Raw genomic sequence first — 60,948 nt, 5'->3', positions numbered from 1 at the left:
GCTCGTAGCCGACTCGTTAGCACCATGGCTACTTCACCTATCCCTCCTGCACTTTCCTGCTCATTGTGTCAGATGTTTAGCTACTCCTCGGCCTCCTTTAGCAGTAATGATACTTGTAACAAATGTAGCATATTTGCTGCTCTGGAGGCCAGGATTACTGAATTGGAGACTCGGCTTCGCACCCTTCATTCACCCGTAGCTAGCCAGGCCCCTGTAGCTGGTGCAGCCGAAGATAGCGTAGGCCCCGCTAGTTGGTCCCCGGCAGACCCCAAGCAGCTGGGGAAAGAGGGCGGCTGGGTGACAGTGAGGAGGAAGTATAGTCTTAAACAGAAGCCCCAGGTACACCACCAACCTGTTCATGTGTCTAACCGTTTTTCCCCACTCGGCGACACACCCGCCACGGGTCAAAATGGCCGAGAGTCCCAGATTTAAACCAAATGGGAGTATCCCCCCAAAGAGGGACAAAGGACCCCCTGGTGATCCTCTAATCATATGAGCCAAGGTGTGAAAGTGGGTGTGGGACCTAATCAGCCAGGGTTTGGCCATTTGACCTTAGAACTGAAGAAGCTTCTCGGATGAGAGGTGAAACGTCTTCAAGCAACTTAAAGAAGTCCAGACGCTTTTCTTTGCAAACTCCTTTGACTACGATGACCTGGATGACTGAGAACCTTCACAGACATGATGCATTGAGTTTTTCCTTTCCAGTCACCTTTCTCACTCAGTATGTGTTAAAAGACCTCTCTGCATTGAATCATATCTGTCTTTATCCTGTTTTCCTTCTCTCACCCCAACCGGTCGCAGCAGATGGCCGCCCCTCCCTGAGCCTGGTTCTGCCGGAGGTTTCTTCCTGTTAAAAGGGAGTTTTTCCTTCCCACTGTCGCCAAAGTGCTTGCTCATAGGGGGTCATATGATTGTTGGGTTTTTCTCTGTACCTATGAAGCGCCTTGAGGCGACTTTTGTTGTGAGTTGGCGCTATATAAATAAAACTGAATTGAATTGAATTGAAATAACACCAGGGTCCTTTTCTAAGTAGCTGACAGCTGGTAACTGTGCAGGGGCGGGTCTAGCAAAGTTATACCAGGGGGCAGGTAGAGCATTAACTGGGAGAGGGGCGCACAAAGAGATACTTTTCTTTCTTATTCTCATTTAAAATGCTTTAATTAAATAATTATCTGAATCTTACAACCAAAGTTTTTATCTGATGTAAAATGTATAGAAATCATACATATACCACCAAGACAGTGTACATTACTGTCACAACAGCGTTTATTTTCATTCAAAGGCTTTATGGCTTTGAATGACTGACTTGAGACTGGTGGGCCGGTCTCTAGTCAATCATTCATTTTTCATCCCAGTCCAGCCCTGCTTGTAGACCTTCTGTGGTGCATTTCCATAATAACCGCTGCAAAACAAGAAGTACAAAATCAGACAGATTCTCAAAGCAGCAACATCCCCAGACTGAAACAACTGAAGATTTAAGAGTTCAACTATAAAAAGTAACGAGGGTGTGTTTACCCTTTCTTCACCGACGCTCTCTTACACGGAGAGCAGAGAAAAGCTCCGCCCAGCATTGCCAGAATGGCTCCAGTCCATCCTATGTAGAGGCCGGTGCCGAGCTCGAACCTGGAAATGACATGACAATTATTAACCACACAAACAGACAGAAATCAGGTTAAACTTAAGTTTCAGGCAGAAAACGGTCAGATTTACTCGTTTTACTTACATTTAAAATGCAAAAAAGATCAAATATAACAAAACAAAATCAGATTAAATTAACATTTAAAGCTGTGTCATATTAGTTTATAGCACCAAAAACAAATGTATTAATGGAGGAATTAAAATAATTATCATTACAAACGATTCAGCTGTCCCTTTTTTTTTTTTTTTTTTTTTTTTGCCTGTCCCGTTTGGCTCTTTTGCCATCAGAATTATTGTCTAAAGGCGAAGAAAGATGCCCAACGGATTTACTTTACCAAATGGACCATCCCAGCCTTGCCATAATGGTCTATTTGATTCACCTTTTATTGTTTATTGTTTATTTTATTTTCACTTGCTGAATAGGGACAGACTTGACTGGGGGAAAGAAAGAGGGAAAGAAAAACAGCGGGGAAGAGGGACGGGAGAAAAGGGCAAAAAACAAAAACCAAAAGAATAAGTAGACAAAAAATACATATATCAATCACCTGGATCACCTGTTGAGAAAGAAAAAAGAAAACAAGCAGAAGAAAACGAGAGCAATAGAATAAACAACATCACAATGATATATGGGAATATGACAGTAAATAATAAATATTAAACATTATTGTGCAGCACGTAAGATCGACAGCGCACCGTGTGCTTTGAGGTAGGAGCCAAAAAGGGTGTAGTTTGTGTGTGTGATCACCCGTGTGTACACCTGTGAGCATGAACGCGCTTGTTTTTAAAAGGTTCTTCATGTAATGATCTGCTAGAGGGTGTGGGGGGCCACTGCCCCGTCCTCCAGGGCATGAAGCAGGTATGGAGGAGATCAAAACTCCAGACATCCAGAGGCCCCCAGAACACAAGAGACCAAGGAAGACCAACAGAGGGGCAGCCGCGCCACTGTCCCAGAAAGAGCTGAGGAGAGCCCCAGATGAGGGGTCACTCAGCAGCCGCGGAGCAGAAGCCAGGGGGGGTTGCAGTGACGTGCCCGTGAGCTCCGCCGGCAGCCAGCTGTGCCTGAGTGACCGAGCCCCAGGCCGAGAGGCTGAGGGCACCCCACCCCTAAAGGGGCCCGAGCGAGCCCCAGGCTCCAGGCCCCGATAAGCAGCCACCAAGGAGTGAGCCGGTGTCTACCTGGACGCCCATCCCCGGACACAAAGAACCACCAACGCACCGATGTCTGAGGGTGTCTGCCACTGGCAGGGGAAGTGGTCAACCAACGTGGAGACAGACATAAAGAGACGCTGTACACACAATCACACTCCCCAAGCGTACTCTAAGCCCCGGGTCTAGGTACCCTTGCCCCTGGAGGGGGAAACTGCACCCAGACCCAGGTGGTGTTACCCTTTTCCCTGTGGTGGGGAGAAGCAGACCGCCCCGACTCTGCAGCAGCAGGGAGGCCCCACATTCCAGACCACAGTCGGATGGCCAACTCCTCCTCCTAGCCCCCCCGCTCCAGCAGGCCGCAGAGACTCAGCTGTCTCTTAACGGCAATCATCCTTTCTTTTTAACTCTGGTATTTCGCGTGAGATCAAAATTCAGCATCTGTGTGGTCAACTTACTTCAGTCCACCGTGGAATGGATCATTGAAGTCCTTAATCACTTCGGCTGCGTACCAGGAAGCAGCTATCATGCAGCAAAGACCTGCAGACACAAGCACAAAGTATTACAGCCTCACTTCCTTTCTTTTTCTTTCTTTTTCCACCACCTGTGAGAGCACTCACAGCATCGCATCACAAGTTTTTACTAAAAAATGTTTCTGTTTCATTTTACTTTTGTTTCGTTTCCACCACACAGCATGTACACTTCGGTGTCTTTTTATTATTTTATACCTCTGACTCAACACTTCCTACAAATATAACATTCAATAAACACTCAGTTTACCTCTTTTAAATTTGAGTTTGATGAGCGTTTTATTGTAGGCTCTTCACTTTGCTATATAGACGACTGTAAGGTGGTAGTTCCTACGTTTGATTGGTGTTATATAAAAAAACACAAACATGAATCCATAAACTTTAACTACACAAGAGAGGAAAAAAATGAGGAAGGAGCTTGGCTTTAATCCTGTGTGAGAGCCAAGCATGAAAACATCATCTCATGCTGCAGAAAACATTTGTGGTTTAACCCTACATAGGGATCATATGAGGGCCTGTACAATCCACGTCCTGTGTTACTCAAGAGGATTGTTTTTATTTTGGTGCCTTTTGGAGAATTCTTAATGCATTATCTAATAAATAGCATGGTGCACTTAGTTATACTAACAGGTCATCCAAAAGTCTGTGCTCCAGTTTTACTGAGTAAAACTCTAGGATCTAATTTGTGTATTGTTCAGCACTAATCTGCAAATATCTGCTTATGTGTGAGAACAACATGGGGAGAAATGCTTCAGGTTTGCAGACTGTACACACACTTCATGTCAGTTTTGCTCATGCAGAAGTGTGTAATCATTTCTTTGATATATCTGTAAATTCATTCAGTGTACAAATGAAGAAACTTCACTGAAACAAAAGAAAGAAGAACACAAAACTTGCAGAGCTTCCAACATCTGTAATACATCTGTATATAATAATCTACAATAACTCTGTGAAGGTTCTCAGTCATCCCGGTCATCGTAGTCTAAGGAGCTTGGAAAGAAAAGCGTCTGGACTTCTTTAAGTTCTTCTTTAACTCAAAGAAGTCCAGACGCTTTTCTTTCCAAGCTCCTTAGACAATCTACAACAACAATGAATGAAAAAATATGCAAATATCTCAAACTTATGATAGTATTTTGTATTTTGTAGTAAATTTTTACCGAGTGTCTTAGAAAATCAATTGCCTTTTCTTGTCTTTCCCTTCAAACAAAGTTTTCTGTTTCAGTGTTTGTGGCATGTGAAGTGACAGAGATAAACCATCACACTCACCAGCGAGGAAGCTCAGGATTCCTCCAATGGTGGCGATCTTGGCCTTGGATTGATCGGTGTTTGAGCCGATCTTGATGCACTTGAGTCCAAGCAGAGCGACAATCATGGAGCCGAGGCCGAGCAGCAGACAGATGATCATCAGGGCACGACAGGCCTGTACATGGACTGCAGACACAGAAAGAAGTCATTAATTATTATTTACATACTTACTTGGGGGGTTTATGGGTAATTCTGTAATTCACACAGAAATAGAGCCTCTGCAGCTCTGTTCATGGAAAACACACCCAACAATTTACCAAACAGATTATCAGTGTAGCTCTAAACGAGTAAACACAAAGAAACTGAGCGCTTGATGGGAACGGACTTTGATTTTCAGTGACAGGTTTGTACTGTGAGTTCTTTCTGTTCATCCCCCTCTTATTACCTATAGCACCGATCTGTGTGACAAACCTGATCCAGACTCGTTGGAATCAATAAAGAATTTATTCTGAAACCTGTTTTTTTGTTTTATTTGATATGTAAACAGTTTTCATGCAAAACAAAGTCGACCTAAGAGCAGACAAAAAAGTTGATGTGGCAGCCTTTCAGTCAAAACCTCAGGCCTGGCAACCAGAAGCGTGAGGCGAGCTGTAATCAAACTTTAAATGTCAAAAAGAACGAAAAAAAGCTCCAGCCGGTGATAAATCCCAGTAAAACCAGTCCTAACTACCCTCGACTCTTTATCTTAAATGTTATATAAAACTAAAGGCGAAATGATAAAACAAAGAAAAAAAAAATATATATATAACCACCTGTTACTGCAAAACTCATTTATATGTTTACATCTTTATTAAACTTTTATTAAAAATACACAAAAGCTAAACTGTTTAAGGAAAAGGAGGAACTGGCTGTAACGTTAGGTGTGTATTTGTGTGTTTTACAGCTGGTGCAGTAATTTATTAACCAAATGACCTCTGCTAATCATTAGAAACAACTACCACACCTCTTTATGAGCTTCAGGGAATTTCAGGAGCAATGGTAGGTAAGCTGGTAGGAGTCAGAGTAATAATGATGATGAGTTTGGTTTCAACAGCCATTTAAACTCAGACAGGTATATAAATATATGACACTAAACACCTTTATGACACTAGTTATATGGACAAGCTTTCTAAAGAAGTTGAAAACTCTCAAAAATCGTAACTTTGAATCTTTTATACTGCAGTATTTCATTAGAGCCTCAATTGCAGGAGGAAACCTGGCATCTCTTTACATCTTTATCACTATGTGGGAAAAAGTGTCGAGAGATTTGATGAGTTTTAAAAACACAAAAAACCATCAAAAATAAGCCTCCTGTCTGCTTTTATAGATAAACCTGCTGAACCGACATTAAAGTCCAAGTAAAGTAAAGAACGAAGAAACAAAATGAGAAGTTTCTTTGTTTCCGCCCATTTTGCTTTCAATAGAGGAAACTCAAAATGGCGTCCAAAAAATATCCTTGTATAACAATTACAGGGAAAAGTCAACATAACACAATCTAATAATAACCATTATTGATTAAGTTAAGATTTTTCTGAAGATTTGGCAACTTTATAACAAACATTTTAATAAGTATCTATTTTCATTTTGATTTTAGGCGGGAAACATCCGGTTGTAAAAACGTCAGCAACCTTTGGACGGCAAATCCTGAAACGATGCCACGCGACATGCTGGCCTATTTTCTAATCAACCAATATGACAAGGTTTCAAAGAGCTTTACAAAGATACAACGCCTTTATAGCTTTACGAGAGATGGAAAATAAGCTGTTTGTCTGGTGGGGCCTTAAAGATCTGAGCACATCCTGTTTCCTGGGACACGACTGCCAAACGGTCAACAATTCAAAGTTTAACAAGTTTTTTTATTCTATTTAGTTATCGCCTGCTTTTCATAGACACTAATGCTGCTTTTTAAAGCGAAATAGAACGATGTCATCAAATATTTATAAAAATGATAAAATTAAATTTGTTATCAGGTTTGATCAGAGTATCTGACATTAACTCTCAACTTGAGATAAGTAACAAGAGGACTTAAGTCTCTGGTCTTACTGGGGAGGGCCAGAGACTCAAAGTCCCGGCATTTGGCGATTCCCGCGCTGTTCTCAACACAGGCGTGCCACAAGTTTTCAGAATGCCTCTGAGAGATGACCGTGCCACTGGAAAAGGTGGAAACCTTCCAGTAGTCGTTAACCAGCGCCGCACCGTTAACCAGCCAGCTGATTATGCACATGATGAACCCGACCGCTTCCACTGCCGTCGACATGGTTACAGGATGTTTCCACAAAAATTACTTGAAAAAAAATACAGCGATGCTCCCAAAAAAATCCAGCTACCACAAATAGCCTAACAACAGCAACGTTTCACAAAGTATTAACAAGGAGTAACTGTGTGTCCTCTAAGCTGAAGCCTTCAGGTAGTCAGAAACAGGCTGGAGGTGATGGAGGCTCTGGTGTCGCTCCTTCAGTTATGTCCTGTTAATCTGACATCTGGTGCTCCAGCACAGGGACTTTACTCTAACAGGGGCCATAAACTGCAGGGCCACTCCTTCTGTTTCCCCCTGACCACACACCAATCGATGGCAATGATAGATAATGTAGTCGAGTCTTCAGCCACACCTGAGTCACAATGATCCACAGGTTTTTATTATTTTGAGAGGGTTTGTGGGGCGTTCTGCAGAGGACACTGGGTATTCTTTCTACTTGGGTCCTGGAGCTTTTGATTATTTTCTTTTTCTCTAAAATGGCACTGCCAAAAGTTGTGGATGACTTACTGCGACGTTGCACAGCTTACAATATTGGAAGTTATTTTATTAGCAGATGACATGTAGGGTATTCTGGTTCTTTATAAGCTATTAGCATATTATAAAAATTAATTCATAAACTGCTGCTCTGAGCATGCCACAGGAAATAGAAATATAGAAATGATCTAGCATTTTGTACTTTCAGTTTGCTCATCTGGATGTCAGTTTGTTTTTTAATGAGTTTTGTTTTGATGCCTGTAACGTAATTATTGGCAACACAAGTTCTACAACATAAAATATATCAGTAAATATTCTATTTGTCAATTTTGAGGTATCTCAGAGGAGAGGTTTGCTAATGCTAAATGACAGGAAACATTCAGCATCATCATGCTAGGAAAGCTCAGCCACAGATCAGTAAAGGAGCCACAGGCTAAATGTTGCCAACCTGACATTAGCACCTTCTTTTTGGCAATTTGTGAAGATTTCTGGCACAGATAGGTTTCTCACTAAATCTTCAAAAATCCAAATACCCTACAGAAAAAAAGTGCTAACCTCCGGGTTGGCCAACAAAAATATTCCAGTGCTGGTGTTGTTGTTTCCATTATACAAGCAAGTGATACTGATACTGACATTTTTATGGGAGATGGTGTTACTGCATACAACACATAATCATTATAATTACATTTATAATTATATCCAACAAGATGAATGGTTGCTAGTTATGGCTGCAATGCACAATCCCTACATACATGTCATAAATTTAAAACTATTTTTTATATTTAAATTTATTTGTATTTATTTAAATAATCACTGAATAATTTTTTCACCCTTTTTCAGCCTCGACTAACAGATTCAGTGTTCATATAATCAGTAAACTCAGATCTGTGTCCAATTAAAAATTACATTACATACATTCAGCCTTAATCATTAATTAGACTAGTTTTAAACACTTATAACGATATTTTGAAAAGAATGAATAAGTCACAATAAAGTCCCTATATTATTTTTTTTTAAAAAGATCCTTTCAGGAAAATTAAATTGGTGTGATTTAGAAATATGATCACTCGACAATAAAACAAAGCTCTTATGACTCGTGTCCTACATTTGCAGTGCTTTTGCTCCTTCCTGCCTGTGGGCGGTGCTCTTCATCCAGTTCTGCGTTTTAAGTTATCCAAGTTCTAAGCTGCAGTCACCAAATCCAACCAGACTATCCTGTGAGCAAATATCTTCTTTAAAACCCTGTGGGGCTGTGAAGCCTGCATTTTCATTTGTGCCTTTTGCTTTTTGTTTTGGCTTCAGGACTTTTTAAACTCAGGGACAAATCTTTTTTAATTAGAGTCCTGAAAATCACATTTGTCTTGAATTAAGTGACCAAAAACAAGTGACAAACTTCACCCAAATAATCAGATAAAGTGAGTGAGTTTTAATTATGTATTTTAATATTTTCACATTTATTTCTACACTCAAAAAAATGAAACGTTGACTTTAATTAAAATTATTTTGTCAACAGGTTCCACAAAATTGCATTGTGTTAATTTAAAGCAAAAATCTTTAGTTCATCTAATTTAAAATAACTATTTAAGATTAACAAGATATATTTAAGACTACCTTAATCAAGTTATGTTGTATGAACATAGATGATATATTTACAGGTTAGATAGTTTATATTAGTTACTTCAACACATTTCTTATTTGTGGCAGTAAAATGTTAAATTTAAGTTGGATTAATTCAAATATTATATTTTCAGCCACCTTGTGCTTTACTAATTAGTTTTACATAAATCTATTTTGTCAACAGGTTCCACACAAATGAATTAAGTACATCCAACTTATTTTTTAAAATTTATTTTATTGTCAACACATTCAGTGAGCATTTGTGTAAACCCAGTCCAAAATGAAATACAACAGCTCATTATGGTTAGTAACTAACAGTATGTAGACAGATGCAACATCAAGACTTTAAATTAAATGTCTGTATCTGCCAGAAATAGAAGAAAAAAAAACATTGAAGACCACATAACATGTTGATAAGAGGACACTTGAGTTATGCATATGTGATGGTAGTAAGGTCTGTGGAGTGTTTTTTCTTCTAGAGTCTGAAATGGATAGCAAAGTTGCTATTTGCAATGATTGCTTAGGGTCAGTCCAGTAACACAACGCCAATGAAGTGCTTTCCTTTAACAATGCAAAGTGAAGTGTCCACCTCAACAGCCACAATTAAAAAAAAATTAATGTAATAATAAGAATAATAATAAACAGTCCACTGATATTAGCAATCAAAGAAAATTATATCACCATCCCAAATAAAACTTTAATAAAACATACCAGCATTATTGTCTAACAATAAAACAGCTTGTCAGCGTTCAGGTTTTTTGCAACAGCACAGCAGTAACCATTTAACACTTGCCACTGTCAACGTTTATTTTACCAGTGCTTGGGCAAAAAACTTGAGTTGTAAACATTTTAACATGGAAACAATTGTTCGTCTTTAAAAGTCCGCAAAATATACATTCATCCTGCATTCCTAACTTACCGTTATTCTTAGTATGTATTGCAATTACCTTTACAAGGCACACAATGTAACACAAACAGAATATGAACATATCTCCACCTCATAACAATTTGCCTTGAACGCTAATATACACACCACCCTTCAACATTTCTGGTGCAGTATTATCTCCCAATTAAATCCTTTAAATCTCAATACTTTTGATTGTCTCTTACAAGCCCCCCCCCCCCCCCCCCAAGAGTAAAATCTCTCAAATTGTAGTAGTTTACAAACTTTTCAAAATGTCTCTTAAGTGTAATTTTCCCTTTATCTGTCATTTTCAACAAATTACCATTTTATTCCCATTCAGCCTCCGAAAAACTTCTGTCCATCTGACAGAACATTAATCATCCAAATTAAGGGTTTGCTTATTCATTCAGTTTATTCTTGAGCATCTGTACCTTGGTCAAGAGTCTGCTGACATACAGATGAAGGAAGAGCTTCTGAAGTACTTCAAAGAAAGCTTTCAGTCTCGAGGTTAACTGAGATTCGGTGCATATATCCCACCCATTAAGAGTGCACATGCAGAGGCCATGTCTTCCAGGTCATGCAGAACACCCTAGATGGTTATACCCACATCGACTGGAGGAGAGCTGGCATCAGCTCTTTCGATGGTAAAGATAGCAAGGGTAATTTGTTCCAGCTCCCTCTGAACAGCTGTAGCTGTAGCTTACACACAAAAACATAGAAAAATGGTGTCCAGTTAAAAAAAAAAAGGGCCAAAGCTACACTTTAATGAAGTAAACACAATATTAGGAACATGCAGCCCAGTGCGCCAGTATTTTAGACTACAGATTCACAATAAATATTAATAGTTTGGGTATACAAGAAGATTCCCCAAAACATTTAAACAGGTTCCATGCAAATTACAACAACAACAACACTACAACATGCAACAACATTAGTTATTCAAAATTTGATTTAATACAGATAAAAAACTAAACTAAAATTACCAACCAATTATTCTTTGAAGAGGATGCTTGGGTCTTCATTCAGGTAAAAAGGTAGTGCCCTGAGGACACACTCCCTCCCCTTTTCAATAGTTTGCTTCTGTAGAGAGTGGCAGAGATACAGGAAGAGGAAACAGATATACTTTAGGATGACACAAACTCACATTATACGCAAAATGAATGACATATCCACTGCACAGATAGACATGTACACAAGACCAACTAATCATCACATGGACATGAATAGTTAACCTGTTGGGCAGGGTTTCCACCACATTATATATGTCGATAATGGAGGTAAAGACAAACTAATACATCATCTTTTTTGCATTCAAAAACTGATCTTTAACATAAAAACATTCACTTCTGGTTTAACCCAAAATTGAGGGATCAGATTTTACTTATGTTTAGGTCATTTTAATTTTCCAAAGTTTTGAGTACCAAACTTTGTCTTGCTTAATTAATATAAATGTAAGTACACTGTGCAGCTACCATACACTAGCTGTTAAATTTGAAAGTGATCTTATTAGCCATAATATTTTGCTACCAACAGAATAACGCACCTGTGTGGCAGGGGCCAAAGTTTGTCTAATTTTCTTCACTGCAGCGCCTCCTTTTTTCTTGAAGACTTTTATGAGCTGGTCAGTGTATTGGTCAAGTTGTGCAAAAAGCCTTGGAACAAGTGGAGCAGCAGTAATCCTCACAAATTCTGCTTCCACCTGAAAACATGTCAACAAACACAACATACTGTACTGTAAATATACATACTATATGTACACATATACATACTTTATAACTAAAACTAATGTAGAAAGACCTCATTAAAGCTATAATTTTAACACAAACATTTACACAAAATGCTAATGGAGCCATTACAGCTTTTATTGTTATTTATCAAGTTCCAAAAAATATTGATCACAGCTGATCTGAAAAGAATTTCATACCTCAGGCCCTTGAACTGCAACCTTTACAATGGTTCAGATCTGGAGAAGAAATAACAGGGGTATGGGATGGGTCACTAAAGAAAACTTAACTTATAAAACAGTTTTGTTTTTAAAAGTATAACAGTTCACATACCACATACAAGCTCAGCAGTACCACATACACCACATCAGTACAGGAGGGAGCAGGTAAAGGCAGGATCTGAAATTTATAAAGTAAAACAAGAAATTCATTACTAAATTTCAAGAAGCAAATTATTGATTGAATTACAACTAAATAAAATACTACTCAGAGGAAATTCTCACCAGGTCTGTCGACCTCCATTGTCTGCCCACTCATATGTCGTGAATAATTTTATTTAAAAAAATAAGTGTGTGGTTTAACAAACTGAAATTTATAACTATGTTGATATGTATAACTCCGCTAGGAAACATGCTGTATTTACAGATCATTTTTGCATAATACAGATTACTGATAGAGCATAACAATGCACTATCAGTCTTCTATCAGACTTTTTAGATTTTAAATGTCACTTTATGCTATCCTTGCTATCCTATTCGATATTTATGACTCTCGGATTACAGTAAAGGAATCCCAAGAAAGCAAATGAAAAAAATACCCCTTGAAAAAATAACCCCATGAACCCCGGTAGCTAATCCCTTAATAAAACAAAAAACAATAAAAATGTTTCTTACACAGTCCACAAAATAAGCATGTTAAGCATGTCCAGGACCCAGTAACACTAATGTAGAACAAGCGCACGCAAACGATATAACATGTCTTGTAAGACAAACGCAAAATATAACCATGCTCGACATGTAGATAGTACACAACATAGTCAAAGAAAACAGTGGTCTTACCTCTCAAAGAAACAGCAGCTTGGCGCCAAAACAACGTTTTTAAGTTAAATTTGAAGTCTTGCGCATGAGCAGGTCCAAGCCCTGAAACCTTGTTGTTCTTCGCGGTTTCATTACAACTGTTTTTGCATTACTGCCACCTTGTGGATATACGAAGTATATCGATCCTAATTGACTTAACTTAAATGTTATACCATCAAGTAACACATTAGTATTATGTACGTTGAATAATAGACACAATTACGTAGACTTGATTAGAAAAACATATGTTAACTTAACAAAAACATATATTTTAAGTAAAATGAAAATAAATAACTAATATACACTGAACAATCCACCTCATTCATTTTTTTGAGTGTAAGCTTGAACATGAAACCTTTGATCCTGAACTTTGAAGACAATTGTGTCTATTTTAGTTTGAAACTGAACAATAAAACAGAGGCAGAAGAAAAAACATTTGTTTTTTTGAGGATATTAAATAAAGTGTCACTTTTTGTTGTTTTGGTTTAGTCTTTAGAGTTTCTGCGGTCATTTCAGAGCTCTGTCTGTCTCTCTCACTCTGTCTTTGTTGGAATCACAGGCTTTTGCTCCCTTTCAGGGTTCTGTTTAGATATTTATTGTGTGTACTCATGTTACACAGTGTTTAACTGCATTATGGTTACTGTGGTTTAACAGAGAGAGTATTTTAGTTGTCACCACAAGAAGGCACTGTTTCATTGTAAGGGCACATATGCTGTGTCAACACGCCCCTAAGAAAGAAAACGTATACCACAACAAAAATGGCACCCATGAGGAAAGTTTTGCCACGTGTTGATGTGGAATAAAGTTCCCAAAATATTAAGGACATTTTTGCCTCCATCGTCATTTTCCTTCGAGTTGATCGCTGTCGATGCTGCAATACTCAACAGGTTCCTGGAGGAAACTTTAGCAGCTCAGTTTAATGACGGCTCCTCTTGTACTGACAGGTACCTCGACAGGTTTAATCTGAAAGACCCTCCAGGATCTACAAATGTAAATATAAAAACAGGAACACCTTGGATGTGTCTATATATGAGAAAAAATTCTTGTTGTTTTTTAGTGTAGACCAACGGTAAAAACAAAAACACTTATACAGACGATGATAAAAAACAGGAACTTTTCTGACATTTAATTGTTTATTTATGACTTAATTATTTCGGGCTATGAATGGTCATGGTGGAGATCTTTAACAGAAGGAGAAGCTGCAAAACTTTCACAATGCAATCCAAAGTCCAAATTTAATGCACTCCAGGATGTTACTGGGTTAAAAACTGCTAGAGTTGCCATCTTATTAGTGTCCATTAGTTTCTTCATTGCAGGCAACCTCATTAACAATGTCTGCTTTAATAAACACAAAGTTTGGCTTCAACATTAGGACTTCATTAACCAGCTGGCGGAGAAGCTACATGTAACACTGCTGTAAGCATCATTTCACTCAAACAGTAATATACAATTTTAAACAAATTGCACCTTTAACTGCATGTCATTTTGTTTTCTGTTGGATCGTTTAGTTTCGAAATGATTAAAATCACATTTAAGAAGCACAAAAGGCAAAATCAGCAACAAAAGAGACGAGATAGCAATGAAAAAAGAACACAAACAGAAGCAAAACTGGTACAAAAGACATCCCATGAAAATTACAACTGATTTAGATTAATTGCATTTTTACAGTTTTCTCTGTGTTTTTATAATTACTGGTGAATTTACTGCTTTAATAATGTCAAATCAGAGGATTTTCAGGAAGCCAGTTTAAAGAGGTGAGATGTACCTGTCAGGATTCATATCTGAATACTTTAAAATACCAAATAAATATACAGTACATGAATGTTTGTATAGAAAAGTCACATCCATGCAGAAGATTTGGATTCAATATGAGTATTGTGGTTAAAAAATAACCCAACACCTCAATTTCTTATGTAATACAAATTTATTGCGATAAAAACAAACTGCACACAGGGTTTCCAGAATCACAAACAGTTATATCTATCAATATAATATGTAAATCTTTGTGATTTTTTTAATATTTAAGATTTTTTTTCTAAAACAAGTTAGAAAAAATGACAAAAAAACACAGAACACCGGTCTGAGTATAAGGTGTATACAGACACTGAGTACTGCATACACTGTACTGCATGATCTTGTTGTTATGACATTGTGGGGACCATCCAAAGCACAAAGTTTGCATTTAGACGTAAGCTTTGGCGTCTGGTTCTGATTTGGCTGTGGGCGTGTACACCTTCTGTGGTGCATTTCCATAATAACCGCTGCAAAACAAGAAGTACAAAGTCAGACAGATTCTCAAAGCAGCAACATCCGCAGACTGAAACAACTGAAAATTTAAGAGTTCAACAATAAAAAGTAACGAGTGTGTGTTTACCCTTTCTTCACCGACGCTCTCTTACACGCCGAGCAGAGAAAAGCTCCGCCCAGCATTGCCAGAGAGGCTCCAGCCCATCCCATGTAGAGGCCGGTGCCGAGCTCGAACCTGGAAATGACATGACAATTATTAACCACACAAACAGACAGAAATCAGGTTAAACTTAAGTTTCAGGCAGAAAACGGTCAGATTTACTCGTTTTACTTACATTTAAAATGCAAAAAAGATCAAATATAACAAAATAAAATCAGATTAAATTAACATTTAAAGCTGTGTCATATTAGTTTATAGCACCAAAAACAAATGTATTAATGGAGGAATTAAAAATAATTATCATTACAAAGGATTCAGCTGTGCCTTAACGGCAGTCATCCTTTCTTTTTAACTCTGGTAATTCTCATGGGATCAAAATTCAGCATCTGTGTGGTAAACGTACTTCATTCCACCGTAGAACGGATCATTGAAGTCATTAACCACTCTGGCTGCGTACCAGGAAGCAGCTATCATGCAGCAAAGCCCTGCAGACACAAGCACAAAGTATTACAGCCTCACTTCCTTTCTTTTTCTTTCTTTTTCCACCACCTGTGAGTGCACTCACAGCATCGCATCACCAGTTCTTACTAAAAATGTTTCTGTTTCACTTTACTTTTGTTTCATTTTGATAAATTATTCCACCACACAGCATGTACACTTCAGTGTCTTTTTATTATTTTTATACCTCTGACTCAACACTTCCTACAAATATAACATTCAATAAACACTCAGTTTACCTCTTTTAAATTTGAGTTTGATGAGCGTTTTATTGTAGGCTCTTCACTTTGCTATATGGACGACTGTAAGGTGGTAGTTCCTACGTTTGATTGGTGTTATATAAAAAAACACAAACGTGAATCCATAAACTTTAACTACACAAGAGAGGAAAAAAATGAGGAAGGAGCTTGGCTTTAATCCTGTGTGAGAGCCAAGCATGAAAACATCATCTCATGCTGCAGAAAACATTTGTGGTTTAACCCTACATAGGGATCATATGAGGGCCTGTACAATCCACGTGTCTGTGTTAAGATAAGATAAGATAAGATAAGATAAGATAAGATAACCTTTATTAGTCCCACACGTGGGAAATTTGTTTTGTCACAGCAGGAAGTGGACAGTGCAAAAGTTATGAAGCAAAATTAGAATAAAATAAGAATAAATACAGTACACAACCGTACAGAATAGAATAAAATAAAATACTATATACAGTAGAATAAAATAGAATAAAATATACAATAAGATAAAAATAGAATACAAATGCTATATACAACTGAGTAAAAATACAGCGATGCCAGAAAGGAATGTTGCACATTAGTCTTATTGCACATGTGTGGATGTGTGTGTTTGATCAGTTACTAAGGAGCTTGGAAAGAAAAGCGTCAGGACTTCTTTAAGTTCTTCTTTAACTTAAAGAAGTCCTGACTCTTTTCTTTCCAAGCTCCTTAGACAATCTACAACAACAATGGATGCAAAAATATCCAAATATCTCAAACTTATGATAGTATTTTGTATTTTGTAGTAAATTTTTACCGAGTGTCTTAGAAAATCAATTGCCTTTTCTTGTTTTTCCCTTCAAACAAAGTTTTCTGTTTCAGTGTTTGTGGCATGTGAAGTGACAGAGATAAACCATCACACTCACCGCCGAGGATGCTCAGGATTCCTCCAATGGTGGCGATCTTGGCCTTGGATTGATCGGTGTTTGAGCCGATCTTGATGCACTTGAGTCCAAGCAGAGCGACAATCATGGAGCCGAGGCCGAGCAGCAGGCAGATGATCATCAGGGCGCGACAGGCCTGTACATGGACTGCAGACACAGAAAGAAGTCATTAATTATTATTTACATACTTACTTGGGGGGTTTATGGGTAATTCTGTAATTCACACAGAAATAGAGCCTCTGCAGCTCTGTTCATGGAAAACACACCCAACAATTTACCAAACAGATTATCAGTGTAGCTCTAAACGAGTAAACACAAAGAAACTGAGCGCTTGATGGGAACGGACTTTGATTTTCAGTGACAGGTTTGTACTGTGAGTTCTTTCTGTTCATCCCCCTCTTATTACCTATAGCACCGATCTGTGTGACAAACCTGATCCAGACTCGTTGGAATCAATAAAGAATTTATTCTGAAACCTGTTTTTTTGTTTTATTTGATATGTAAACAGTTTTCATGCAAAACAAAGTCGACCTAAGAGCAGACAAAAAAGTTGATGTGGCAGCCTTTCAGTCAAAACCTCAGGCCTGGCAACCAGAAGCGTGAGGCGAGCTGTAATCAAACTTTAAATGTCAAAAAGAACGAAAAAAAAACTCCAGCCGGTGATAAATCCCAGTAAAACCAGTCCTAACTACCCTTGACTCTTTATCTTAAATGTTATATAAAACTAAAGGCGAAATGATAAAAAAAGAAAAATATATATATATATATAACCACCTGTTACTGCAAAACTCATTTATATGTTTACATCTTTATTAAACTTTTATTAAAAATACACAAAAGCTAAACTGTTTAAGGAAAAGGAGGAACTGGCTGTAACGTTAGGTGTGTATTTGTGTGTTTTACAGCTGGTGCAGTAATTTATTAACCAAATGACCTCTGCTAATCATTAGAAACAACTACCACACCTCTTTATGAGCTTCAGGGAATTTCAGGAGCAATGGTAGGTAAGCTGGTAGGAGTCAGAGTAATAATGATGATGAGTTTGGTTTCAACAGCCATTTAAACTCAGACAGGTATATAAATATATGACACTAAACACCTTTATGACACTAGTTATATGGACAAGCTTTCTAAAGAAGTTGAAAACTCTCAAAAATCGTAACTTTGAATCTTTTATACTGCAGTATTTCATTAGAGCCTCAATTGCAGGAGGAAACCTGGCATCTCTTTACATCTTTATCACTATGTGGGAAAAAGTGTCGAGAGATTTGATGAGTTTTAAAAACACAAAAAACCATCAAAAATAAGCCTCCTGTCTGCTTTTATAGATAAACCTGCTGAACCGACATTAAAGTCCAAGTAAAGTAAAGAATGAAGAAACAGAATGAGCTGTTTGTTTGGGGTTTTTTATCCTTTTTTTAGAGAAGTTTCTTTGTTTCCGCCCATTTTGCTTTCAATAGAGGAAACTCAAAATGGCGTCCAAAAAATATCCTTGTATAACAATTACAGGGAAAAGTCAACATAACACAATCTAATAATAACCATTATTGATTAAGTTAAGATTTTTCTGTGGATTTGGCAACTTTATAACAAACATTTTAATAAGTATCTATTTTCATTTTGATTTTAGGCGGGAAACATCCGGTTGTAAAACCGTCAGCAACCTTTGGACGGCAAATTCTGAAATGATGCCACGCGACATGCTGGCCTATTTTCTAATCAACCAATATGACAAGGTTTCAAAGAGCTTTACAAAGATACAACGCCTTTATAGCTTTACGAGAGATGGAAAATAAACTGCTTGTCTGGTGGGGCCTAAAAGTTCTGAGCACATCCTGTTTCCTGGGACACGACTGCCAACTGAAGTTTTTTTATTCTGTTTGCTCAGTCATCTCCTGTTCTGCTTTTCATAGACACTAATGCTGCTTTTTAAAGCAAAATAGAATGATGTCATCAAATATTTATAAAAATGATAACATTAAATTTGTTATCAGGTTTGATCAGAGTATCTGACATTAACTCTCAACTTGAGATAAGCAACAGGAGGACTTGAGACTTGAGTCTTACCGGGGAGGGCCAGCATCGATTCAAAGTCCCGGCATTCGGCGATTCCCGCGCTGTTCTCAGCACAGGCGTGCCACAAGTTTTCAAACTGCCTCTGAGAGATGATCACGCTGCCGGACACGGTGGAAACCTTCCAGTAGTCGTTAACCAGCGCCGCACCGTTAACCAGCCAGCTGATTATGCACATGATGAACCCGACCGCTTCCACTGCCGTCGACATGGTTACAGGATGTTTCCACAAAAATTACTTGAAAAAAAATACAGCGATGCTCCCAAAAAAATCCAGCTACCACAAATAGCCTAACAACAGCAACGTTTCACAAGAGTATTTACAGGGAGTAACTGTGTGTCCTCTAAACTGAAGCCTTCAGGTAGTCAGAAACAGGCTGGAGGTGATGGAGGTGTCGCTCCTTCAGTTATGTCCTGTTAATCTGACATCTGGTGCTCCAGCACAGGGACTTTACTCTAACAGGGGCCATAAACTGCAGGGCCACTCCTTCTGTTTCCCCCTGACCACACACCAATCGATGACAATGATAGATAATGTAGTCGAGTCTTCAGCCACACCTGAGTCACAATGATCCACAGGTTTTTATTATTTTGAGATGGTTTGTGGGGTGTTCTGCAGAGGACACTGGGTATTCTTTCTACTTGGGTCCTGGAGCTTTTGATTATTTTCTTTTTCTCTAAAATGGCGCTGCGAAAAGTTGTGGATGAGTTACTGCGACATTGCACAGCTTACAGTATTGGAAGTTATTTTATTAGCAGATGACATGTAGGGTATTCTGGTTCTTTTCAAGCTATTAGCATATTATAAAAATTAATTCATAAACTGCTGCTCTGAGCATGCCACGGGAAATAGAAATATAGAAATGATCTAGCATTTTGTACTTTCAGTTTGCTCATCTGGATGTCAGTTTGTTTTTTAATGAGTTTTGTTTTGATGCCTGTAATGCGCATCAAAGATAAAATATATCAGTAAATATCCTATTTGTGAATTTTGAGGTATCTCAGAGGAGACGTTTGCTAATGCTAAATGACAGGAAACATTCAGCATCATCATGCTAGGAAAGCTCAGCCACAGTAATGAAGCCACAGGCTAAATGTTGCCAACCTGACATTAGAGCCTCCTTTTTGGCAATTTGTGAAGATTTCTGGCACAGATAGGTTTCTCACTAAATCTTCAAAAATCCAAATACCCTACAGAAAAAAAAGTGCTAACCTCCGGGTTGGCCAACAAAAATATTCCAGTGCTGGTGTTGTTGTTTCCATTATGCAAGCGAGTGATACTGATACTGACATTTTTATGGGAGATGGTGTTACTGCATACAACACATAATCGTTATAATTACATTTATAATTATATCCAACAAGATGAATGGTTGCTAGTTATGGCTGCAATGCACAATCCCTACATACATGTCATAAATTTAAAACTATTTTTTATATTTAAATTTATTTTTATTTATTTAAATAATCACTGAATAATTTTTTCACCCCTTTTTCAGCCTCGACTAACAGATTCAGTGTTCATATAATCAGTAAACTCAGATCTGTGTCCAATTAAAAATTGCAGTGAAAGAATTTTAATAAAGAACGAAATAAAGAAAGTGAGACTGAGTGAAGTCAGTTATCGAGCAGCTGTTATTGCTTTGAAACCGAGAGTTCCCCACATGCCTGCTCAACATCACCTCCACCAGTTTTTTTATTGTGTGGCTCTGACCTAACCTGTGCTGGAGGGAAGTGAAACTACGCCACTCCATCTGTTCTTAAAATCCTTTACCACACACAACCCTAAACTGAAGTTCATACTTCACATACTTCATCAAATAAAGCAGGTGCTGTCTGGTTTCTGGACGACGAGAAAAGGAGAGGAACAGAAATGTCCAAATAAAGAAGTCCCGGTTGCACTGCTGAGTCAGCTAAACAAGAGAAGTGTACCAGTGTCGCCTGCTATGCCTACTAATGACATAATCTTCACTGAAACCATCGTGAGCCACGCAGTGTAACCACCAGAAATATTATTCTGTATTTTTCTTTAACATTTAATTTTCCTGATTGAACATATTTTGAAACACTAACTACATGAGAAAGGAATAAAAACATACTTGATGTGATTAGCTTTGAAAGGTTTGTGTGTGAGTCATACATGCTGATTTCATGCTGCAGACGGTAGGTTAGCAGGTTGTATGAGATGCTCGAGGTTTTATAGTTTTATGGTTGACGACAGTTAATATTTGTTCATCATGAGAGTCCAAAGTCTGACTTTTATGGTCTTTGTATCACCAGAGAGAAAAGAGACTTCAAAAACAAACAGGTGAATCACGAACATGTCCACAACATTTAACATAAGGGAAAAAACTATGTTACGCATCCAGATAAAAGCATTTAATGTCCTTATTTTTAAATGAACTACAAATATACAGAAGTTGCATTTACAGTTAAATGGACATCTATGCAAAACCACTCCTGCTGTCAAGAAGCAGGTCAGCTTATCAGTTCTTCAGTCTGTAAAGTTCTTATTCATCTCCTTTTTCTGCCCTTCCTTGGCCATGATGGTCTATATCTCAACTCGTCACACAATGTACAAATAATTAATCACATTTTAATGCATTTCATACATGAGGACCATTTTTTAAACATACAATGAAGCCCCTCAGCATGTCAAAGACACACCACCTGTGATACAGTTTCAGGCAACTAATTACATCACATCAGGTCTAACCACAGGTCAGTTATTAAAATTAACGTATGAGAGGAGGGCCCGACTGTACATTCAGCCTTAATCATTAATTAGACTAGTTTTAAATACTTATAACGATATTTTGAAAAGAATGAATAAGTCACAATAAAGTCACTATATTATTTTTTTTTCTTAAAAAAAGATCCTTTCAGGAAAATTAAATTGGTGTGATTTAGAAATATGATCACTGGACAATAAAACAAAGCTCTTATGACTCGTGTCCTACATTTGCAGTGCTTTTGCTCCTTCCTGCCTGTGGGCGGTGCTCTTCATCCAGTTCTGTGTTTTAAGTTATCCAAGCTCTAAGCTGCAGTCACCAAATCCAAACAGACTATCCTGTGAGCAAATGTTTTGGCTCCGAAAGAAGAAGATGAGCAACTGTGTAAATATTGCAAATATCTTCTTAAAACTCTGTGGGGCTGTGAAGCCTGCATTTTCATTTGTGCTTTTTGCTTTTTGTTTTGGCTTCAGGACTTATTGTTTCTTATTCAGTCACCCTTCCTCACTCATCATGTGGTTGTACACCTATCTGCATTCAATCAATAGTTATTATTAATCTCTGGCTCTCTACTACAGCATGTCTTTTGTCCCGCCTTCCTGCCCTCTCCCCCAACCAGTGGCAGCAGATGGCCGCCCCTCCCTGAGGCTGGTGCTGCTGGAGGTCTTGTTTTGGGGGGTGATAAGAAAAAGGGGAGTTTTTCATGTACACACCTTTTACTTGGTTCATATTTGTCACACAGGTAGCGATATCATCTGAATTTCAGGAGCGGGACCACTCCTCCTTCACGCCTCCTCTGGCCACAGGCTATAACCCCCCCCTCCCGCTGTTCTCATTTTCATGCCCCACCCTGCCCCCCCCCCTTTTTCTTTCCTCTCTTCTCCTGTCCTCTCCTCTCTTCCTTTCCTCCCTTTATTTCTCGTTAGTACAGGGGGATCTGCCCGGCCTGAGAGCCGTCGCCAGTCCCCTTCAAGGCCTTCCCCAAACCGCAGCACTAATCACACTTCCTCATCTCTCATTGCCCATCGTTACCAAGGAAGTGGTCCCTGCTAGTGAAATTTTAGTATTAGACAACGATACCTCGAGTAAATCAAACTACAGCATTTCCAGAAATATCCAGACCTACTTGGCCCTTTGTTACCACCGTTATGTTGCCACCAGTGTTGGTCAAGTTACTTGAAAAAAGTAATCAGTAACTAATTACTGATTACTTCCCCAAAAAAGTAAGCCCGTTACTTTACTGATTACTTATTTTCAAAAGTAATTAATTACTTAGTTACTTAGTTACTTTTTAAAAACACAATTTACAACCTGAATAGGTGATAAAGCGATAGATCTTTCAGCCCAATTCTACTTTTTCTGCATAATCCATCATACAAAATGTAATCAAATGGAAAAGTCTCTTTTTAAAACTTGTTTTATTAGTTTTAATCTTTTAACTTTATGCATCAAGCAAACATTAAATTATATGGAACATTCTCTGACTGGAAGAGATTTGTTTAACATTTAAACCTATTTCTGCACATTCCAGCTCATAAAATAAAATATTTTTTTTGTGTTTACACTCACTCTTTCAAATAGATGCAAGTGAAACACAGCAGAAAATAAATAAAATCAAAGACTAGCTGTCCTGTAGCTCTATTTTCACCTGTAAAGCAGGAGTGGGGTAGGCGGAGGTTTGCCCTGGTGCAGGTGTGCCGCAGCGGTCAGTGGAAGAATCCGCGAGTTTCTCTGTGAATTTCCCATTACAGTCGTAGCGCACTCGCTGCTTGCTTGGAAGTTTAGGGGTTTTTTTCGCTGTAAAAAGAAGTTTTCTTCCCACGCAGTGAGCAGCAGACGCTAATGTTTTCGTCACTTTTTATGGAATCAAACTCAAAGTAAGGTTTAAACGCTGCACGGTCACACTCTCTCCTGCACTCGATATATTATCCATTGTTGATCTGCACACAGCTGTTGTCACGAACGTGGCACTCGCTTACATCACAGTCATGAGACACTCTCGCAAAAAAATCACGGTTTTAGTAACGCAGTAACGCAGCGTTCCTACGGGAAAGTAACGGTAATCTAATTACCGTTTTTGCAATAGTAATCCCTTACTTTACTCGTTACTTGAAAAAAAGTAATCGGATTACAGTAACGCGTTACTGCCCATCTCTGGTTGCCACTATCCCTCATTACCTCCTGTGTGTATTAAAAGCTTCCGTTTGGCTGTGTTCTTGCATTGTGTTGTGTTGTCTTCTGCTTGTTTGGCTCCCTGCATGTGTCTCTTTGCATTTGTGGTATCTGCTTTGGGTTCATGCTTAGGCTTGCTTTTTATTGGCTGGACTTCAGCCTTGTCATCTTGCATTTTGGCCATAACTCCTGAAATTTTATGACAGAAATTAACTCACATTTTTTAGTGTTTCCCCCTCTGCACACCACCAGACGCTGAGGTGAAACAGCCTTTGGATGAAGTGAACGAGTGGATAAAATGTATTCCAGGAGAGATTAGTATTCCCTCTGCTAAAGCTAAAAACGAGTGCTTGTTATCTTTGACACTTTATCCCAGATTCTATCTGAAGATGTTAGTTACTTAAAGGAACCATTCATTTCTAAAATGCTGGTGTCAGGGCCGCTCATCTGTTTATTCACTATCTGGACTGAACAGAAAATAAGATCATGATGTACATTTAAAATTTGTTTCTGACCTCAGAAACCGGTTGGTGTGTCAAACAGACACTTGTTTGCACTGGAACAGCAGCACTATGTACTGACCGTGTTAATGCTGATAATAATCAGCGTTGATGATCTTTGTTTGTGTTACAGAAGCTCAACAGGCGTGTTATGAGTTAAACCAGTGATTTACTGTTGACAGCTGTGCGCCTTGAGGGAAATCATAACAGGTCAGACCGGATCTGCTGCCCCAAATACACCCTCAGCATCCGGACACACTAGCTCCTCTCTGCAGGTCAGAGAAAAGCCGAGTTACGGAGAGACGAAAGACGCTTCTTACGAGTTTGAAACAAGAGTTTGGCAGAATAACGAAATACCTCAAACTGAAACCTGTGATTTCACTGGGATCTTTCAGTTGTCTTCAAGAGCTGAGTGGCCACAGAAGGATCCGGGTTATTTTGACAGAGATCTGGATTTTTAATCTCATATTAACGATCTGCCTGCGTGCAGGTACCTGCTCAGATTTGGCTATGAAGGAACCGACGGGCTCCTTTCTCCTTCTGGTCTGGAGATAAGTGCTGCAGTCATGACTGTCAGGCTCCTGCTGCTGATAATGACCCTGCTGACTTTCACAAATGGTGAGTTTTCATTGAGCTGACACAGAAACCTGATTTCTGTCCGAGCCCAACACGCAATCACATGAAGGCTCTGCAGCATTAGGTGCTGTTCACACAAGATCAACTAACAGGCTGGAAAATCCTCCAGGATTAATTAATGGGATGGTTTGGGAGAGTACACACACACACACACACACACACACACACACACACACACACACACACACACACACACACACACACACACACACACACACACACAAATCTGAATACTTGATTAAAAAATTATAGTTTATAAAACTGTTGTAGAAAACATTAAAACACGACATAAGAGTTGAAAACCATATACCACTTAAGTTCTAAAGTTATAGAAGTCTGTGTGCAAACACGCATACACTGTTGTGTTTACTGTATCATAATTACTAAGTTATTAATGGATATGTCAACTTCATGTTTCAGCTGGAAATGATTTCACTTACTTATAAATGTGGCTATTCTTATCTATATTAACACAACGTAATATATTTGTAGATTTATATTTTTAAATCTGTAGAATAAGAAGTAATTACCAGCGGCGGTCAATCGTATCTCTGTGACCTCCCCGTGAACCCCGTGAAGGTGCAGAAGCAGTTATGGTGTACGCTCCACACATACACATGAAACAGGAGTTTTGTGTGATTGTTATAGCTGCCAGCTCAAATAATAAACAGTAACTTATTTAGGGTGCACAAACTTTTAACTACAACTACTTATGTCTGTTTTTTTTCTTAACACTGCATTAAGTTATAATAGCCCTGAAATGTTTTTAAAGAAGCTTTTATTAAGTTTAATGGAACATCATACCTTAATGCCTTTTATTGTTACATTTTAATTAGTTGAGCTGTTGTAGATGAACAAGCTTGGCTGCACCGGTGATGTCTCGGCACAACATGACTGAAGGAATCTCATGTTTGTTGAGTGAAAGCCAAGTGAGCAGTTAAAGCTATAGAGAGCATCATCATCATCATCATCATCTTTATTTATAAAGAACTTTAAAACGACTGTGTGTATAAACTGCATGAGTACAGATGAGTATGATTAGTCATATAAATAAATACTAAACGTCAAAAATTATTGGAAGGTCTTCTAGTAAAATCTATCACAGATGAAGAATCTGATAATTGCATTAAAAATACACGTAAAGGCGGCAACAGGGCAAACACAGCAGACAGATCCGGGTTTAGGGACTCGACTTATTTGAGGTGAAGTCATGTAGACAGCGAGCAGCAGTGTCACACACACGTCACAAAATTACTCAGATTTATGAGTTATAAAATAATTACAGCACATATTTGTTTCGTCCCCCCCAAAATTTTTGGAAAATAGAAAATACGTCAGTAATACAAATGTGACACCTACACAAGAAAGTCCACTGCAGATCTTACATAAGTGTAAGTGGACTGTTGTATTGCTCAATCAGACACTCGATTCTTGTACTCCACAGTCACTGAAAGAGGAGTATCCAGTCTGATATCCTGTAGATATTTAGATCTTTAAAAATATTAATTCAAGCCTTTTGAATAAGGGTAACTTCTAACATTAGTTATTTTTTAATATAAAAATTGGTATTCAGATATGTTTTAATTTCATTTATGTAGTTCAGCTGTTGTTTTCCTCACATCTACCAATTAATAATACAGTTAATTTTACCATAAATAAAAATGATTGAGTTTCCTTTTCTCCATTGCTTCTTTACTGTAACTGAACCCTGCTTTGAAAAGACCAACCTGCCTTATTTTCCCTCATCCTGACTGTTGTGGAGCCAATGCAGACAGTCACTCTGTCACGTACATGCAAGCAAAGCCTATTCAGACGAGAGTGCTTTGCTCAGAACTCATGGATACTCCTCAAAGTACTGATCATTACTATTACTATTATACCCATGTAGAGCTGTACACTACTCTCACCTGGGCTCAGTAAGCCAAGTGAAGCAAAAACTGACATGCAATGACATATATGAATTTTGGAGGGTTTTCTTTATTATTTTGGGCTTTTTGAAACTTTACTTGATGATAACAATTTATAATGAATGCATTTAAAAATAGATACATTTTCCAAAATGTATGACAGATGAAGAACAAATATTATGTCTTAATGTCAAAAACCTCTATTTGTTATGCTGCAGCTGAACTGGAGTCGGGTTTACTTTAGTATAATACCATTTTGTGCCAAAAGACAGTTTAGCGAGTTGACACTTGATTTTCCTCCCTTATAGTTTTACTGTAGTTTAACTTGTTGCAGTGGGAGGTCAGTGGCAATAGTAACTACCAGTAAGAAGGAAACACCGATAGCTTGAGCACAGTCAGTGCAGCTATGCAGCGAATATGGACGTTCAGCAAGTTATGACTCACGCTGGGCTTCAGCATCAAGTTTTATTTATTTTTTATTTTCAGTGCAGTATCTTTTGAGGTACATGGTTAAGGCCAGATATCTTTTTCCCAGACTAAATGAAACCAATCAGAAAACTGGAAAAACAAGCGCAAAACACAAAGTGAACCGCCGTCTTCTGGCTAATAAATCAGCAATCAAGAAACCAATAAAACGACACCTTGTGTGTCATGATGAGATGCAGGCAAACAGTATTAGATTAGATTGGGTTTATACGTGTCTGCAGTTGGAGCTTCAATTTCCTTTTTTTAATATCCATCTGATGTTTTGATTAGTCATATGGCAACACAGGATATCAGGATGTGTTCTGCTCATATTAAATTTGACTTAATATTACATTTTTTATGATACCTAATTTATAACATTTGATCTGACATTTTACTGTGCCTGCAGATGTTTGGATGCTACCGGCTCCTAGCAGTGTTTTTATGGAGTCTGTCGACATGAGACACATGCTGAGGTGGCCCCCCCTGCAGGCTTCATGCAACACTACGCTTCTGTACTCTGTCCAGTATCAGGGGTAAGTAATGTAAAAGAAAAATGCTGATCAAATATTTGCTTACACTAGTCCCCAACAGAACATCCGTATTGAATGATGCATATTAAAAAGTCATACACAAAACAAACTGATGATGATTTTAAAAATATGAATTTTAGTAAGAACAGTTTGGAGCTCAGAGTCAGACATGCCAACCTCATCCTGTAGCTCAATGCAGAGAGATCACTTTGAAGAATTGAAACATGGTTTATTGAGGCAGAGTTTGGTGATTAGACTCTGATGAGACATCACGGCAGAGCAGAGAGGATTTAGGACCCCGCAGAGTGTAGATGCTGGTGGTGGTGAAGATGAAGACTGAGGCTTGGATGAAGCTCTGACTGAGGTGTCTGTGAGGAGGAGATGGGGAGGAGGTGGGTTGAATGAATGAAAGCCTAAAAGCGGGACTGAGAGCACAGATTTAAGCTACGCAGAGTAGAGGCTGATTGAACAAAAAGGTGAGCAAGAAGACGATTGGACCAGAACGATGACGTCAGTATTGAGACTGAGAGCAGACAAACAAACAGCACCAACTCTCGTGTCTTTGCTGCAGACTGACAAACACATAAATGACCAACACAGTGTTTATTTATTGCATGTTTGTATTTGTATACAACGACAGCTAAAACTAAATTATCCTGACAGGGAGATATAAATAGTTTACTGTTATGCAATTTGGTGAGGTGCAATATGTGGAGTATGCCACTGCTGCTTGCAGCATAATAATCGAAGGTGTTTGCTCTTGATGTAATTCTAACCATGTGACCTAAAACAACAGAAGCAAAGAATGATCAGCAGGTACGTCTGTGTTCAGAGCTGGACCAAAGTGTTTTTGCTTAGTGCTTTATTCTAGTTATTACAGCCTCAGTTCGTTCTAAGTACAGTCTTAAAAACAATTCTCTGTTCATAAGTCAGGAGGTGTAGCAGCAGTGCAAGACCTGGTTATGGGTGTAAGGCTCGGGTATGAGTGTATGCACCCCAACAGTGAAAGCACACAGATGCATGCAGAGGCAAGCAGATGCAATGATGTTTATAAAGTTTTACAACCACAAACTTAAATAATCCTCTTCTTTTTATTATAAATATTTAAAGACAAAAATCATCCTGATGTAAAAGCTTTATGAACTCACAACAAAACCTAACAGGTTTCAGCCACACCTCTGATCCTCTGATAAATGTGATAAATGCCACCTAACAGGTTGACTCTGACTGAATCGTGAGTCATAACTGTGCTAAATCTTCAGTGACGTGCAATAAACAGGAGGAGGAATGCCGTGTGTGTGGTGGAGGAGGTGGAGTCATGCAGAGGTGTATTTTAAAAGGATTAAATGTGAATAGTTTTGAGCTCCTTTAAATGAAGCTAATAAAAACAACTTTATCAAAATTACCCAGCGAGTAGCAGGAGGGGAATCACTGAGGCATGAAAGACAGATTTATAAACAGTGACACTCAAAGAAGCTGTTACACTACAGAGAGTTTATTGGTTGTATTTTTTCAGACCTACGTTCCTTTGTCTGTGGTTCTCAGCTCCAGCATCATAGTCTTCTTGAGAAGAATCTATTATTACCTCACTGTAGCATCTCAGGAAAGAGGAAGAAAGTTCATTTACAACCACAGGAGACAATGAGTTCACACAGCCGGCATCATGTTTAGCATCTAAAGAGGCAGATTAACAAAAATCTGGAGATTAAAAACGGGGATAATTGGACTGAAATGCAACAGCTGGTCACAAATACGACTAAATGATCCATAAAGTGCTGGATGAAGAAATACGTTTATTATATTAACTTTTAGAGTCTCTGTTCTGTTCCCAAGAAATATCTAAAAGAAAACTAAAACTCTTTCTGTGCTCGACGTCCTCCAGAGAGTTTGAGCTGGAGCATCAGAACGGCAGGTGGATGGAGGCTCCAGAGTGCCAGCGGATCACGCTCAGTCACTGTGACCTGACCTCTGACCTGGGATCAGACTCTGACTACAACATCCGGGTCAGAGCGCATTGCGGCTCGCAGCGCTCCGCCTGGACCAAACTCAGCCCTCCCTTCAATAGGAGACAAAGTAAGACAAGAGCTGACAGCTACGTCTGTTTTACGGCTGATGTTCGGTGCATTTATGGTTTGTCTTCAGCTGAGACGTATCTGTCAGGCACTAAAGGAAAGAAAGAGGCCTTGGTTTTAAAATATCTGATAGATAGTAAATGTGCAGAAAAGTCCATTTGAATTTTTGAATTTTTAAATATGTGAGACTTACTTTGAAGAGCCCACGTGATCCTGTGTACCTGGCCAAGAAAAACCATTTTCTAATAGAAATAATAAAGAGTGGTTCCTGTGTGCAGCCAAACTGTCGGTACCAAAGATGACAGTGATGTCAGCAGGCGACGCCATCCAGGTGTCGTTTGAGACACTTCCTCTGACGTCAACCGTCGATGTGACCGTTTGGAAAAAAGGCGAAAAGCTGCAGGTCGTTATTTGATCTACTTTTCTACTTTTCTCTTTATTTCTAGTTCATGTTTTCATTCTTCCATTTGCTCCTTTCTTTTCTTTTCCTTGATTATTTATTTTTGTTGAGATTGTGATTCCTTTCCTTGTTTCTGTTTCCTCTTTCTTTTTTCTTTCCACCTGTCCTTCCATTTCTTTTAATCCACCTTTATTCTCACATTTTCATGTTTTCTCCCCACACTGTTGCTTTTTGTCCCCTTTCTTACACTATTTCTTTTTTCGTGTCTCCTCCTTTCTGACTTAATTTAATGACACAGCTCAAGCTCTGTTTTTTATGCATTTGTTGTATTATTTGTTTCACTGTTTAAAATAAAAAAAAACCTCACATTTTCGTTATTTTGATCTCTTTTAGGCTGTCGTGCACTCGATGCCCGCTGAGGAAGAGGTGCTGCACATCGCCGCCCTGCAGGAGGGAGCAGTGTACTGCGTCAGAGCTCAGACTGTGCTGAACTCAGGGTTTCGCAGCAACAGCACTGACACCCAGTGTGTGTCCATCATAGGTACAGGAGTAAACACACACACACACACACTTCTTACTTTCCTAAAATGTTTTAACTTTGAACATGTTTCTAAATTACAATAAAATCTGTAGGTCATGCTCAAATATCCTCCTAATTTAAAATGTATTTCATAAAATATTTTCTTAGTTTCAGAGATGTTTCTCTTTTCACTATACCTGGTAGTGCATTGAAGTTAAAACCTTCATCACTTTGCAAAAAAGCATTCATATTTAATAAAAGTCTTCCCTTTCCCAAAAGAAATCCAAATTTTAAAAAAACATTCACAATTTTAGAAAAAGATCTTCACCATCAAACCCATTCCCTTATTCCACGTGATCTACCTATAAAGTCTTTACTTCACAGAAACATCAAGATTTGTGCTTATAATTAAATTAAAATATGGAAGCTTCCTCGTTGTCCAGATGAGGCTTTTCTTAGTTTTGGAATCAGTGGTCCTTGTTTCCTCATCAATTATTCAAAATAATTAAATGTTAAATTAAAAAAATATCTGAACATCAAGAAAATGTGAAGATTAGAAGCAGAGAAAAGAACAATAAAATCCAGAAAGAACCCACAGGCAGTACTAAAAAGTCTGAATCTAATTCTGATCTAATATCATTGAACAGACGTTTTTTAAAGCCAGCCTTTATCCAGTGAACTAAAAGAGCTCTCACTCTCACTGAGGTTTTGACTCCCGTCTCATCTGCAGATCCAGATGCTCCTGCCTGGAAGACGCCCACCACCCTGACGGTGACGGTCATCATCATGGCGGGACTCCTGTTTGTTTTATTCTGGTCCATCGTTCACTGTCGTCCAGAAACCTGTAAAACACATTTCAATAAAGAGCCTCTGCCACAGTCTCTGGTCAGTGCTACCTCTCATCTACACAGACAGAATACCTGTGATGTAAAAGAACTGAACCAGGAAGTCACAGTTTACATCAGCAAACCTAACAGCAGCAGTACTTTAGCGCACCCTGCTGGTGATACACTCATAATTATTGTTTCTACCGAGTTTAATTTGACTAAATATCTGACGCCTAAATCATAAATACACATAGTAAAGAGTGTTACTGCATGTACTGACTAAGTTTGAGGTTCAGAGTGAATTACAGTGATCTACTGTTTAATGAAGTTTTCCATATCTTGGTCTGTTCTTCTACAGAGAGGTAATTGGGACATTCAAATCCCAATGAGCCCTCAGGAGAAGGAGCTTTGTGACCAGATGGTGATGGAGCCAACCTCATCACAGACTGATGCTGCACTGATAGCCCATCAGGAGGACTAAAGCAAGCTGAAACTCACTGAGAAAATCTACAGAAGGACAACGAGGAAGTAAAGTCATGCTACAGTCCTGCAATATAGCTGTTAGAGGTTCACACTGAGCAGCACGCAACATTTGAATGGTCCATTTATGACTTTCTGATCAGGGTTGGAGGAGGAACAAGAAGCCCCTGTGAGCCCTGATTTATCGACAAAGCTGACAAGTGTTTACATTCCCCGTTGACCTCTCTTCAGAAGAAAAAACTGGGTATTTGGGTAACTTTTAAAGCGTTACGAAGCCCACAGAAGGAGGACAGGATTTATTCAATATTCAAGCAGATCCACAGTGGTAGTAAACAAAGATGTAGGGAAGAATTTAAGTTCTGTCTTTGTTCTCAGCTCTGCCTTTCAGCAACAATGCTATTGAAAGGTTTGTGAAAAAAAAAACCTGGGAAATGAAGAGACATTTTAAGTATTACTGTGTAACTGCTGATTGTGAAACTGTCAGGCAAATGAACCATCATGCTTTGGTCGTAAAATGAAGCAGTAATGAATGAAGCAGGGATACAAGCATATTTTCACCGAGTACATTTAAGTATATTACTCAAGAAAATATATTGACAGAGAATAAAGATTACATTCTGTTTGAATCAAATACAAATATCCAAATTTATCAAGAAAAAATTATTTTCTCATGGAAGCAATTACCAGTATGAGCTTCTTACAAAGTCATCAGTCCAGCAGACTAACCAGAGAGGATTCACTACGTGTGTCAGTCTATAAAATTCAGTTCAAACGTTGTGAGCAACATGCTGCCTACAAATTAAACAAACCATGAGACCTGCAGTAGGAGCTCGGACTGACTTCATCAGCTTTTTAATATTTTGGTACTGAGAGTTGTTAATGCTCATTTTAGAGCAAGCTTTACACATCTGTATTTAAAACACTCTGATGCCACACTCTGTTCTTGTTGTCTTACAGTGCTACCTCTTTAGTTCTTTTAGTGTGAAACTACATGTGTTGATTTCTAGCTGGTGCTTTACGTTAATGTCGCCTTTGTTAATATGTATAATTAAACTGCAGTGATGTGTACGAGATGCTGTAAGTCATCACTGTTGAAAATGTGCTGTTAGGATGAAATTATAATTAAAGCACATGCAGTGTGTCATATTGTTTTTGAAATAAGCTTGCTGTGATGGAGCAGATATTGTTGGGTTACAGCTAAACACTTACAGATGAGCATTATTTATTTTCTGTAACCTTGGACCTGAGGGTGTGCCATGAAGTCAGGTCAACATTGTCAGGCTTTCATGGTATTTGCTGGCTCAACAAAACCTGAAACCTCAGTCAGAGAAAACCTGTATCAGAGGTCACACTCAGTTTCTGTGCTCCAGACTTTCTGCCTTTAGGAGAAACTCTATACCACACTTAGAGCGTGCTGTAGAGTAAACAACCAATGTGACACTTCCAGATGATTTTAAACAAACACTGGACGTTGATCTACTCTGGACCGAGTAATGTGCTCAGTGTACTCATTGTGGTGCATGCATGTGTGTGTAATGTGAGGCATATAGTTTGACTCCTTTAGGCTTAAATCCTGCTGTAGAGCTATGTGTATATGTACATATATATGTTGTCATTGCAATGTTGATGTGTATATATATATATATATATATATATATATATATATATATATATATATATATATATATATACATATATAAAATCTCTTATATCAGTAATATTTGCATTTTCTGACATAAAAAACATTAAGCAGATTTAAAACAACTTAACAACAGTTAAGAGGGAATAAAATAATTGAATGAAGAAATAAAACAGTTATATTGTGATCAGTGTTGTATGTTATTTAGGTTTTATGTTGTCCAAAGTGATGTAAAAAAATGATAAAGCATTAAGCTGTAAAAAAAATCATTTAGAATTGCACAAGTGGTAAAAACTTAAAATTACTTAATATTGCTGTTGCTGGCTGAGATTTAATGCCTCTAAATATTTGATGCTACTTCTGTCTTTATTTATCTTATTTTATTTGTGAATTGTCAAAGATGTAGCAACAAGAAATTTTTAATTAAATTTCTCCACGTGAGCCATGAGCTCTGCTTTTTCTTTCATGGACGTCAGAGACTGAACTCGTTCTTTCCAGCCTGGTTTAGCCTCAGTTTTCTCTCCTTCAATAAGCACGTCGATGTGTTCTGGAGTGGACAGAGGGTTTGGCTTCAGTGCTATCTCTTTGAGTCTGTTCAGACACTCTGCAGATTTCTCCACCAGTTTCACCACCTCAGCCTGCAAACAGTCGTACTCAGCATTCAGTTTGTCAACCAGTGCTTGAACAGTCATCCTCTCTCCTTTCGCCTTCAAGTACTTTTTTCTCAGCTCCTTTATTGTTCGTTTTTCTTTAACTTCTTTATACACCCATTTGTACTTCTGATTATAATGTACATTCCAGATGCATTTCCCTGGGCACTCTGTACAGTATCCATCTGGCCCCATTGCTGCACAGCCACGTTTATCTGCATCATTTGCTGTCTGGCAAGGGTAGTGACAGGTGTAATGACACTGCTTGCAATTGGTGATGTAGTTTCCAGGATTCGAAATATCCTCCGGAACAGGGATTTTAACAGAAACTTCAAACTCAAAGCTTTCATTTCTGCTGATCTCTGCCTTGCAGTTTTTAACTTTTTCCCTCGTCTCTTTTATCTCCTCAAGCTTGGCTAACCCAAGTTTCACCTGTACCTGCAGATTCTCAACTGAATTCTCGAGCTGCTTTCTTTCTCTGAGGACCTCCTTTGTCAGTGTCAAGCTTTTGGTTTCTATTTTATTCAAAGCAGCAAAAGACTTCTTCATACTTTTTGTCCCCATCTTCCAAAACATCTGATTGAAGTCCTCTTCATCATCATCATTATCATTGTCATCATCATCATTCATGCTGTCTGCCACAGCTGGTTTGTTGTTTATAAACAGTGCTGAATTATTGAATTTGAAGTGAACCGGCAGTCCGTCTTTTGTTGTCGGACATGGGACTCCTGCAGCATTGATCGCCTCTAGAACTGATGGTCGTTGACCGTCTGCAAATGTCACCAGAACCCTGATGTTTTCTGCCACATCTTTGCCAAAGATTGAGAGCACTGAATCAAACACATATCTTTGTGTTGGTGTGAGTTGTGCTAAACCAGCCTGAGCTACAAAACACACAGCATCAATTTCACTGACACCACCCTGAGCAGAGAAGAGATTGCGTAGCTGCTCTACAATCTCTCTGTCTTTTTCTATGCCTCTTGTATCTCCAAAGCCTGGAGTGTCCACAATGGTCAGAGAGAACGGGATTTTAAATCCATCCTGGTGGTTGATTTTCTACACAGTGTCTTCAGAAGTCTGACTGTGAGCTTGTGATGTTGACTGAGTGTCATTCACTAAGTTAAAGCGATATGGATCCTCCCATTTAACACCTAAAATGTAATTGATCATTCCGTTGATGAGAGTTGACTTCCCAGCACCGGTTGCGCCCATAAGCATTATGGTGCGATTAGGTTTACTGGACTCTTCTCCAATACTGAAACTGTTGCATCCATCTACATTGAATGTCATGTTCTTTTCCAGGTGAATCATATAAACTGGGAGAGACCCTGGTGGCGTTTCAAGTGGTTTGCTGACATTTATTTTAACAGCATCTGAAAGCTTTATGGAGCCACCTTCTTCTTTAAAAAACCCAGACATTTCCTGTTTTGTTGTATTATATTTTGTGAACGTACAATGGAAAAGTTATTTTTCTAGTTCTAAAAAAGAAAATATTTGAAATTATGTGCAGTCAACTTAATGTCTTCTCCTCTCGAAGTGACTGAAGATCTGCCAGACCCAAATCTGCAAAAAGACAAATACTCAGAATTCAATCATAATACAAACTGGCACAGACTCAGATCAATATGACATATAGAAAGATGAAGTGGTGCTCAAATACAGTATCATTAATCATAATTGATCTCTATTTAACCTGAAAAGACTGCATTACAACACAGAGAGATAATTTTGTAAGACGAAACAATATGCACGGAGACCAACAACAGTCTAATATTGGACATTTTTGTGATGCCATCAAAATTGTGGACTACATGCTTTGTAAGTCATGTACTGCACAGAAGTAGACAAAAGTTGTTCCACTTTGGAATTTTCAAATTCCAGATTCATTCTTCATCAAAATGCAAGAAACATGCAGCTATATGTCATAAAGTGATAAAAAAATGCCATATATTAATATTACTAGTACATACTGTACTTCATTTAAATGCATTCTTCAGTAAGGATGTGTAGAGAGAGATAACTGAAGCCATACCCACCCAGATTAAAAAGGTATGCGACGTGTATTGAGGAACCAGGACACACTAGTGAGAAGTGGGCTACTGGAACAAGAAGGCATAAGTGGGCAAGGGATAAGAACAGGGAGCTGTTGGAATGCTACTATGCAAGCAACCCCAGCGGAAGGGGTTACATGAAGAGGATGTCAGACCTCTTGGATCTTCTATACCCAAATTCCAGTTTGATGGCGAAACAACTAGTAGCTCAGTGTTCCAACATTCGGAAGAAGGAACTGTAATCCCAACTGGAGATTGATGAGGTACAACACAAATGCTATAGCAAGGGGGAGCCAGGACATCAGGTCAGGGGGGGAGATATCATTATCCCCACCCGAGATTGGGTACCAAGCCCCAGGTGTGACTAAAGGTGCGTCGAGTGTAAGAGAAGCTGACCTGAGATACTACTTCATTATGGTCAATTACCAAGACTACTTGAAGAACCCTCTGAAAGTCAAAGATGTGAATGCATCATTATGGACAGTCCCTACTGCGATCACCATGGAAACTAAACAGCTGCACATAACATAACACAACACATAACAGCAATGCTCAGTGACTAGTGGATGTATGAGCAGGTCACAGCAACCTCCCTGAGCAGGATCAACTAACCATCACTGTGGCAGACATCCAAGAAAGAGTCTCAAGCATGAAGAGTTGGAGAGCACCTTGCCTTGATATGATCCACGCCTACAGGCTAAAGATGCTGACTTCACTCCATGAGCCTCTGGCAGCAGAAATGAACCAGCTGCTCATGGATGAAAAACAACAGGAATGGCCAACTTCAAGCCAATGGCACAAGTTACCATCAAGTGCAGGATTTACCAAGGAAATCCCCATTGGTGTTCTGCATAGGCCTGAACCCTCTGAGTGAGATCATTGACAAGACTAGCTATGGATACCGATGATGGAATGGAGCAATCATCAGCCACCTCCTGTTCATGAATGACATCAATCAATCAATCAATCAATCAATCAATCAAGGCTTTATTCGCCACATGCAGGTTGTCCTGCAGTGAAATGGGACCCCCCCGACCTTACACACACAACACAAACATTACATGGGGATACAAGTCGGAGATCAGTAGCGTTACAGAAAAAACACTGAAATGTACACTACACTGGGAAAGTACAAGAGGAAAAAAAGAGACCTCTACTCATGCTGGGCTCCTGGGAGGACAGCATGAGAACAGGAAACAAAAAAACTCCTCTACACAAAAAAAAGCACATAAATGTCCACAGCACAACATTATGGAGCACGTGACAAGCCACAGGGTTGGATGGGGGGTGAGGAATAATCCGAAGCAGACACAGCAGCCACCCTGCCCAGCGCTACCATTCCAGCGCAGGCTCAGACCCGCCGTGTTCTCCACGAGGAAACAAGCATCGAAGGCGTTTGGAAGGGGAGGGGGGATGAGTGTGTGCATATCAGTGTATATGTATGTGTGTGCATGTCCAGAGTTCTGCTGAGACAGTGTCCTTTGCCCTGCCAGGCTAAGTAAACAGTCTTCCAGCCAACCCAGGTGGCCTTGCATAGAATGGGAGGAACAGTCTAAACACAGTCGTTATCAGGGAGTTTTTGTTCGGCTCCAGCCTTGAGCCCACAGATGGCGCCGAAGGGATGGCCGCGTTATGATGGTGGTTTTTCTTTTATACTAACAACTCATGAGAATTTCAAAGCCGTTCTCTAACACGCCGACACCGACACTGGTCTCTCCATTTCCCGTTGGAGAGCCGTGAGCTTCTCCATGATGTTATCAAACTTGCGTTCCGTGGTCTTGTCATTCTTGTGCTCAGAGAGCAGATTCTGAGACCTCACGACCGCAGTGAGCTGCTCCAAGATGTCATCCAACTTTGGCTCAGAGGTGTTATTCTGAGTGAACTTCTCCTTGATGTAATCCAATGTACGCTCAGAGGTCTTATTCTGAGTATTCACGGCAGCCGTAAGCTTTTCCAAGATCTTAACCATGCTGCACTCAGTGAGCCCATTCTGAGAAGTTGCGCCTTGTCCCAATGTTTCAATCCCAGCGGGCAGCCTTGGGGGGGTTTGGACAGCTGGTTCCGCTTTCTTAATTCTCCGATAAGCCAAGGCCAAGCCAGCTCCAATCAGCAAGAACCCTGTTATCATGGTTCCGAATAGGTAGATATCTTCAGCGTCCTCAATCGACAGTCCCGCCAGGCACACGACCCTCCAGTTATGCCACCCGTCCATCGTGTATCCGGCAGGGAAAGTACCTCCAGGGCACTCTGGCTCTCCCGAGCCGGGGCTTCTCATTGAGAAGAGCGTGTCAATTGCATTCAGAGACCAGTTGACCAAATCCATAATTCTCTTTTAGGTTTTAGAAACAGACTGTGAGAGAGTGTTCCAGGGAAAAGGGAGAAGTAAAAACATGAGACAAGACAAGGACATAAGAAGCTAAGCAGGGACGATAATGGAGAGGAGAGGAGAAAAAGTGCGACCGCCTTCGCCGAGAGCCAAACAAACATCCATGAGTACATCGCGAGATGGCCACTATTAACCATGTGCTTAGTGAATACCTCAGGCACCAAAAACCTGAGAAAGAAGAGGCAGAAGAGGAGGAATCATCATGAAATGATGGGACCCTGAACGATATGTACCTCTGGCAGATTGGATTTCTGGATGTCAGCCAAGTGGGCTGACATCCAGTGGCTGGACAAAGCTGGACTGAAAGACAGCAAAGAGACACTAATCATGGCAGCACAGGAACAAGCTCTAAGCACAAGATCCATAGAGGTTAGGGTCTATCACACCAGGCAAGACCCCAGGTGCAGGCTGTGTAAAGATGCCCCTGAGACAATCCAGTGCATAACAGCAGGGTGCAAGATGCTAGCAGGCAGGGCATACATGAAATGCCATAACCCAGTGGCTGGCATATTATACAGGAACATCTGCGCCGTGTGTGACCTGGAAGTCCAAAGGTCAAAATGAGATATACCCTTAGGGTGGAGAATGACCGAGCTAAGATCCTGTAGGACTTCCAAATACAGACGGACACACATGGTGATGGCTAACCAACCAGAAATAGTAGTAGTGGACAAGCAGAGGAAGAAAACCATAGTGATAGATGTAGCTATACCGAATGACAGCAACATCCGGAAAAAGAAACACGAGAAGCTCAAGAAATACCAAGGGCTGACAGAAGAACTCATGAAGCTGTGGAGGGAGAAGGAAACAGTGGTCCCAGTGGTAACTGGGCAGATCCCAGGTACAAGATCCGAGATATCTTCTCAGAAGAGCGCAGTCCTAGTAAAAGCAAATATACTGCGCAGGACCTTCCACTGCTCCCAGGTGTAACCCATATCAACTACTCCCTGTCACATGACCCACGTCAGCTGATTTGAGGTCCCTCTCCTGATTGGCTCCTTCCACGTCACGGCAACTATGAAAACCGGCTGTGGAGGGATACTTCCGGGTTCGACTCCTGCTGTGGCTGTAAGCTCATTGCGTATAGAACAGCGTTGGAAAACAAAGCGTTTTCTCCCCTAAACTCGTCTATAAAATTGTATCACCTCAGCGGTAAGTGTTCTTAACATCTACCAATAACAACCTTTTAGTTGTCAGTAACCAGTCGATCGTTTTCGCGATTAAAAAATGACTTTGTTCGGCGGCGTTCCCACCGCGAGCAGAACTCCGGTTCAAAAACCGCTGTTTTTGAACACTTTTATTTACTTAAGCACTTTAATGGGCTCACTTTGAAACAAAGTAATGATTGAATGATTATTGTTATGTCTTGCCTTGAATTCGGCTATGCTGTCTGTTAGACAGTTGTTTTCCTTTATTGTTGTTTTTGTATTTGTTTGTAGCGAACGCTACTGGAATATAGAGATTAAGCTACGTAGCCATGATGATTGCTAATTTAACTGTTGTACATTTGTTGATGATGACAATGATGATGATTCATGATTTGCATTGTTACATAGACTTGCAGAAAAATGTATTTGTTTACCGGTAAACTGAATTGAACTTGATGTGCTAATGAACATTTTTCTGGCCTACAGGTCAGGTTTTTTTTTTCCCCCCTTTTGAATTGATCTTCTTCATATTGAAGTGGCGAGCCAGTAGGACCATTCTTTGTTTTTTTCCCCTCTTTTCCCCCACTTTGCCGTCTTTGGATTACGGACATATTTCCCCCACTGTATGAAGCTGGACCCTAAGGAGGAATTCCTTAAAAAGTGAACTTTAAAAGAAAGAAACTTTAACAAAGGACCAAAAGGACTCTTAACAAAAAGGACTCTTGCACAGAAAAATCACATTGATTTATTATTTAATTGTGGGCATTTATTTATGTTGTGTGTTGTATTAATTATTTTGTTCCATTTCCCCTTTCCCCCATTTATTCAATATATTTTTGGTACAAGATATTGCAGTCTTTGGTCTCGTCATTCACACCATCTAGGCTCCATAAAGAACCATTTCTTCTGTGCGTCAGTCAGTAAACTCACCCATTGCAATAAAACTAGCCCTTAAATAACTTTGCGTTACACAGGCCTCTGGTAAAGGACCCAAGCCAGAAGGATAAAGACTGCCCAGGGCAAGTGGGGATATTATATGGACATATTGACACATCTTCTCATTTAGTGTTTTTTCTTTATTTTCATGACTATTTACATTGTAGATTCTAACCGAAGGCATCAAAACTATCAATGGAATAATGTAGTAAACAAAAAAGTGTGAAACAACTCAAAAAATGTTTTATATTGTAGTTTCTTCAAACTAGCCACCCTTTGCTTTGATCACTGCTTTGTAGACTTTGGCATTCTCTCATTGAGCTTCATGAGGTGGTCATCTGAAATAGTTTTGGTAAATGGCCTGTATTTGTATAACGCTTTACTTAGTCCCTAAGGACCCTAAGGCTTTATACTACATTCAGTCATCCACCCACACACACACACATTCACACACTGTAAGTAAGTAAAAGTAAGTAAGTAAAAATTTATTTATATAGCACATTTCACAGATAAAAATCACAAAGTGCTTTACAATAAGATCAGACATACAAGTTAAAATTAATTAAAAGCCCGTTTGTATAAAAGTGTCTTCAGCTGCTTTTTAAAGGAGTCAGTAGAGTCTAGACAGCGTAAAGACAATGGCAGAGAGTTCCACAGCCTAGGTGCCAGTGCCTGAAAAGCCCGATCCCCACGTGTTTTAAACCTAGTGCGTGGGACCACCAATAGCCTCTGACCTGAAGACCTAAGTGCTCGGGATGAAGCATGAGGTTTCAACAGGTCAGAGATATACTGGGGAGCTTCACCGTGCAGAGTTCTAAAAGTTACAACTAAAATTTTAAAATGAACCCTAAAATTTACAGGCAACCAATGAAGAGAAGCCAAAACTGGAGTAATGTGTGACCTCTTGTTTGTGCCAGTTAAGTCTTGCTTCGGCATTCTGTACAGACTGAAGGCGATCCAGAGCTGATTTGTTGAGACACGTAAAAAGACCGTTACAATAATCCAAACGAGAAGAAATAAAAGCATGAATAATCATCTCAAGTTCTGTCTTTGACACCAGTAGTCTGAGTTTAGAAATGTTTCTTAAATGATAAAAACAGTTCCGGACAAGTTGTTTTGAGTGTTTCTCAAGAGACATTGAACTGTCAAATATAACACCTAAGTTTCTGAGACTTGACTGAAATGAAGGGTCTAAAAAACTGATATGCTGCTTAATTTCTGAGAGCATGTGATCAGGTGCAATAATCAAAGTTTCTGTTTTATCTGCATTTAACTGAAGGAAATTGTCATTTAACCATTGTTTGATTTCTGACAGACAATTATTTAAACAAGACAATTTGTAAAACTCAGAAGCTTTGAAAGAACAGTATAACTGAATGTCATCAGCATAGAGATGATAAGAAATATGATTGTAACGTCTGATAATGTGGCCTAGAGGGAGTATATACAGCAAAAAGAGAATCGGACCTAAAACAGATCCTTGAGGTACCCCAGAAGGCAGAACTGATGTTTCCGACAGCACATGATTTATACAGACAGTAAAGGATCTTTCAGATAGATACGACATAAACCATTTTAAAACAACACCAGTAATCCCAAACAAGTCCTTCAGCCTATTTATCATGATGCTGTGATCAACACTATCAAAAGCAGAGCTGAGATCCAACATAACCAGAACGGTGTACTCTCCAGTGTCTGCTGCCATCAGAATGTCACTAGATACTTTAAGCAAAGCGGTTTCAGTGGAGTGCAATTTGCGGAAACCAGACTGGAAAATGTCCAGAAAATTGTTCTTCTCCAAAAAGTTGTTAAGTTGTTCTGCAACTGTTTATTCCAAGATCTTTGACACCAATGGTAATTTTGATATTGGCTTGTAACTGCTTGGAAGAGATGGGTCCAAATTTGGTTTCTTTAATATAGGTTCAACAATAGCTTGTTTAAAATAGCTGGGAACTGAGCCAGTATAAAGAGAAGTATTAATTATTTCCAGAATACAGGGGCCAATAGAGTCAAACACACTAATGAAAAATGATGGAGGAAGTACATCAAGGTGGCTTGAAGTCAGTTTCATTCGACCAAGCAGAGCACTGATGTCCTGCAAGGTGACAGGAGTAAAAGAGGACCAGGTATCAGAGGTAAGCAACGTGTCAGTGCGATACTGAGAGGATGATGGAGAAATATTAGACCTGACAGCAGCGACCTTATTAACAAAATAGTTTAAAAAGTCATTACAATCAGATTTAGTATAGACTGGTACATGAGGAATATCAGGAGAGACAATATTTTTACTTGTATCAAACAATACTCTGGGATTTTTCTTTTTTGAAGCTATTAGATTAGCAAAATATTCAGTTCTGGCATTTTTTATCATGTCGTTAAGTGAGAAAATTGATTCCTTGAGATGTACCCTATGGACCTCAAGCTTGGAAGCCTTCCATAAACGTTCTAATTTGCGACAATATCTCCTAAAATTTCAAATATTTTCATTTATCCAAGGACAGAAATTTGAAGAATGGACAACATTTAGTTTCAGAGGTGCCACCGTATCTAAAATAGATTTACATTGATTGTTAAAAGACAAAATAAGTGAATCAACGTCATTTTGAGCCATGCGAGGGTCAAACATGGCAGTGAACCTTCCAGCAGCATCCTGGTTTATAATCCGCCTTTGGATCATCAATTTAGGAGGTGAAGGATCCACGTAAAATGACAAATTAAAGAATATACAACTATGGTCACTCACATGGACATCTTCCACACATACATCATGTATATTTAAACCCAGGGAGAAAACAAGGTCCAGTGTGTGGCCCTTTGTGTGTGTGGGGCCAGAAACATGCTGCTTAAAGTTAAAAGACTCAGTGATAGTGATGAGCTCAGCAGCAGTGTTACAGGAAGCGTCATCAATATGAAGGTTGAAGTCTCCCAATATTACAACCTTCTCCAGTTTAATGATCGATGTCAGAAGGTTGTTAAATTCAGTTAGAAAGACCCCAGCAGGTCCAGGAGGTCAATAGATTAAAATACAGTAAAAGGTTTTCAGAGAACCGACCTTCATCATCTGTGACTCAAATGAAGAAAAGAAGTCCGAGGTCATCAGTTTGCATATGAGTCTGTCCTGGTAAACAACAGCGAGTCCTCCACCACGTCCTGACAGACGGGGAGTTCCAATGACAGAACAGCCAGAGGGGCAGATTTCATTCAAGTGGACATAATCCTTATTTTGCTGCCACGTCTCAGTCAGACACATAAAATCTAAAGACTTTTTAATAAAAAGATCATTTAGAATAAATGATTTGTTCGTTATAGAGCGAACGTTAAGCAGGGCGAACCGAATTGATGACGGTTTATCTGCGGAATCTACAGCTGACTGCAGCGGTACTTGAATTAAACACCTGTGCAAACCTGTGGACCTGCCGGGCAGGGCGGCGACTCCAGAGTTGGGAAAAACCTTGATCGATGAGCAGACGTAGCTGTCACCAGCAAAACGGAAAATGGATGACGGACACAGAGTGAGCAAACTGCTTTCGAGCCATGGGGCTCGGGTCCCAGGCGGCGGCGGCGTAACATCCCCAGCAAACGACAGGAGAGGAACTGGTCGCAGGCACCGAGAGTCACCCCACAGCCAAGCAGCTAGCCTCCGGTACCTTCTCCGTTTCACCTGGACGCCGGCCCTCATTCCCCTTTTTCGTCTCTTAAGGGTGGAAATGCGCGGGTTGTGCACAGTAGCACGCACTCAGGTGAGGAACACACCAGAGGGAGCCCGTTCTCACTCCCGAGGCGTAACATCCCGACGTTTTGTCACGTCCTGCGGCGTTCCTGAGGAACGCGAAAGGTGACCTTCCACGTTGTTATGGTACGCGGCGGTTTCCAGCCCTGTACTGCAGCCCTAAACTTAACCTTATCACTAAGCCTAACCATAACCTTATGCCTAACCTTAACCAGCACTTTAATGAGGTGAAATAGTGTTTTCTAAAGCGATTTTAAGGGAAAAAGCGAAGATGTGTAGATTGAGTCCAAACGGTTCTCATGTGTCCGCAGTTTTCCGATGTCGTGACGTAGGAACGCCTTGGGTGCCCAAAAACGTAATATGTTGACGATTTGTCACCTAGCGTAAAATGTTACGATTTGGGAGTGAGAACAGGTTGCCAGAGGAGGAGGAAAAGTTTTTCTGTAGCTGTCCCAGCTGTCACAGTAGATCTCCATTGAGTCTTTGATGTTTAACAGTGTATCCCGATCATAAATTAAAGCAGCAGAAGCAAAGTCAGAATACAAAAGAGCAAAAAGTATATTGCAAACGACAAGTGACGACAGTGAAAAACTACACTGTCGCCTCCAACGAGCTGTAGCAGCGGTGGCAAAGCCAAACACAGCCGCCATTGCTGCTTCTGTCATCAAAACCACTGGTGATGGCAAGCTACATTGTAGCCACAGCTGCCCTGGGGCACACTGACTGAGGCAAGGCTGCCAGACACTGGCGCCACCGGGCCCTCTGACCACCACCAGTAGGCAACGGGTGAAGTGTCTTGCCCAAGAACACAACGACCGAGACTGTCCGAGCCGGGGCTCGAACCGGTAACCTTCCGATTACAAGACGGACTGCCAACTCTTGAGACACGATCGCCCCCAACAGTTTTGAAGGAGTTCCCAGAGATGTTGAGCACTTGTTGGCCCTTTTGCCTTCACTCTACAGTCCATCTCATCCCAAACCATCTCGGTCAGGTAGATGTGGAAGCCAGGCCATCTGGTGAAGCATTCCATCGCTCTCCTTCTTGGCGGATGGAACCAAAGTCTCAAATTTGGACTCATCAGCCCTAATAATAGATTTCCACTGGTCAATTGTCGTTTATCTTTGGTCAGGTTTTTGCCATAATATGAATTCTAACAGTTGTCAAATAGGGCTGTCAGCTGTGTACCAACCTGACTTCTGCACAACACAACTGATGGGCCCAACCTCATTTAGAAGGCATGAAATTCCACAAATGACCCCTGACAAGGCACACCTATGAACTGAAAACCATTTCAGGTGACTACATCATGAAGCTCACTGAGAGAAGGCCACGAGCTAGCCGTGCATCAACAAAGCAAAGGGTAACTACTTTCAGGAATCTATTTATCCATTTTTTCTTTGCTACATAATTCCATATATCTTGCTTCAGTTTGTATCTATAATGTAGAAAGTAGTAAAAATAAAGGAAAAACATTAAATGAGAAGGTGTGTCCAAACTGTTGACTGGTAGTGGATATCTATTTGTTTCTGCTGAGATTACTTATAGATGCACACACACTTTGATCTGGGGTGTGTGTGGTGGTAAATCACACACACACACACACACACACACACACACACACACACACACACACACACACACACACACACACAGACTTGCAATATTCAAATCTGTGCAGAAACTGCAAAATGGGTGGGCAGCAGGAAACAGGTTTCAAGTGCGAACTCAACCCTGAGGTTTAGCTGGATATCAAAACATAGTAAGTCACTTCACATTTTCACACCTTTACTTTGCCATCTTAAAATATACATACCTGAAACAGACTAATAATTCATTTCCATGATACTGGCAGGTTAAAGTAAAAAAAGAGAGATGGAGATGAATTAAAACAAACCTCTGCTGGCTATTTGTAATCTTCCAGTTGAACTAAAACGCTGTTGTGTCTTGCTGATGTTGACTTCTGTTTGAAAGTGTATGAAAAACAGAAAAAACAAAGTGAAATTAGAAAAGCAAATAAACCTTAATATTTAACTTGCCGATGGTTTTGTTGTGAAGCTGCTAAAATCTTGAAGAATCTGTAAATACACCAACTTCATTCATTGTCTCTCAAATTTGATATAAATAACTTTACCTTTTAGTTCTACACAAAACACTGCCAACACCACCTAGAATACAATGATTAGATTAAAAATGACAAAGGGACACCAATATTTTGATACTTAGTACAAATGATATTTTAAATATTAAATATTTTCATAAATTAAAATGAACATATCTAAATGAAACAAACATAACACAAAAGACACACACACACACACATATATATATATATATATATATATATATATATATATATATATATATATATATATATATATATATAACAAATAAAGAGCTCAGTGAACATGAACTTACTATGAAGTGTACCTTTTATCAGAAAGAAAGATTTTTCTTTTCACTTTACTTTCAGGTTTCTTTTATGTGGCAAACAGACACATGGCCCTCCCCCACCCACATACAGGCTTAGCCATGCTGCAGCAAAATATAAAGGAAGTTAGCTGTAGATGACATAAAGTAGTTATAGTAGTCAAACTAAACTAATTATAGTGAAAGATATTGAAAGTTAAAAATGAATTATTTTAATTTACACGTTGTTATGCATTCGTCTTCCATTTTAGTACATTTTGAAAAATAAAATTTGACTGATTTATTTCTTTGTTTTCTCCACTCTCTCTCTCTCTCTCTCTTTGTGTGTGTGTTTGTGTGTGTTTTTGCCCTGGGTACAGGAAGAAGAACATATGGTGGAAGTGAACAGGACAACGACCGTGTAAACAAGTATGAATTCTCAGAAGTCCTCCACACCCTCATTTACAGCAAAGCTGAAAGTGAAAGAAGAGCTGCTGCAGGAGAATTGCGCCTGATGCCTACATAATAATAATAATAATAATAATAATAATAATAATAATAATACATTTTATTTATAGGCGCCTTTCAGACCCTCAAGGTCACCTTACAGTAACACATAAACAATACCGTAAAAAACATAAGAAAAATGTATATATAGCAAACATGGTAGATAAAATTTAGACATAGACAGTCATAAAAGTATAAAAGCAAATATAAAAACTGAGCAAGGTAAAAATGGCCTAAGACAGATCAGGTGTATGCAATTCTAAACAGATGAGTTTTGAGTAGTGATTTAAAAGTGGTGAGACAGTGGAAGTGCATCCAAAGTCTCGGGGCAGAACAACTAAAGGCTCTGAGTCCCATGGTAGTCAGGCGAGCAGGTGGAACTGACAGAAGGGAAGCTGAAGAAGAGCGGAGTGTACGAAGGGGTGAGTATGTATGGAGAAGATCGGATAGATATGGAGGAGCGAGGTTATGAAGCGCTTTGAAAGTGAGAAGCAGGATCTTGAAATTGACATGGAGGTGAATTGGGAGCCAGTGGAGCTGTTTAAGAACAGGTGTTATATGTTCGGTGGATCTAGATCTGGAAATAATACGAGCAGCTGTATTTTGAACTAACTGCACTTTATGGAGGGATTTATGAGGTAAACCATAGAGAAGAGAATTACAGTAATTCTCTTCTCTATGACACAAAGGGTCTTCATGACCAACACTCACATGTGAAATTATGCCAAATAAAACTGGAGTAAACTCATTTATTCCATAATGTAGACACTAAGTGATGTTTTCTATAGGCCCAAAAACAGCACACAGCACAAGGTCTGTACAATAACTGTCTGTTTCTAAATTGTATCATAAATACTGCTCACATCGATGCACTTACAGTTGCTGCAGTAAAACCAAGAGGAAAATAATTCTAGTTTATATTCACTGGAACAAAATGTAATGACTTGGATATGGAGTTGGTTTCATGTTGATCTATTATCTATGACTTCATCTAGTACTTACCAGGTGAGGTAAATAGTTATAGTTTATTTATTTATATAGCACATTTAATTACAACAGGAGCATTGACCAAAGTGCTGTACAAAAATACAACATACCCAATAAAATAACTGTACAAGAATACAACATACCTAATAAAATAAAAGTATTGAGATAGCAAAACACCAAATATGAATTAACAAATAACTCTCATGCTGTATTAAAAGCCAGTAAATAAAAATGTGTTTTAAGATAAGATTTAAAAAGATTGACAGTAGGAGCCTGTCTGATGTGTAGGGGTAAATTATTCCACAGCTTAGGCGCTACGACTGCAAATGCTCGATCACCTCTATGAACCAGCCTCGACCTTGGTACTGCTAAAAGCAAAAGATCACTTGATCTAAGAGATGTAAGGGGGGTATAAGTCTGCAAGAGGTCAGACAAATACCCGGGAGACTGTCCATTCAGGGCTTTGTAAGTCAACAATAAAATTTTAAAATTAACTCTGAAGTGGACAGGGAGCCAATGAAGAGAGGCAAGCACTGGGGAAATGTGTTCACATCTTTTAGTACGTGTCAGAAGACGAGCTGCAGCATTCTGGACCAACTGCAGCCTTGCCAGGCAGGTCTGGCTAACTCCAGCATATAAGGAGTTACAATAGTCCAGCTGGGATATAATGAAAGCATGAATCGCCCGTTCAAAGTTTTTAAAAGATAAAAATGATCTCACCTTAGATAAAAGCCTCAGTTTGAAGAAAGACCGTTGTACGACTGAGCTAATCTGTTTTTCAAAGGTGAAATTGCTGTCAAATATAACACCTAAATTTTTGGCATGCGATTTGACAAAAGGCTCAAGACTGTGCAGGTTAAAATTAGAGGTGCTGGGATTGCCACTTGGTGATGAGGTAAATGAGGTAAATACAATCTCATATGAGCAACATGACCTTTTAAAGAACTAACCTGAAATGCAGTAGTAGTGTTTCAGGAAGAAGGTATATCTGACTCAGTAGTTTGCAGAACTTCCTTAGACAGCATTATGACTTTCTGTATGACTTTGAACAAAAAGAATTTGGTGCAAACGTTGGATTCTTTTTGGCTTTTTCTAATTTCTTAACATTTGACTTGTTGTAAAATGACAATCATAATTTTCAGCAGTGATTAGGTGAAGACCCAGTAGGTGATGATTACTTGTAACATTGATTAAATTCAATACAGTAGCTGAAGGAGTGAATTTTTAATTGTGGGTGGACGGAGGACAGATGTCTTACCATGTCAAAAACCTATTGATCCTTCAGATGGATTAGCTAACAACACAAACATCACAACAATACAAACGTAATTATAGTCTGACATTTATTGATGTCTCCATCATTCACCACAACAGACGTGAATACTGCCATGGACAAAAACATAATGGAGCTCAAAACAGACAAATGGTTTTATATATCAGTAACATTTGCATTTGCACAAATGAGACTTTGCACTATATTTATCTTTTTTTTTCATCCCAAATTTACTTTAAAGAGCTACGGTTAGAAAATAAATGATTACATTTTAGTTCAATGTAAACAAAACAGTTTAAGAAATGATATTGAAATACACACAAAACTGAGAGTAGTGTGTGTCAAGCAGACTGAGAGGAAGAACAAAACAAATTCAACCAGAAAATAAAAAATCATTTTTGTCATTGTGCTGTGTTTACATCTTAAATTACTTGCAGTACTACAGCCAAGTGGTGGTGAAGCACACACTTACATTGCAAGACAAGTTAAAGCTGAACTGTGTTGAAGTCGTTGTCTGACTCTGGACGAGTTGCCTTGTTGACTTGGCTACGGATTAACATCAAGTGATTCTTGATGACGTAGGAGTTTCTTGCCTTGCTCTATTTTAGCCATTGTCTCTGCTTTTTCCTTCATGGACATCAGAGACTGAACCCGTTCCTTCCAGCCTGGTTTGCCCTCAGATTTCTCTCCTTCAACAAGCATGTCGATGTACTCTGGAGTGGACAGAGGGTTTGGCTTCAGTGCTATCTCTTTAAGTCTGTTCAGACACTTTGTAGATTTCTCCATCAGTTTTACTACATCAGCCTGCAAACAATCGTACTCAGCATTCAGTTTGTCAACCAGTGCTTGAACATTCACCTTCTCTCCTGTGGCTTTCAGGTATTTTTCTTCCAGCTCTTTTATTGTTCTTTTTTCTTTAACATCTTTATACTCCCATTTATACTTCTGATTAAAGTGTACATTCCAAACACATTTCCCTGGGCACTCTCTACAATTTCCATCTGATTCCATTGCTGCACAGCCAAGTTTACCTGCATCATCTGGTATGCCACAGGGGTAGTGACAGGTGACATGACACTGCTGGCAGTTGGTGATGTAGTTTCCAGTGCCAGAAATGTCCTCCTGAAAAGGCTTTTTGACAGAAACTTCAAACTCAAAGTTTTCATTTCTGCCAATCTCTGCTTCATATTCTTTAAGTTTTTCCCTCGTTTCTTTTATCTCCTCAAGCTTGGCTAACCCAAGTTTAACTTGTACCTGCAGATTCTCAACTGAAATCTCGAGCTGCTTTCTTTCTCTGAGGACCTCCTTTGTCAGTGTCAAGCTTTTGGTTTCTATTTTATTCAGAGCAGCAAAAAACCTCTTCATGCTTTTTGTGCCCATCTCCCAAAACATCTGATCAAAACCTCCTCCATCATCATCATCATCACTCATTCTGTCTCCTTCAGCTGATTTGTTGTTTGCAAAAAGTGCTGAATTATTGAATTTGAAGTGAACCGGCAGTCCGTCTTTTGTTTTAGGACATGGGACTTCTGCAGCATTGATCGCCTCTAGAACTGGAGGTCGCTGACCGTCTGCAAATGTCACCACAATGCTGATGTTTTCAGCCACATCTTTGCCAAAGATTGAGAGCACTGAATCAAACACATATTTTTGTGTTGGTGTGAGTCGTGCTAAAGCAGCCTGAGCTACAAAACACACAGCATCAATTTCACTGACACCATGTGGGGAAGTGAAGAGATTGCGTAGCTGCTCTGTGATCTTTCTGTCTCTTTCTATGCCTCTTGTATCTCCAAAGCCTGGAGTGTCCACAATGGTCAGAGAGAACGGGATTTCAAATCCATCCTGGTGGTTGATTTTGTAAACAGTGACTTCAGAGGTCTGACTGTGAGCTTGTGATGTTGACTGAGTTTCATTCACTAACTTAAAGCGATATGGATCCTCCCATTTAACACCTAAAATATAATTGATCATCCCATTGATGAGAGTTGACTTCCCAGCACCGGTTGCTCCAAGAACCATTATGGTGCGATTATGTTTACTGGACTCTTCTCCAAAACTAAAACTCTTGCATCCATCTGCATTGAATTTATCGTTTTTTAGGGGAATGATATAAACCGGGAGATGTCCTGAATGTGATTCCACTGGTTTGCTGATGTTTTTAACAGCATCTGAAAGCTTTATGGGGCTTTTTTCTCTCTTTAAGCGGCTGAACATTCTTGTTTTGCTTTATGTTAATTACAAAAGTTACTATGAAGATGATGATCTTTCTCGCTCTATTTCTGTGCAGTCAGGGTCAATATCTTCTGTTCTGGTGGTGTTTCTCAGGCCCGAATCTGAAGAAATATGAAATAAACAAAAATATAAATACACAGAATTCAAGTCATCAAGTTTAAATGGGAATGAACTATGCTTAACAATGACTGTGTTTCTTAAGTTAGGGAAGATATTATATCGATATTGAGGGAATGGCATTCTGCTCTATTGCTATACTCATGGAGATGTCGAAGAAAAAAAAGATTTTTTAAAAAATTTAGAATGGTTGTCTCAGCTCCTTAAATTAGCTTAAAATGGCTAAACTACACAAAAAATAACCACCACATCTTATCTCTGTGAAGGTTCTCTGTCATCCAGGTCATTGTAGTCTGAGGAGCTTGGTAAGAAAAGAGACTGGAGAGATCAAACAGCCAGTTCATAAATGCATGGCACATCATAGAAGAACCACCTCCATGGGACAAGACTCGGCTATCCACCCTCATCTAAAGGTCAAAGGTCACTCTTTTGAGGATCCCAATGTTCACATTTTGGACAGAGAGGACAGATGGTTTGAAAGAGGAGTGAAAGAAGCATCTATGTCCACTGTGAGCGACCATCTTTGAACAGAGGCGGTGGTTTACGACACCAACTGTCTGCCATCTATAATCCAGTTTTTAGATCCCTTCCCTTAACGCCCACTCACATCCTGGGCCATCTGACCTCAGGAAATCACATGATAGGGTGGGGCCAGGTTTCACAATGAGCTCACCCGAAACCCTGGCTGATTGTGACCTACACCTTTTTTAACACCTGGCTCATGTGATTAGGTTCAGGATCATTAGGGGGGTCTATTGTCCCTCTTGGGGAGGGGACTCTCCCACAGGGCTTAAATCTTGGACTCTCCACCATTTGACCTTAGAACTGAAGAAGCTTCTCGGATGAGAGGTGAAACGTCTTCAGGCAACTTAAGGAAGTCCAGACGCTTTTCTTTCCAAGCTCCTCAGACCACATTTTATTCTAAGCCCAAAAATTATCCCCATTGAAAATAATTGAAAATAAAATTTTTGAGCCCACATTTATCGTGACATCAACTCATGCATTTCTTTATGTTAAGATTTAATTTTGGACTACTCACTTTCCATTTTTAATTTATATGTTATTCTTCCATGTGGTGTCACTTTTTACCATTCAAAGCATGCAGTAAAATTTCACTTCTGTTTTCTGCAAGGGTGCTTTGCTAATGAGATTATAAGTGTTGGCCATTATTGATGTTACATAATGGTGTGTGTGTGTGTGTGTGTGTGTGTGTGTGTGTGTGTGTGTGTGTGTGTGTGTGTACGGGTTTCTACTATCCTGGTGGGGACCACAACCTGACATTTACTATCCTGGTGGGGACTTTCTGCACCGTGGGGACCCAAGTCCAGGTCCCCACGGGGTTGAAAGCAATTTTCACACTCAAAATGTGGTTTTAGTGTCAGGGTTACAATTAGGTTATGGTTAGGTTTAGGGTAAGGGTCAGGGTTAGGCATTCATTTTTGATGGTTAGGGTTAGGGTAAGCGGCTAGGGAAAGCATTATGTCAATGGGATGTCCCCACGAGGATAGCAAACCCGCATGTGTGTGTGTGTGTGTGTGTGTGCGCGCGCGTGTGTGTGTATGTGTGTGTCCGTCCTCAAGTGCTTTCTACTAGACGGCCACACACTGGGGGTGTCCAAATTCATGGGCTGCATCCTCCTGAGACCGCATTTGTAGGCCAATTACGTCAGAGTGACACAACAAAGGCTGTCCAAATTCGAAGACTCCTCTAAATGTGGCCGACAAATGCATCCTCCTTTTCCCCAGATTTGAAGGATGGGTCAAGTGTATCCTTCATGGCCCACCATATCCCAGAATTCATAGTGCGGTCCAGGCAATTCCAGTTCACAACAATGGCGGCACCTACTTAGTTTTAATATTACTCTTATTACTATTTCTGGATCAGAAAATAAACTTTTAAGATATTTTCAGATGAGAATGAACAGAACATCCCATAGAAGTGTGAGATAATCGAACATTTGCGCCAGTGCCTTGTTATATTTAAGGTAGCAAGGAGCAGTGGCTGATTTTATTAAACTCCACCGAGACGGCTGGTGACGCAAAACTGAAGGCTGTCCAATTTCACAGCAGCTCATTTGTCTTCCGAAGACCTTCGGAAGACCTGGCCCACGTAGACCGTGAAGGCCGGGTCCTCCAGAGGATGCAGCCTCTGAATTTCGACAGCCCCACTGTGTTTTAAACTAATTCAGTAACTAATTTAATAATAATAAAAGAGATGAGTAACCTTTCAGAGCTTCTAACATATCTCTGTAGCGAGAACCAAAACAAAATTTTGGTACTCGCTCAGGTAGTCTATGCAGCTGTACTGCAGCCATGGTTAGAAACATGCGCAGTAGTGGAGGAGCAGTCACTATGGAGATGGCAAGACTTTATAGCACACTGGAGGCTCTAGAAATGAGTGTGAAGGTGGCGCCTCCTCTAAGGCTCACACAGAGGAGGCCTCAGAGGTAGAAACAGACCAGCTGGAGTCTAACTCTGACTCATCTGAAGCTGAGAGTGGGGAGGAGATGTTTGAAGCAGCGACAGGATGGACTTCTCCATCTCCATATTTTGGTCTCCTACAAAGACTGCAACGCTCTCCTACGTCCCACCAGCCAGAGGTTTGATTCTGGGACCTACACACCAGTAGTGCCAACTACTGTGCACTGCTGCCCATTGGTGAAATCCTACAGCAATTGTGGCCATAACAAACTTGTGTGGGGGACATTCAGTGGCTTATGTGGAACTGCAGCTTTATGTAGCAATGCTCATTTTGGATGAAGTTTACAGGTCAAAAAGTTAGTCAGTTTAAATCTGCCCCTGCTGCAAGCCAGGGGCAGTGTGTCCATTTGCAGCATCTGCTCCACCTAAATCGGACTCTTATTTGTGTTTCAGGCTGAAGTAGTTTTGAAAGACTGAGTTCGTTAAAGTGAAAAAATGTTACTATATATTATTTTTACAGTGGTTTGGGGGAGCTACCATTTTTTGTACTCAAGATCTTTAAAAAAAAAAAAGAAAGAAAGAAATCTGACATTATAGAAAAAATGACACTGTTCTTACCTGGCTGTGACGATAAAACCAGATCAGTTGTGATATTGCTTCCTGGGGTCCTTGAATGGCATATGTACTTGGCTGTGATGACAAGTTGAAGGTGAGGCTGGAGCAGGTGTGGCCTATCAGAAAAATACAATATCAGATATTACCAGAGCTACTGATTGGTAAAGGTTGTGTCATCTCTATTTACTCCAAAAGCCTTTTTTTTTAAAACAGTTTTTATAGCAATGATAATTAGCACCATGTGCTTGACCCACAGAGATCTAGCAGGACAGAAGTTTGAGCCCAGCCCAGTCTCTGGTGAGGCCCAGGGCACAGTTACAGTCTCTGAATGGGATGCACCAACCAGGAATCAAAGACACATTCTTGGAAAAGAGTAGCTCGTTAACAAAAAAAAAGCTGTGGCCAGAAACACAACATTCTGGAGCAGACTCTTGCAGGTTTCAAAACAGAAACCAGTGTCTCAGGATAAGCTGGCCCAACATGACTTCTATGTTTAGCTTCCTGCTCAAGGAGAGTACACATAGAAAGAGCATTCACCCCAGAAGGAAATTCTGGAGGAGGAGGCAAAGGAAAGAGCCAGTTCCCTGGCTTATAGTTACTCTCTAATCAGCGCTAATCAAAACTAGGTCTCAGGAAACTGAGTAATAAAAGGGTTCCTCTATTAAAGTAGATATGGCGTTAAGTCCAATGTACAATGAGCTCTCCAAGCCGGGAGACTGACAGACCTTAGGCATCCTATTCAAAACCTCTTAAACAAACTAGAGTCCGCTGGGTCCATGGTGGTCATGTCTTTCTGTCAAGGCAGCCTGTGTAGCAGGCAGGAGTTGCACCGAAACACAGGAGTCAGATTAGACTGACTGCATCGGCTAATTGCGCCGCTCCCGGCCAGAGGAAGAAAAATCAGTTTCTATCTGGTGAACCACCTGTCACCTGACTCAAATAGGCTCTCCTCCACACAGTCCTCATTTATAAAGTGCTCTACAAACCTGAACATCACAGCTAACAGCTGGATTTTCCTGTTTGAGTGCAGCTAGCCAAACACCGTATACCTACTTATTGCTAAAGAGACATACAGTGAAAGTGAAGGCGGACAAGCTATCCTTAGTTTCTTAACATACCGGTAAATCTTATTGTTTCAGCCTGGAGCAGCATAGAAGTGATCCCCTTAGACTGACTTTAAGTGTTAATGTCCTTATTTTCCTCTGAGTTATTGATTCTGCCTTTATATGTGTAGCATTTCATGTCCCCATTAATGTTATTGTTATTGGTGACACTATGATGAGGATGACTATTACTATTATTATCATTATTATTATTGAGTGAATCATTATTATCAATTAGATCTTTATTTTGATCTGTGTGTGTGTGTGTGTGTAAGTAAGTAAAAGTAACTAAAACTTTATTTATATAGCACCTTTCTAGACTTTTTAGACATAGTAATTTGTATTGTAATTTAACCTGAAACCTCTGAATGAAATAATTTTATAAGCAGATTTTCCACATGCAGATCAGTGAAGTTCCTGCCTCTGTAACATTAAAAGTGTACAGAAACAAGCAGCACTGGCATTGTTTTCATTTTGAATATTTAATGTTTAAACTTTTACATGAGTAGTACATTTCTAAACAATCTTAACTTCATACTAGTGCATTATGCCAGAAGCTAACATCATCAGTTGTCAGCTGTCAGTGTCACTCTGTCCTGTCTGAAAAATTAATTGGAACACAAAATGGAGTGAAAATAAAATATTATCACATTAAACTGTAATAATAAATCTTAAGTTATAAAGCTTCTAATTACTGTGGCATGCGATGTTTAAAAAAATCTATCCAAACAAACCAAACTTTACATAAACCTTGTGTTGAGCTTAACCTCCACTGACACGTGGTGCTCAGGCACCCCTTACTATATAAATAGCCCCTTTTTCAGTTTATACAACTCAATAACAGATAAACAGTGAAATAACCACTCAGTTTATTTGTAAACTTACCACTTAGTACGCCTCTGACCAGTAAGGGAGAGCAAGTCTGCTCTGTGGCTCCTTTTGGGCTTTTATGCAGGGTGCACACAGTGTGCAGTGTGCTCATTTCATGCAGCATGAAAAACATGTGTTGTTTGGGTACACTCCAGCAGCACTACATCGAAACCTGACAGAGGTCCACTGTCACATGTTTAACTATTGTCAGTCCATATTATCAGTTATTGGCAAGCTAGTGATAACAGTAGCTATAGAGAGCACAGAGTAGACATTGGACCAATTGTTGGAGGAGAACTTTGGAACTTTTTTCAAGTCATGATGGACAAAATGTGTAATTTGACACATTTTGTCAAATTACAAAATGTTACAGTACATACTTTAAAGCAGCTGTCAAGACAACCTGAAGTTTTCAGAATACATTTCTATCTTTGTTTCTGCTGTAAAAACAAAAAAAGAAAAAAGTGAAACATATGAGTTAAAAGACTCACTTTGTGCAGACTCCTCAGTGATGACTGAATTTCAACTGAATTAGGCTGAAAGTTATTTATTAGATTTTTATATTTAGCGAAAAAAGTAAGAGAGAAAGAGAAAAGTAATTGCATTTAGAAGTACCTAAAGTTTAGAGTAGAGTTTTTGTACTTCTTAATTTAAAATAGTCATTTTCTCAATAAGATAATTTTTAAAATGTATATTTAACATTCATACATGTACGTGTATAATTCAAAATCTTCAAATCGGGTGCAAGTTCACCCGTTTTGAAACACTAGAATGGCAGTGACTTTTGTGACACGCGTCAAGTCAGCTTTTGAGCTCGTCATGCCCAAATCAGTGCAGAGAATCACAAAATTCTCTAATTCATTCAAAGTAGTCTGGAAGGATAACTTATTAGTTATCATCACACTCTAGATCTTGTTTGTTTTAACATATGGCATAGAAACTGAACATTTAACAGTGTTTCCTAAAAACCCTCTCCTATCTGATCATTTCCTGATAACATTTACATTTACAATAATTGATTACACAGCAGTGGAGAGTAGACTTTATCACAGTAGATGACTTTCTGAAAGCGCTGTAACTAAGTTTAAGAATATACAGTGGCTGCACCCTAGAACACACATACATCAACACTACATATGAGCGGGTGGAGGGAGGTTTGGAGTCTTCTCACACCCCCGTTCTCTGCGGCCTGCTGGAGCGGGGGGGCTAGGAGGAGGAGTTGGCCATCCGACTGGGGTCTGGAATGTGGGGCCTCCCTGCTGCTGCGGAGTCGGGGCGATCTGCTTCTCTCCACCGCAGGGAAAAGGGTAACACCACCTGGGTCTGGGCGCAAGGGTACCTAGACCCGGTTCTTAGAGTACGCTTGGGGAGTGTGATTGTGTGTACAGCGTCTCTTTATGTCTGTCTCCACGTTGGTTGAGTGTGGAGTAATTGCAATTGAGAGCATGAGGGTGGGAATGGATGTTTGTATCTGTGTGTGCCTGTATGTCTGTGTCTATATGTCAGGTTGGGTATCAGACGCCACCTCTCTGGGGACATCTCAGGTCCTCCAAGGTTTGGAGGCCTATCTCCCTCCACCACTTCCCCTGCTGGTGGCGGACGCCCTCATACATCGGTGCGTTGGTGGTTCTTTGTGTCCGGGGTTGGGCGCCCAGGTACACACCGGCTCACTCCTTGGTGGCTGCTTATCGGGGCCTGGAGCCTGGGGCTCGCTCGGGCCACTTCGGGGGTGGGGTGCCCTCGGCCTCTCAGCCCGGGGCTCGGTCACTCAGGCACAGCTGGCTGCCGGCGGAGCTCACGGGCACGTCACTGCAACCCCCCCCTGGCTTCTGCTCCGCGGCTGCTGAGTGACCCCTCATCTGGGACTCTCCTCAGCTCTTTCTGGGACAGTGGCGCGGCTGCCCCTCTGTTGGTCTTCCTTGGTCTCTTGTGTTCTGGGGGCCTCTGGATGTCTGGAGTTTTGATCTCCTCCATACCTGCTTCATGCCCTGGAGGATGGGACTGTGGCCCCCCCACACCCTCTAGCAGATCATTATATAAAGGAACCTTTTAAAAAATCAAGCGCGCTCACGCTCACAGGTGTACACACAGGTGATCACACACACAAACTACACCCTTTTTGGCTCCTACCTCAAAGCACACTGTGCGCTGTCAATCTTACGTGCTGCACAATAATGTTTAATATTTAGTATTTACTGCCATATTCCCATATATCATTGTGATGTTGTTTATTCTATTACTCTTGTTTTCTTCTGCTTGTTTTCTTTTTTCTTTCTCAACAGGTGATCCAGGTGGTCAATATGTATTTTTTTGTCTGCTTATTTTGTTGGTTTTTGTTTTTTGCCCTTTTTCCCCGTCCCTCTTCCCCGCTGTTTTTCTTTCCCTCCTTCCTTCTCCCCTTTCTTTCCCCCAGTAAAGTCTGTCCTGCATACAACAAGTGAAAATAAAATAAACAATTAAAGGTGAATCAAATAGACCATTACGGCAAGGCTGGGATGGTCCATTTGGTAAAGTAAATCCGTTGGGCATCTTTCTTCGCCTTTAGACAATAATTCTGATGGCAAAAGAGCCAAACGGGACAGGCAAAAAAAAAAAAAAAAAAAAAAAAAAGAATATAAAGTGGCTTGCAAAAGTATTTGGGCCCCTTGAACTTTTCCACATTTTGTCACATTACAGCCACAAACAGGTAAATAACTGCAAAGTGGGGTGTGCGTAATTATTCAGCCCCCTGAGTCAATACTTTGTAGAACCACATTTTGCTGCAATTACAGCTGCCAGTCTTTTAGGGTATGTCTCTACCAGCTTTGCACATCTAGAGACTGAAATTCTTGCCCATTCTTCTTTGCAAAACAGCTCCAGCTCAGTCAGATTAGATGGACAGCGTTTGTGAACAGCAGTTTTCAGATCTTGCCACAGATTCTGGATTGGATTTAGATCTGGACTTTGACTGGGCCATTCTAACACAGGATATGTTTTGTTTTAAACCATTCCATTGTTGCCCTGGCTTTATGTTTAGAGTCGTTGTCCTGCTGGAAGGTGAACCTCCGCCCCAGTCTCAAGTCTTTTGCAGACTCCAAGAGGTTTTCTTCCAAGATTGCCCTGTATTTGGCTCCATCCATCTTCCCACCAACTCTGACCAGCTTCCCTGTCCCTGCTGAAGAGAAGCACCCCCAGAGCATGATGCTGCCACCACCATATTTGACAGTGGGGATGGTGTGTTCAGAGTGATGTGCAGTGTTAGTTTTCCGCCACACATAGCGTTTTGCATTTTGGTCTCATCTGACCAGAGCACCTTCTTCCACATGTTTGCTGTGTCCCCCACATGGCTTGTGGCAAACTGCAAACGGGACTTCTTATGGTTTTCTGTTAACAATGGCTTTCTTCTTGCCACTCTTCCATAAAGGCCAACTTTGTGCAGTGCACGACTAATAGTTGTCCTTTGGACAGATTCCCCCACCTGAGCTGTAGATCTCTGCAGCTCGTCCAGAGTCACCATGGGCCTCTTGGCTGCATTTCTGATCAGCGCTCTCCTTGTTCGGCCTGTGAGTTTAGGTGGACGGCCTTGTCTTGGTAGGTTTACAGATGTGCCATACTCCTTCCATTTCTGAATGATGGCTTGAACAGTGCTCCATGGGATGTTCAAGGCTTGGGAAATCTTTTTGTAGCCTAAGCCTGCTTTAAATTTCTCAATAACTTTATCCCTGACCTGTCTGGTGTGTTCTTTGGACTTCATGGTGTTGTTGCTCCCAATATTCTCTTAGACAACCTCTGAGGCCGTCACAGAGCAGCTGTATTTGTACTGACATTAGATTACACACAGGTGCACTCTATTTAGTCATTAGCACT

General features: G+C 39.8%; 4 protein-coding genes across 4 annotated transcripts; 1 reads left to right on the top strand and 3 right to left on the bottom strand.

Annotated features, from left to right (window-relative positions):
- Positions 1-1,335: 1,335 nt before the first annotated feature.
- LOC134616200 (claudin-15-like) lies at positions 1,336-6,855 on the bottom strand. Its single transcript, XM_063460930.2, has 5 exons — positions 6,642-6,855; positions 4,581-4,745; positions 3,243-3,324; positions 1,516-1,623; positions 1,336-1,402 (listed from the first exon to the last, which is right to left on the bottom strand). Exons 1-5 carry the CDS (start codon positions 6,853-6,855, stop codon positions 1,336-1,338), a joined length of 636 nt encoding a protein of 211 aa, XP_063317000.2.
- A 7,977-nt stretch (positions 6,856-14,832) lies between these two features.
- On the bottom strand, positions 14,833-18,998 carry LOC134617398 (claudin-15-like). Its single transcript, XM_063462625.1, has 5 exons — positions 18,782-18,998; positions 16,697-16,861; positions 15,461-15,542; positions 15,025-15,132; positions 14,833-14,911 (listed from the first exon to the last, which is right to left on the bottom strand). The coding sequence occupies exons 1-5, from the start codon at positions 18,996-18,998 to the stop codon at positions 14,833-14,835; spliced, it is 651 nt and encodes a 216-aa protein (XP_063318695.1).
- Positions 18,999-24,177: 5,179 nt separating this feature from the next.
- crfb16 (cytokine receptor family member B16) lies at positions 24,178-32,032 on the top strand. Its single transcript, XM_063460929.1, has 8 exons — positions 24,178-24,182; positions 24,682-24,809; positions 27,609-27,735; positions 29,615-29,805; positions 30,083-30,207; positions 30,598-30,745; positions 31,455-31,609; positions 31,910-32,032. Exons 1-8 carry the CDS (start codon positions 24,178-24,180, stop codon positions 32,030-32,032), a joined length of 1,002 nt encoding a protein of 333 aa, XP_063316999.1.
- An 18,259-nt stretch (positions 32,033-50,291) lies between these two features.
- On the bottom strand, positions 50,292-51,959 carry LOC134616198 (uncharacterized). The gene has a single exon (XM_063460928.1). The coding sequence runs from the start codon at positions 51,957-51,959 to the stop codon at positions 50,292-50,294; it is 1,668 nt and encodes a 555-aa protein (XP_063316998.1).
- Positions 51,960-60,948: the final 8,989 nt, after the last annotated feature.

The sequence above is a fragment of the Pelmatolapia mariae genome, linkage group LG18 (assembly GCF_036321145.2).
Source record: "Pelmatolapia mariae isolate MD_Pm_ZW linkage group LG18, Pm_UMD_F_2, whole genome shotgun sequence".
Classification (NCBI taxonomy): Eukaryota; Metazoa; Chordata; class Actinopteri; order Cichliformes; family Cichlidae; genus Pelmatolapia; species Pelmatolapia mariae.
This window is presented reverse-complemented; position numbering and strand designations above follow the sequence as displayed.

Excerpts from the sequence above, each read along its gene's own strand:
- LOC134616200 (XM_063460930.2), bottom strand. The coding sequence starts at position 6,855 with ATGTCGACGGCAGTGGAAGCGGTCGGGTTCATCATGTGCATAATCAGC. Across the intron at positions 3,325-4,580 it reads AATCCTGAGCTTCCTCGCTG|GTCTTTGCTGCATGATAGCT; the intron begins GTGAGTGTGATG and ends TTGTGTCTGCAG. Across the intron at positions 1,624-3,242 it reads CCATTCCACGGTGGACTGAA|GTTCGAGCTCGGCACCGGCC; the intron begins GTAAGTTGACCA and ends TGTCATTTCCAG.
- LOC134617398 (XM_063462625.1), bottom strand. The coding sequence starts at position 18,998 with ATGTCGACGGCAGTGGAAGCGGTCGGGTTCATCATGTGCATAATCAGC. Across the intron at positions 15,543-16,696 it reads AATCCTGAGCATCCTCGGCG|GGCTTTGCTGCATGATAGCT; the intron begins GTGAGTGTGATG and ends TTGTGTCTGCAG. Across the intron at positions 14,912-15,024 it reads AGAGCGTCGGTGAAGAAAGG|CGGTTATTATGGAAATGCAC; the intron begins GTAAACACACAC and ends CTTGTTTTGCAG.
- crfb16 (XM_063460929.1), top strand. Across the intron at positions 27,736-29,614 it reads TACTCTGTCCAGTATCAGGG|AGAGTTTGAGCTGGAGCATC; the intron begins GTAAGTAATGTA and ends GACGTCCTCCAG. Across the intron at positions 29,806-30,082 it reads TCCCTTCAATAGGAGACAAA|CCAAACTGTCGGTACCAAAG; the intron begins GTAAGACAAGAG and ends TCCTGTGTGCAG.
- LOC134616198 (XM_063460928.1), bottom strand. The coding sequence starts at position 51,959 with ATGTTCAGCCGCTTAAAGAGAGAAAAAAGCCCCATAAAGCTTTCAGAT.